The 72,089-nt window shown below is 41.0% G+C and overlaps 3 protein-coding genes across 3 annotated transcripts; 1 reads left to right on the top strand and 2 right to left on the bottom strand.

Moving 5' to 3' along the window:
• Positions 1-26,880: 26,880 nt before the first annotated feature.
• On the bottom strand, positions 26,881-27,459 carry LOC138886107 (uncharacterized). The gene has a single exon (XM_070167140.1). It carries the CDS (start codon positions 27,457-27,459, stop codon positions 26,881-26,883), a length of 579 nt encoding a protein of 192 aa, XP_070023241.1.
• Positions 27,460-29,640: 2,181 nt separating this feature from the next.
• On the bottom strand, positions 29,641-30,516 carry LOC138886106 (uncharacterized). The gene has a single exon (XM_070167139.1). It carries the CDS (start codon positions 30,514-30,516, stop codon positions 29,641-29,643), a length of 876 nt encoding a protein of 291 aa, XP_070023240.1.
• An 18,626-nt stretch (positions 30,517-49,142) lies between these two features.
• On the top strand, positions 49,143-51,420 carry LOC104227388 (uncharacterized). The gene is made up of 4 exons (XM_070167138.1): positions 49,143-49,532; positions 49,631-49,921; positions 50,227-50,277; positions 50,380-51,420. The coding sequence occupies exons 1-4, from the start codon at positions 49,143-49,145 to the stop codon at positions 51,418-51,420; spliced, it is 1,773 nt and encodes a 590-aa protein (XP_070023239.1).
• The last annotated feature ends 20,669 nt before the right edge of the window (positions 51,421-72,089 follow it).

Genomic DNA, 72,089 nt, shown 5'->3' with positions numbered 1-72,089 from the left:
TTCTGCCCAGGTATTCCTCTTACGCAATCGCAGAATAAGCATTGCGATCGCGAAGCACGAAACTGTTGCCCAGAGAAAATAAGCTTCGTGTTCGCGCCATATACCTCGTGAACGCGATGAATAATGATGCAAAGCTATGCGAACAAATCCATCCTATTGTTAATGCAATGAGAAATATTCAACTAGCCCCCAGCTCCCTAATGCGAACGTGTAAAAAACAGATGCAAACAGGGACAACAAACAACTAGAGCTTCGTGAATGTATGACCAACATTGCATCCACAATGAACAAATTACTAATCTCCCAGAATCACTTCGCAATTGCAGCTTAACCTTCGCAATCGCGAAGACCAACAGGCATACCAGAAACCAGCAACTCTAAAGAATGAAGAATTGGCCTGTAGCCTAACCGAAATACACCCGAGGCCCACTGTGTCACACCCCAAACCTGAAGAGGCATGGCCGGCACCCGGTGCCATACTCGGCCCGAGTGTACCACTCTGTATATGTGAACTCGGGAGGGGTAACCCTCAACTTGGGCTGATGAGGCCATATTCTGAATCATCTAAAGATAATGTCTACAACTAGCAGTACCAAACTAAACATCTACATAGGGCTGGCAAAGCCAAAATACTGATATAAAAAATATGCAGGACTCGTTTACAAGCCTCTAGGGATAACTAACTGTATCATGGTTGGGATAGGGCCTCGACCTATCCATCAAACCTGTTTATATAAAATGGACTCCAAGGTATTGACCTGCTAACTCCGAGGAAATTGATCTTACCAACCAAGATGATGTATGACTTTGTCTACTAGGAAGATTTATCTAGTTGTCTATTCGGACCTGCAGGCATGAAATGCAGCGTTACCAGCAAAAGGGATGTCAGTACGAAATAATGTACCGAGTATGTAAGGAAACAAAATAATTGAAAGCTGAAACTTGACTGATAATATAATAACTGAAAGTACCTGAGAGTCGATATAATTTTAAAATATGCTTACCTGCTGATACTGACTCATATCTCTTAATATAGTAAGTAAAATAGATGTTCGGCCGTATAAGGCTTGGTATGTGTCACGACCCAAACCCGGACCCGGTCGTGATGGCGCCTCTCATGAAGACAAGGCCAGCTGACACTTCCCTTTTTCGAATTTTTAACAGTTAAGCATTAAGAAACAATCGAAATATTATAAAATAATACAAAGTAGCAAATAATGTCATAAATACGCGGAAGAACAACCCAACACAGCCCAATACCGGGGTGTCACTAGTCATGAGCATCTATAGTTCATAATACAAGTCTGCTAAGTCTGTAAGCTAGTAAAAATGTCTGAAAATCGATAGAAGTGATAAAGAAGGAGAAACACGGGACTGTGGACGTCAAGCAGCTATCTCGTGGACTCTGATATCTGTCGGGAGCTCTCAACTTGCACTAGCAGGATCCGCAGTGCCTGAATCTGCACACATGGGTGTAGGGAGTAAAGTGAGTACTCCAACTCAGTGAGTAACAAATGTAAATAAAAACTGAAAGCGAGAAATCACGTATGGCACAAAACATTCTATAATGAAGCAGTAAAACCATTTAAAAACAACCAATCAATGAAAGATAGGTAAAATTCTTTAACTCAAATGTAGTTTCATAAAAAAGGTCTTTTTCAATGATTAAGCAGGTAATTGACAGTCAATTATGAAAACTAAAATATAAAGGCTCGCCCCTCAGGCACAATATCAACAAATCTACCCCTCGAGCAACATCTTAGAACAGTACCAGCCCCTCGGGAAATCACATAGAACAATACCAGCCCCTCGGGCTCAATCTCACATCAGAATAGGTACCTGCGCTCACTAGGGGTGTGCAGACTCCTGGAGGGGCCCCTTACGGCCCAAACGCAATATCAAGCCACCTCATGGCATCATCATTAGGCCTTCGGTATCATATCAATCAAGCCACCTCGTGGCGTACATATCTCAGGCCCTCGGCCTCATAATCAGTATCAAATGTTTCCTCACAACATAGGCCCTCGGCCTCACTTAGTCAACAATCCTTACAATGCCACACAGGCAGTAGTAAAACATGTTTCTCAGCCTAAAATATCATTTAAAAGATTATGCAAGTGTTAAACCAGAGTAAACATGGATGAGTATGAAAAATAGTGAAATATAACATGACTGAGTTCAAGTATATAGTCAAAACAGTGAGGAATACTAGTAAAATCCCCGAAGGGTTCAAATAGTTGGCACAAGGCTCAAATATGACATTCAGCTCAAATAATGATGATAACAAATAGATTTTAGTCAAATACGCTGTAAAATCATCAATTGAGACGGACCAAGTCACAATCCCCAATAATGCACAACCCCACACTCGTCATCAAGCATGTGCCTCACCTCAATATAACACTACGATGTGCAATTCGGGGTTTCGAACCCTTAGAACATCATTCACAATTATTACTCACCTCGAATCAGTCAAATCTCTAGCTCGCGACGCCATTGCCCCTCGAATCGGACTCCGCTCACGTCGAATCTATCCAAAATCAGAACTAGGACGTCAAAATATGGTAAGGGAGCGAATCCCAAGCGAAAATAATTAAATTACCACACAAATCCCGAAATTACCAAAACCCGACCCCCGAGCCCACGTCTCGGAATTCAATTATTTTTACGTCAATAGATTCCTTTATCTCCACATGAGTTCATACATATCAAAAGTTCTGAAATCTGACCTCAAATGGTCCTTCAAGTCCTCAATTAAAGGCCTAAGTTCCCAAGTCACCTCCTGAAGCTAACCGAACCATCGAAATTCACTTTCGGGCCCGCTAACACATAAGTCAACATCCGGTTGACTTTTCCAACTTAAGCTTTTTCAAAAGAGACTAAGTGTCTCAAACCTTACCAAATTCATTCCGGATTTGATCCGACCAACCCGATATCACATAACACGGATAAACAAAGCATAAAGAAACAAAAAGGGGGAAAATGGAGCGGTAACTCATGAGACGACTGGCCGGGTCGTCACAGTATGTGTAACTTCTTTACTGTAGTAGGTTCACTCATAGGCACTCGACCATACTAGGATTTATATCTCGGCCATTCTGGGCTTGCTCATGGACGCTCTGCCACAGTACACTCGGTAAATAACTTAGAATCTGATCAGAGGTTGCCCAAATATGGGCCTGCCCATCGATTATAGCTTGATGGTTGTGAAATACTATAATACTATATATATATATATATATATATATATAAACACTTCGCTCACTTGACTGAAAGAAGACAAAACGACAAATATGAAGTCCCGATAAGGGAGAGTGCTGTAACTTATGAGACTAGGAAAATGTACATAAATTCAGGAATATGAACTTCTCTTTATATATTGTTATCAAACACATGTAATTACTGGAACATGACACAATGAAGGAGAGATTTAGCCTTAACATACCTTATCACAATCTTTCCAATCACCAAGTTGAACTTCTTTTCATATCTTAATCTACAACAATGATAATAATACTATCATTACGAAAGGTACAACTATTGCACAATGAATGACAAGCTTATTTTGTATTAAAACAGGCATCATCTTCCCTATAGTAATTACTTCCTCCAAATTCAAGATAAAACTAACAACAAAAGAATACAACAATAACCACATATATACATTCCGACCTTATATACACCAAAAAATACTACAAAACAGCCTAACACACCCCAGTCTCTACATACACAAAACGACAACTGTAGTATTGTCAAATGACCCGAAAATGTTACAACGAACAACCAGACCACCACCCTGAATTTATGTGGTGTTTCTACACACCCTTGCTCTTCTAAAACTCCATAAAACATTAGTAAAAGATGCATTCCAAAAGCAACACAAAATAGTCTACAAAACAGTCCGCTACAAGTGAATATCTCGAACTCACGGCTTCCGATCACCGTCCCGTGAGTTCTTACAATTATAGAAAGACTTTATCCACATATACAACAGAAAAAATAGATGAAAGAGAGAAGTTAAAATACCTTATTTGTTGAATAACTCAGCTCCTATCTTGGTTCTTCAAGCTCAAGGTTTTTCCTCCAACTAGAACTTGAAAAGGAGAGTAATTCAATTAGGGTTTGTGTTCAATTTTTGGGAGGATGTTTGTAGGGGTTTAGGTCTGGTTATTGTGCCCTCATATCAGTGTATTATATGAATGAATTAGGCTTTTAAAAGGTCTCTTTGGACAACCCAAACTAGCCCATTTTTGGACTCTCATTTAAGGAAGTAGGAGACACACCTACTTGTCACATAGTAGTTTGCGCTGTCTCGCAAAAACGCATATATCTCTCTCCTCAGATGTCGTATTGACAAAAAATTTAATGAGTTAGAAAATAGACTCATAGATATTCACATTAATTGGTGGAAACCCCGTAACCCTTAGTATATTGGGAGAAAATCGTATTTACATTTGACCCAAATTTCAGCACATTTACGAATATAATTTGTGATGACCTTTTCCAACTTTTGTTCTACAACTCACTTGACTTCAAAACATAACACACGACTATCATACGACTAAAATAACTCATAACATAATATACTTATTATATTAAGCAAAAGTACATTCCTAAAGTACATGTTATAACATTCCTAACTTGTCGACTTTTGACGAAACTTATTTTTTCAATTTGTTTAGCTTCTAAGCCTTCAAACTCTCCTGGTACTTGGAATTCATTATCATAAACATTTGTAACCTCCACGTTAACATGATTAAATAACTTTGTAATTTTTTCAAATATGATTTCATTTATGAGCTTACATACGAAAACATGGTGTGTAACATCATTCCCCCCTTTGGAACGTTTGTCCTCGAGCTTATGCGCTTATCAGTCTCATAACCCATAGCTATTACGAATATTTTAATAGTGTCCTTTCCATCTAGGAAACTGTTCCATGAATAAATCCGAAGGCTAGGACATTCCCCTCTTTAGGCCTCTTTCTCACACTACAACTTGTTGTCTGAATTCTTCCAACCTCGTAACTGTTGTGACCTCCTGTCATGCAGCCTTTACGACTTTGTCCTTGTATGTGCTCCTATGCGACTCCTATGTATGTTTTCCTCCAGCTTTTAGCCAATCTCCAGGACTCACTTTGGGAACATATACAGAACTATGACAAGTTGTTCCTCGCTATATATATATAGGTGTACTAAAGTTCCTCGTTCGGTACTTTGTTGAACTTATGACTATTGCTATGTCTTGTTTCGTAGCCTTGTATATCTATCCTTATGGCTTTACTACATCAAGGTAGGTTATACTATACCATAACACTTACTTCGGTTTATTATTACCGAGTTTTTCTACCCAACTCCAGGTTACTCTCTTGTTGCTTATCCTATATGTATAAATCTAAGTCTTTTAGTTCTTCCTCATTATTGTTCATCTCATGAATGACGGCCTAATACCATCTCATACTTTGGAACTTTTATCCACCTATTATTGATTCACCTTAATGTTGATCTTTAATCTATGACTGATAACATAAAACCTCTTACGTAATACATTATTGTTACGGCTCACGTCTCATCAGGGAACATCTGTAGTTCTTTGTTTGATCCACCTAGGGATGATACTATACTTCAAAATATACTTCAGTAACCATATCTCATTGCAGCCCAACGTGATTCATCTTATGGGGGTATTCTAATATCATGCAATTCATGAAATTGCTTATATTTGAATAATTACTCAATCGAAAGCCTAAATGTCATCCTCTTAACATTTATCACAATGACACTCGTATTCTACTACTAGGGCAACATTCCTTCTTTTCTAAATGCTCCTATTCTTAAACTCATCCGAGTTCATTCAAGGTGTACTGAGCTTTTTTTATAACTTACAGAAGCCTTCAGCTCTGTTGTTTTGATGTGTTGAATCCCGAGGGCTTACTTATTCTCGTTACCTTCTCACCTACCTTTTCTTATCCTTACTCCCGTCTACCTAAAATCTTGTCATTTTACCATACTTTAGCTTGCGACCTACACATATCTGTTTATACTACTCGCAATCTTCCTTTAACTTGATAGAACCAAAAATTTCCTAATGTTATTATGGAATCTCAAATGAGATATCACATCGTCTCTAACTCTTCCTTACTCTCTTAAATAAATCTCTCAGTACCTGAAAACCATTGGGTAGAAGATATGCTACTGACGACACCACTATTATTTATGGATACTGAATCACGGTGCTTCTAGCCCTATATCTGAAGTCTTGACTATTCACAACCTTCTGCACTTGAGTATCTTGTACTGCCTTTAACTTTATCTTTCTTACCTTTAAACCACATTGTGATGACACGACCGGTATTCTTAAGAATTTATGCCCCGATCCCCTATTAACTATTTTCCCCAAGTTTAATTTTGCTCTTTTGATTTACCAGAATTTTCGGTTTTGAGTTTTGGAGAGTTATGGGACACTTAGTCCCTACAGGAGAGTTTAAGTGTTGGAAAGTTGACCGTAGTCGGAACCGTATGAAGAAGGCCTCGGAATGGAATTCCAATTGTTCCGTTAGCTCCGTTGGGTGATTTCGGGCTTAGGGGCATGTTCGAATTGTGTTTCGGAGGTCCGTAGCTAATTTAGGCTTGAAATGCCGAAAGTTGAATTTTTAGAGTTTCCGATCCGATAGTGAGATTTTGATCTGAGGGTCGGAATGGAATTCCTGAAGTTTGAGTATCTCCTTAGTGTTGAATGTTATGTGTGTGCAAAATTTCAGGTCATTCGGACGAGGTTTGATAGACCTTTTGATCGAAAGCGTATTTCTAGAGTTTTGGAGTTCTTAGGCTTGAATCCGAGGTTAAATTGGTGTTTTGGTGTTGTTTTGAGCATTCCAAAGGTTGGAACAAGTTTGAATGATGTTTTGGGATTGGTTGGCATGTTTGGTTGAGGTCCCGGCTTAACGGAAGTTGAATTTGGACTTAGGAAGATTTTTGCATTGTTGGTATCTATCATAACCGCACCTGCGGTTTGGGTCCCGCAGGTGCAGAGCTGCAGAAGAAAAATTTCAACCACAGAAGAGGAATTGGGAAAGTCCAGTAGGAGCTGCAGATGTGGTGGAGCCATCACAGAAGCAGAGCTGGGAAGGAGCTACAGGTTCCGCATATGCGGAGGTAATACCGCAGAAGTGGTTCCGGATCTGCGAAAAGGGAATTGCATGTGCGGAGTCAGGCCTCTAAGTGAAAGTTGCAGGTGTGACCATTTGTCCAAAAAAGCGGGACCGCGGATGCAGTAAGTGGACCTCAGATGCGGAAACAACTGGGCAGAATATAAAAATTTCAAAACGAGGGTTTAGCCATTTTTAAGAAAACATAAGCTTGGGAGCTCGGATTTGAGTGAGATTTTGAGTGATTTTTAGAGCTATCGATTGAGTAATGATTCCTAACTCCTTTTTTCTTGTAACCCATTAATCTAAACATGAATTTATACTTTAATTTTGGGAATTTGTATGAAAATTGGGGAAAAGTTCTTAGGTCAAGAATTTTAGTTTTGATTGGGGATTTGACATTGGATTAAGATAATTTTGATATGGTTAGACTCGTGAGGGTGTGAGGATTCTGGAAATGTGAATTTTACCCAATTCCGAGATGTGGGCCTGAGGGGCGTTTTGGTTATTTTACATAATTTCATGTATTAGCTTAGAATTTAATTGTAGAATCAGTTACTTGAAGTGTTATTTACATAATGAAATTGAATTGAATAGATTTGGGCCATTTGGAGTCGAGCACTCGTGGCAAGAGCGTGGTTTCAGATTGATTTTGAGTCGGTTCGAGGAAAGTGGCTTGTCTAACCTTGTGTGGGGGACCTTCCCCTTAGGATATGATATTTTTGATAACTGAAATGCCTTGTATGTGAGGTGACGAGCATGTACTTGAGCTAATTGTTGAAAATCCGGATTTTCCTTAAGTATTTCAATTGAGTTCTTTTTCCTGTTTTATTCTACTTGTGAATTTAGCGTGTTGCTAGTTTAGAAAAGCATGTTTAGTTGACTTAATTGCCTATTTGCTAAAAATGCTTTAATTGCATTACGTGAAGCATGTTAGGCTAGAATTAACTGTTTACTTGGTATGAAATTTAGCTTAATTGGGTATTCTTGTGTTGCTGCTGTGTGTTTTTACTTTGGGACTACGGGACGATATCCCGGGAGATCCCCTGTACGTATTTATGATTTGAACTGAGGTACGGGATACCAAGAGATCCCTGGCACGTATATTGAGGATACCAAGAGATCCCTATCATACATTGAGGATACCAAGAGATCCTCGGGATACCAAGAGATCTCTAGTATACATTGAGGATACCGAGAGATCCTTGGGATACTAAGAGATCCCTGGTATATATTGAGGGTACTAAGAGATCTTCGGGATACTGAGAGATCCCCGATTATCATCCTTGTTATGAGTGGTACTTCCTGGTGTTTGCCATTTTTTTTGTTTCCTGTTATTGTACTCCTTATTATCCTATGTATATTCTTACTGTAGATTTTCAAATGTACTGCTTATATTATACTTTCATGTCTCATATTCTTTATTTTATCTCAGTAGGGCCTAATCGAGGTTAGGCTTGGCACTTACTAAGTACCGCTGTGGTGTACTCATGCCCCTTCTGCGCATGTTTTTCAAGTGCATATCCCAGTACCGCTACTCAGGCCTACCATCCTTGAGGAGGCGACTGCTTTAGAGACTTCGAGGTACCTCTGTCGCATCTGCAGACCGAGAAGTCCCTTTCTATTCCAACTTTTAGTATTCAGCCCTTCTGTATTTTTTTGTTCTTATTTTACATTCCAAAGTTAGAGCTTTGTAATATTTCTCTTAGCTTGTGATTCGCGGGTTTCCGGGTCTTGGATTTACATATTGGTATTGAGAGTTAAACATGGTGTATGTCGAGTGGCACATTTAAACACTATTATTACTTTATTCCTGTTTTAAATTGTTTTACTTCCGCAAAATTTTGGGTTTTCTTCCGCTATTTAGGCTTACCTAGTCGTAGAGACTAGGTGCCGTCACGATGGTTCATGGAGGGCGAACCGGGGTCGTGACAAGTTGGTATTAGAGCTCTAGGTTCATAGGAGTCATGGATCACAAACCGGTTTATTAGAGTCTGAGTGATCGGTACAGAGACGTTTGTACTTATCATGAAAGGCTATGTAACCGTTAGGAAATTTCCACTTCATTTGATTTCCCTATCATGCGAGATTTTTGACATCACAAATTCTGAACTTCTATCTTCTATTCTCTCACTGATCATGAGGACACGCGTTAGCTGAAATGATCAGTCACCCACGCCCCCACAAGAGTCGCCAGAAGTCGGGGCTGGGGTAGAGTCCAAGGACGCGCATGCATACGCACACGCAATGAAGTAAGAGCACCCACACGAGCTGCCACCGAGGAGCCACCAACAGTTCTAGCCAGAGCCCAAGCACCGGATGTGCCTACTGCTACTACTTCTCTAACCTTTCAGGAGACATTTGCACAGTTCTGAGCATGTTTGGTACGTTAGTTCAAGCTGGGTTGATTCAGGTTGTACCAACTACTTCAAAATTTGGGGAAGGGACCCAGACTTCCACCACCCCTACTCTAGAGCAACGAGTTCCCATTGTTCAAGTTCTAGGTGTCATGGCAACACAGCTTGTGATCCTAGTTCAACGGGTGTTTAGGACCTCTCACCGAGTAGAGGACAGGTGGGTCCAGGAGAGAGGACAAACGAGGTTAGGAGAAAGAGTATAGGGAAGTATGGAGACCTCGTAGACTAGAGAGACCCACTGGTCCTTATTTTGGAGGAAGAGTATGGCATGGTAGAGGTTTTGTGGGTCAGCCAACTCAGTTGCATCTCAGATTTCACACAGTGTTTCAGGTGTTCAAGGGTCTTGGGGTACCCGTACCGCATAGTTCCCACTCCCACATCCTTCCAGAGCTTGTTTGAGTGTGGTGACATATGCCATGTGGTGAGGGATTGCCCTAGACTTGGGAGGAGTGCACCTCCATAGACTTCTCAGCCGCAGCGCGCCCCGCAGAGTTCTGAGGCTATGATTACAGCTCCAGTTGCTACCCCACTTGCTCAGCCAGCTAGAGGTGGAGGTTAGGGAGGTAGAGGTTGTCCTAGAGGGGGAGGTCAGACAAGATACTATGCCCTTCCTACCCATACCCAGGTTGTTGCCTCCGATTTTGTTATCACAAGTATTATATTGGTTTGTCACAGAGATGCATAAGTTCTGTTCGATCCAGGATCTACTTACTCTTATTGTGTCTTCTTATTTTTCTCCGCATTTGGGTGTATCTCGAGATTTTTTGAGTTCCCTTGTTTATATTTCTACTCCCGTGAGAGATTTCCTTGTTGTGGACTGCGTTTATTGGTCTTGTTTGGTTGCTTTTATTGGTTTTGAGACCAGAGCAAATTTATTGTTAGTCAATGTGGTTGACTTTGATATTATCTTGGGCATGGCCTGGTTGTCGACCCATTATGCTATTCTTGATTGTCACGCCAAAACCGTGACGCTGGCTATGCCAGGTATACCTCGTGTTGAGTGGAGGGGTACTTTAGATAACACTCCCAGTAGAGTTATTTCTTTTCTTAAAGATCAGCATATGGTTGAGAAGGGGTGTTATGCATATTTAGCTTATGTGAAAGATGTCAGTATTGATACCCCTTCAGTTGATTGAGTCTCAGTAGTACGGGATTTTCCCAATGTGTTTCCAACTGATCTTTCAGGCATGCAGCCTGATAGGGACATTGATTTTGGCATTGATCTATTGCCGGGCAATCAGCCCATTTCTATTCCCTCGTATCGTATGGCTCCTCCTAGTTGAAGTAGTTGAAGGATCAGTTACAGGAATTGCTTGATAAGGGTTTTATTCGGCCTAGTGTATCACCTTGCGGTGCTCTTATTTTGTTTGTGAAGAAAAAGGATGGTTCTATGCGTATGTGTATTGATTATCGCCAGTTGAACAAAGTGACAGTTAAGAACCGTTATCCTTTGCCTCGTATTGATGATCTATTTGACCAGCTTCAGGGTACACAGGTGTTTTCTAAGAGTTATTTGCGCTCAGGTTACCATCAGTTAAAGATTGGAGAGCTAGATATCCCAAAGTCTGCTTTTAGGACTCGATATGGTCACTACGAGTTCCTTGTTATGTCATTTAGGCTGACCAATGCCTAGAAGCCTTTATGCATTTGATGCATGGTGTGTTTTGGCTGTATCTTGACTCGTTCATCATTGTCTTTATTGATGATATTCTGGTGTATTTCTAGAGTCGGGAAGATCATGAGAAACACCTGAGGAATGTGCTTAAGACTTTGAGAGAGAAGAAGTTATATGCTATGTTCTCAAAATGTGAGTTCTGGTTGGATTCAGTGGCATTCTTAGGCCACGTGGTATCGAGTGAGGGTATTCAGGTGGATCCGAAGAAGATAGAAGCCATCCAGAGTTGGCCCAGACCATCCTTGGCTGCCGAGATCCGTAGTTTCCTTGGTTTGGTAGGCTACTACCGTCGTTTTCTGGAGGGTTTTTCATCGATTGAGGCCCCTATGACCAGGTTGACCTAGAAGGGTGATCTGTTCCAGTGGACGGAGGAGTGTGAGTCGAGCTTTCAGAAGCTCAAGACAGCTTTGATCACAACCTAATTTTGATATTGCCTACAAGTTCGGGGTCTTATACACTCTATTATGATGCCTCGAGGGTTGGCCCCGGAGCGATGTTGATGCAGGACGGTAGGGTGATTGCCTACATGTCCAGACAGTTGAAGATACATGAGAAGAACTACCATTGTTCACGCCTTGAAGATTTGGCGCCATTACTTATACAGTGTGCCTTGTGAGATTTATACTGACCATCGAAGCTTGCAGCATTTGTTCAAGCAAAAGTATCTAAATTTACGCTAGAGGAGGTGGTTAGAGTTACTGAAAGACTATGATATCACTATTCTGTATCACCTGGGCAAGGCCAATGTGGTGGCCGATGCTTTGAGTCGCCGGGCAGAAAGTTTGGGGAGTTTGGTTTATTTACCATCATCGAAGAGGCCTATGGCGATGGATATTTAGGCCTTAGCCAGCCAGTTTGTGAGATTGGATCTTTCGGAGCCCAGCCGGGTTCTAGCTTGCGTGGTTTCTCAATCTTTCTTATTTTACCATATCAGAGAGCAGTAGTATGATGACCGCTATTTGCTTATCATCAAGGACAAGGTTCAACAAGATGATGCCAGAGATGTGACTATTGGTGATGACGGGGTATTGAGGATGCAGGGTTGAATTTGTGTACCCAATGTTGATGGGCTGCGAGTGTTGATTCTAGAGGAGGCCCATAGTTTACTGTATTCCATTCATCCGGGTGCCGCGAAGATGTATAAGGATTTAAGGAAGCACTATTGGTGGAGGCGGATGAAGAAAGACATAGTTGGTTTCGTAGCTCGGTGTCTGAACTGTCAATAGGTGAAGTATAAGCACTAGAGACCGGGTGAGTTGCTTCAGCAGATAGAGATTCCGTAGTGGATGTGGGAGCAGATCACCATGGACTTTGTAGTTGGGCTCTCACGGACTTTGAGGAAGTTTGAGCAGATTGAGTGATTCCGTAGTTGAGCAGATTGAGTGATTGTGGATCGGCTGACCAAGTCCGCTCATTTCATTCCTGTGTGTACTACATATTCTTCATAGTGGCTGGCGGGGATTTATATCCGGGAGATTGTTCGTCGACATGGTATTTTAGTGTCCATCATTTCAGATAGAGGTACTCAGTTAACATCACGGTTCTGGAGGGCCGTTCAGCATGGGTTGGGTACTCGGGTGGAGTTGAGTACAACATTTCACCCTCAGACGGACGGATAGTCCGAGCACACTATTCAGATTCTTGAGGATGTGCTCCATGCGTGTGTGATTGAGTTTGGAGGGTCTTGGGATCATTTCTTGCCATTGGCGGAGTTTGCTTCTAACAACAGCTATCAGTCCAGCATTCAGATGGCACCGTATGAGGCTTTATATGGGAGACGTGTAGATCCCCAATGGGCTGGTTAGAGCCAGGTGAGGCTAGATTATTGGGCACAGAATTAGTTCAGGGTGCTTTGGAGAAGGTTAAGGTGATTCAGGATAGACTCCGTACAGCCCAGTCCAGACAGAAGAGTTACTCGGACCGAAAGGTTCGTGATATTTCCTATATGGTTGGAGAGCGGGTTCTGCTTCGGGTTTCGCCTATGAAGGAGTCAAGAGATTCGGGAAGAAAGGAGAGTTGAGTCCGAGATTTATTGGCCCTTTTGAGATATTGAGGGTTGTTGGGGAGGTTGCTTATGAGCTTGCCTTACCTCCCAGCTTGGCAGGAGTTCATTCGGTATTTCATGTTTTGATGCTCCAGAGGTATCACAGTGATCTGTCGCATGTGTTGGATTTCAGTTCAGTCCAGTTGGACAAGGATCTATCTTATATTGAGGAGCTAGTAGCAATATTGGATAGGCAGGTCAGAAAGTTGAGGTCAAAGAACATTGCATTAGTGAAGGTTTAGTGGCGGGGTCAGCCGGTCGAGGAGGTGACCTGGGAGACCGAGCAGGATATGTGCAGCCATTACCCTCATCTTTTCACTACTTCTTGTATGTCTATATGCTCGTTCGAGGACGAACAAATGTTTAAGTATAGGAGGATGTGACGACCTGGTCGGTCGTCTTAAGAATTTATGCCTCTATCCCCTATTAACTGTTTTCCCGAAGTTTAATTCCGCTATTTTGATTTACCGGGATGTTCGTTTTTGAGTTTCGGAGAGTTTTGGGACACTTAGTCCCTATATGAGAGCTTAAGTGTTGGAAAGTTGACCGTAGTCGGAACCATGTGAAGACGACCTTAGAATGGAAATCTGATGGTTCCGTTAGCTCCGTTGGGTGATTTCGGGATTAGGGGCGTGTTCGGATTGTGTTTCGCAGGTCCGTTGCTAATTTAGGCTTGAAATGCTGAAAGTTGAATTTTTGGAGTTTCCGGTCCGATAGAGATATTTTGATCCGAGGGTCGAAATGGAATTCAGGAAGTTGGAGTAGCTCCGTAGTGTTGAATATGACGTGTGTGCAAAATGTTAGGTCATTCGGATGAGGTTTGATAGACCTTTTGATCGAAAGTGTATTTCTAGAGTTTTGGAGTTCTTACGCTTGAATCTGAGGTTAAATTGTTGTTTTGGTGTTGTTTTGAGCGTTCCCAAGGTTGGAACAAGTTTGAATGATGTTTTGGGATTGTTTGGCATGTTTGGTTGAGGTCCCGGGGGCCTCGGGTGAGTTTCGGGTACTTAACAGAAGTTGCATTTGGACTTAGGAAGATTTTTTCATTACTGGTATCTATCATAACCGCACCTGCGGTTTGGGTCCTGCAGGTGCTGAGCCACATAAGCGGCATTTGAACCGCAGAAGCAGAATTGGGGAAGTCCAGCAGGAGCCGCAGATGCGGTACAACCATCACAAAAGTGGAGCTGGGAAGGAGCTACGGGTTCCGCAGATGCGGAGGTAATACCGCAGAAATAGTGCCGCATCTGCGAAAAGGGAATCGCAGGTGCAGAGTCAGGCCTCTAAGTGAAAAGCGCAGGTGCGACCTTTTGTCCGCAAAATCGGGACTGCAGATGCGGAAGCAGCTGGGCAGAATATAAAAATTTTAAAACGAGGGTTTAGCCATTTTTAAGAAAACTTAAGCTTGGGAGCTCGGATTGACCAAGATTTTGAGGGATATTTAGAGCTATCAATTGGGTAATGATTCCTAACTCCTTTTTTCTAGTAACCCAGTAATCTAAATATGAATTCCTTCTTTAATTTCAGGAATTTGTATGAAAATTGGGGAAAATTTCTTAGGTCAAGAAATGTAAATTTTACCCGATTCAGAGACGTGGGCCCGAGGGGCATTTTGGTCATTTTATATAATTTTGCGTATTAGCTTAGCATTTAATTGTAGAATCAGTTACTTGAAGTGTTAATTATATTATAAAATTGAATTGAATAGATTTGAGCCATTTGGAGTTGAGTACTCATGGCAAGAGCGTGGTTTCGAATTGATTTTAAGCCGATTCGTGGTAAGTGGCTTGTCTAACCTTGTGTGAGGGCCCTTCCCCTTAGGATATGATATATTTGATAATTGAAATGCCTTATACGTGAGGTGATGAGCGCGTACTTGAGCTAATTGTTGAAAATCCGGTTTTTCCTTAAGTATTTCAATTGAGTTCTTTTTTTCTATTTTATTCTACTTGTGAATTTAGCCTGTTGCTAGTTTAGAAAAGCATGTTTAGTTGACTTAATTGCCTATTTGCTTAAACTTCCTTAATTGCATTACGTGAAGCATGTTAGGCTAGAATTAACTGTTTACTTGGTATGAAATTTAGCTTAATTGGGTATTCTTGTGTTGCTGCCGTGTGTTTTTACTTTGGGACTACGGGACGACATCCTGGGAGATCCCCTGTACGTATTTATGATCTGAAATGAGGTGCGGGATACCAAGAGATCCCTGGCACGTATATTAAGGATACCGAGAGATCCTCGGGATACCAAGAGATCCGTATCATACATTAAGGATATTAAGAGATTCCTAGCATATATTGAGGATACAGAGAGATTCTCGGGATACCAAGAGATCCCTATCATACATTGAGGATACCAAGAGATCCTCGGGATACCAAGAGATCCCTAGCATACATTGAGGATACCTAGAGATCCTCGGGATACCAAGAGATCCCTGGTATATATTGAGGGTACTAAGAGATACTCGAGATACTGAGAGATCCCCGGTTATCATCTTGTTATGAGTGGTACTTCCTGGTGTTTGCCATTATTTTTGTTTCCGTTATTGTACTCCTTATTATCCTGTGTAGATTCTTACCGTAGATTTTAAACTGTATTGCTTATCTTATATTGTCATGTCTTATATTTTTTATTTTATCTCAGTAGGGCCCTGACTTTCCTCGTCACTGCCCAACCAAGGTTAGGCATGACACTTACTTAGTACCGCTGTGGTGTACTCACGCCCATTCTGTGCATGTTTTTCATGTGCAGATCGAGGTACTGCTACTTAGGCCTACCATCCTCGAGGGAGGCGACTGCTCTAGAGACTTTGAGGTACCTCTGTCGCGTCCGCAGACCAAGAGTCCCTTTCTATACCAGCTTTTAGTATTCAGCCCTTATGTATTTTTATGTTCTTATTAGACATTCCGGAGTTAGAGCTATGTAATATTTCTCTTAGCTTGTGATTCGTGGGTTTCGGGTCTTGGATTTACGTATTGGTATTGAGAGTTAAACATGGTGTATGCCGAGTAGAACATTTAAACGCTATTATTACTTTATTCCTATTTTAAATTGTTTTTCTTCTGCAAAATTTTGGGTTTTCTTCCGCAATTTAGGCTTATCTAGTCATAGAGACTAGTTGCCATCACGATGGTTCACGGAGGGCGAACCGGGGTCGTGACACACGCATCGTATCTTATGTGGCTTTCATAACCTATTCACATCCACACCTTAAAGATCTACTATAATATTTGCACCGCTGGTGCATATATAATCCAGTGGGAGCTTCATACTTACTCGTTCTGAGGCTAGCACTTTTTCTAATTGCTTTATCGTAGAGCCATTATAGAATATGGCTGTTGTACTATCTCTCTTGTACCTTTGTTATTAAAAGTGATTTTCTAGTGTTTTGAATCAGGATTTCTATATTTATCTGGGTCTAATAATAAGACTCATGATTCACTAAGCTGATGTTACTCTTTTGTTTCCTCTTCTCTCTTAGCCTTTAAGTAGGCTTAAGCTATCTTTTGATCTGTAGCTCAAGGTATAAGTTATTACTTTCACTGTTGGTAGACGCAATGGAACATCCATAATATAATCTTCTACCAATTCAAGCCTTTGTCTGTGAGGTGGACTCAATTCTTTCTTTTAACTTATACCAAAGTCTCCTATAGCTGTAGGAATGTAAAGATATATGCTGCATGATAATACTCTGAAATCTTAAGTGCATTCATAATGTAACTAACTCTAGGTCATAGATTAAATAATTCCATTTGTGCCTTCTCAGTTTTCTTTAAAAAGTAAGCAATTACTTTTAATGGTCATTCTGCCACTTGTTGCATGAGTACTTGGCATATCTTAGTGCCCACACCTATTGAAATTTCGTGCAACTTATATGATATCGAATATTAATTTTTTTCCCGTTCATTAGCCATGATAGGTGCCACTTTCTTGCGGAGTGCATAGAATGTTGTAGTGAGACTATTATTATAAGATCATTTCCTCTTTAGGTCACTACACTTAGCTTGAAGCCTTCTTATTTATTTTCTTAGCTAGTCTTTCGTTCCAGTGCTTAGGGAAGACTCTCTGACTCTTGTAAAGCTGCGAGCTTATTACATTGCATACCCCACAGAATTTCTAATGTTCTTACTCGCCTATCATTATCCTTATTTACTTACCTTCACGCCCTTGTACTTGTAGGGTTGCTTCTGAATTGAAATTTACATTGTCTCCCAAGTGGCACTCTCTTTTATTTTCATAATTGTACCTTCTATTACCCCAATTCCTAGCTAAATATTTCTCAAGGATTACGATATTGTATCGGCGTATAACGACCCGGCCGGTTGTTTTAAGAATTTATGCCCCGATCCCTTATTAACTACTTTCCCTATCTTTATTTCTGCTATTTTGATTTTTCGGGATATTCAGTTTGAGTTTCGGAGAGTTTTGGGACACTTAGTCAATAAATGAGAACTTAAGTGTTGGAAATTTGATCATAGTCGGAATAGTGGGAAGACGACATTGGAATGGAATTTTGATGGTTCCATTAGCTCTGTTGGGTGATTTCGGGCTTATGGGCGTATTCGGATTGTGTTTTGGAGGTCCGTAGCTAATTTAGGCTTGAAATGCTGAAAGGTCAAATTTTGAAGTTTCCTGTTCGATACTGAGATTTTGATCCGAGGGTCGGAATGGAATTCTGAAAGTTGTAGTAGCTCCGTAGCATTGAATGTGATGTGTGTGCAAAATTTTAGGTCATTCAGATGAGATTTGATAGACTTTTGATCGAAAGCGTATTTTTAGAGTTTTGGAGTTCTTAGACTTGAATCCACGGTTGATTCGTCGTTTCGATGTTGTTTTAGGTGTTTTAAGGATTAATATTAGTTTGGATATTGGTATTAGACTTGTTGGTGCCTTTGGTTGAGGTCCCGGGGGCCTTGGGATGGTTTCAGATGGTTGTTGGAAGAATTTGGAATTTGTTTGAGCAGCTTCAGCTGTCGAACTTCTGTCATATAGCACATGCGGATTGGGGACCACAGGTGTGTGATCGCAGAAGCGGTTGAGGAGACGCAGATGCGGTGAATTGCTTGGAAGCCAGATTCTGCAGGTGCGGTGGTATGGGCACACCTGCAAAACCGCAGGTGCGGTAGAAGAAGCGCAGATGCGGCCCAGTTCCTTAAGTGAATTATCGCAAATGCGACGTTATTTTTGCAAAAGCGGGACCGCACGAAGTGGATTAGCTGGGCAGAACCATATAAACTCTTGCCTTCGCGAATTTGAGCTATTTTCACCTCTTTTCAAACAGGAAGAAGCCTTGGGGAGCATTTTCAAGAGAGATTTTCAGAGGAATTCATTGGGGTAAGGTCTTTGATCCCTAAACTCGTTATTGGGATGAGTTTTATCATTATAAACATGAAAATTTAAGGAAAATCAGTGGTAATTTGGGGATTAGGGCTTGACTAATTAGAGACTTTTGAGTGATGATTTGAGGGACAATTTGAGGTCCGATTTTGGTACTTTTGATATGACTGAACTCGTGAGAGTGTGAGGATTCTGGAAATGTAAATTTTACCTAATTTCGAGATGTGGGCCCGAGGGGCATTTTGGTCATTTTACCTAATTTCGCGTATTAGCTTAGAATTTCTTTGTAGAATTAGTTACTTGAAGTGTTATTTAAATTATGAAATTGATTAAAATGGATTTGGGATATTTGGAGTAGAGTACTCGTGGCAAGAGTGTGGTTTCGAATTGAGTTGAGCTGGTTCGAGGTAAGTGGCTTGCCTAACCTTGTGTGGGGGACCTTTCCCTTAGGATTTGTATATTTGATAATTGAAATGCTTTGTACATGAGGTGATGAGTGCGTACTTGAGGTAATTGTTGAAAATCTGATTTTCTTTAAGTAATTTCAATTGTGTTCCTTTTTCCTGTTTTATACTACTTGCAATTTAAGCCTGTTGTTACCTTAGAAAAAACATGTTTAATTGACTTAATTGCTTAAACTGCCTTAATTCTATTATGTGAAGCATGTTAGGTTAGAATTATCTATTTATTTGGTACGAAATTGAGCTTACTTTAGTATTCTTTGTGTTGCTGCTGTGTGTTATCTTTTTGGGACTACGGGACGACATCCCGGGAGATCCCCTGCACGTATTTATGATTGAGTTGAGGTGCGGGATACCGAGAGATCCCTAGCATGTATATTGAGGATACCAAGATATCCTCTGGGTACCGAGAGATCCCTAGCATGTATATTGAGGATACCAAGAGATCCTCGGGATACCAACAGATCCCTAGCATATATTGAGGATACTGAGAGATCCTCAGGATACCAAGAGATCCCTGGCATATATTAAGGGTACTAAGAGATCCTCGTGATACTGAGAGATCCTCGGTTTTTATTCTTGTAAAGAATGGTATCTCCTTGTGATTGTTTTTGCCTCTGTTTCTGTTATTAAATTCCTTATATTTCTGTATTAAATCCTTGTTGTTAGCTTTCAACTATATTGCTTATCTTATTCTGTCATACCTTATATTTTTATTTTATCTCATTAGGGCCCTGACCTTCCTCGTCACTACCCGACCGAGGTTAGGCTTGGCACTAACTGAGTACCGCTATGGTGTAGTCATTCCTTTTCTGTGCATGTTTTTCATATGCAGATCCAGGTACTTCGACCCAGTCCTATCACCCTTGAGGCGAGGTGACTGCTCCAGAGACTTCAAGGTATATCTGTCGCGTCCGCAGACTGAGGAGTCCCTTTCAATTCTATCTTGTAGTGATAGCCCTTCTATTTTTTTTGTTGATGTAGACATTTCGGTGTTAGAGCATTTTTATTATTTTCGTAGCTTGTGATTCATGGGTTTCCGGGTTTTTGGAAAATATATTAGTTTTTGAGAGTTAATATTGTGTATGCCGAGCGGCACTTTTAAATGCTGTTTTATTACACTATTTTTGTTTTAAAATTGTTTTCTTTGGTAAATTGGTTTATCTTCCACATTTTAGGCTTACCTAATCGTAGAGACTAGGTGCCGTCATGATGGTCCATGGAGGGCAAACCGGGGTGGTGACAAGTTGGTATAAGAGCTCTAGGTTCATAGGAGTCTTAAATCACAAGCTGGTTTATTAGAGTCTTGAATCACAAGCTGGTTTATTAGAGTCTTGCTTATGGATAGGGAGACGTCTGTACTTATCTACAAGAGGCTGTGTAACTGTTAGGAAAATTCCACTTCATTTGATTTCCTTGTCGTGCAAGATTTGATGTCACAATTCTAAACTTCTATATTCTATTCTCTCACAGATGGTGAGGACACGCGCTACTCGACATGATCAGGCACCCACGCCCCCTACTGCAACCGTCAGAGGCCGGGGCCGGGGTAGAGGCTGAGGACGCGCAGGTGGTGCAACTAGAACACCTGCGTATGCTGCCACCGAGATACCACGAGCAGTTCCAGCCGGAGTCCAAGCACCTGATACGCCTACTGCTACCACTACTCTAGAACTTCAAGAGACTCTGGCACAGTTCAAGAGCATGTACACCACTTTGGCTCAGGCACAGTTTCTTCCCTTTGCTGTAGCTACAGTTCGGGGGAGGAGCACAGACTCCCGCAACCCGCACTCCTGAGCAACGAGTGCATGTTGAGCATGTCCCTAAGATTATTCCTGTACAGCCTGCAGTCCGAAATCAGCCCGAGGACAGGGCAGTGGTTTCCGAGGATGAGCAGCTGAGGCTTGAGAGGTTCAGAAAGTACAAGCTTCCTATATTCAGTGGTTTAGCATCGGATGATGCTCTGGGATTTCTAGATAAGTGTTACCGCATTCTTCATACCATGGGTATATCAGGGTCGAGCAGGGTTTCCTTCACTACTTTCCAGTTTCGAGGAGCCGTTTATGAGTGGTGGCACACCTATGAGTTAGATAGTTCGGATGAGGCTACTTCACTCACTTAAACTTAGTTTTTAGATCTGTTCCTGAGAGAGTATGTTCCTTAAAGCCTCAGAGACACATGGCACATAGAGTTTGAGCATTTGCACTAGGGTGCTATGACTGTCTTAGAGTATGTCGTCCGTTACACTAGTTTGGCTAGACATGTATCAGCCTTGGTTTCAATTGTTCGCGAAAGGGTTCACCAGTTTATTAAGGGCCTTATTCGCAGCATCAGGTATAGCATGACTCCTGAGTTGGAGATGGATATTGCTTATCAGCAAGTGGTGAGCATTGCTAGTAGGATTGAGGGTATGCATTCTAGGGAGAGAGAGGAGAGGTAGGCCACAGGTCTCGAGAGTGGGGCTATTATTCTGGTGCCCGTGCCCCAGCTGTAGGTCATCATTGTAGGGGTTATATGAGTAGCCCTATTCATTCAGCTCTTCCAGTAGCCAGTGGTATTTCAGCTCCTCCTAAGCCTCGGGAGCCTTATGCACCTCTGGTATCTAGCGCGCCTCATGCGCGTAGTGCTTTCAGAGGTCAGTCCAGCAGACCTGGCTCGAACCAGTCACAGTCGCCACGTCCTCCCAGAGCTTGTTTTGAGTGTGGTGACACACGCCATGTGGTTTGGAATTGTCCTAGACTTGGGAGGAGTGCACCCCCATAGACTTCTCAGCCACAGCGTGCCCCGTAGAGCTCTCAGGCTATGGTTACAGTTCTAGTTGCTACCCCACCTACTTAGCCAGCTAGAGGTGGAGGTCAGGGAGGTAGAGGTCGCCCTAGAGGGGGAGGCCAGGCCCGATACTATGCCCTTCGTGCCCGTACCGAGGTTGTTGCCTTCAATTCTATCATCACAAGTATTATACTGGTTTGTCACAGAGATGCATCAGTTCTATTCGATCCAGGCTCCACTTACTCTTATGTGTCTTCTTATTTTTCTTCGTATTTGGGTGTACCTCAGGATTCTTTGAGTTCCCCTATTTATGTTTCTACTCCTGTGGGAGATTCTCTTGTTGAGGACTGTATTTATCAGTCGTGTTTGGTTGCTCTTAGTGGTTTTGAGACCATAGCCAATTTATTATTGCTCAGCATGGTAGATTTTGACATTATCTTGGGCATGGATTAGTTGTCACCCTATTATGCTATTCTTCTTTGTCACGCCAAAACTGTGATGCTAGCTATGCCAGCTATACCGCGTGTTGAGTGAAGGGGTACTTTAGATCACACTCCCAGTAGAATTATTTCTTTTGTTAAAGCTCAGCGTATGGTTGAGAAGGGGTGTGACATGTATTTAGCTTATGTGAGAGATGTCAGTTATTGAAACCCCTTCAGTTGATTCAGTCCCAGTAGTACAGGATTTTCCCCATGTGTTTCCATCTGATCTTCCGGGCATGCCGCCTGATAGACATATTGATTTTGGCATTGATCTGTTGCCGGACACTCAACCTATTTCTATTCCTCCGTATCGTATTTCTCCTTCTGAATTAAAGGATCAGTTACAGGAATTGCTTGATAAGGGTTTTATTCGGCCTAGTGTATCACCTTAGGGGTGATCCTATCTTGTTTGTGAAGAAAAATGATGGTTCTATGCGTATGTGTATTGATTATCGCCAGTTGAACAAGGTTACAGTAAAGAACCATTATCCTTTGACTGATAAAGATGATCTGATTGACCAGTTTCAGGGCGCACAGGTGTTTTCTAAGATTGACTTGCGCTCAAGTTACCATTAGTTGAAGATTCGGGAGCCAGATATCCCGAAGACTACTTTCAGGACTCGGTATGGTCATTACGAGTTCCTTGTTATGTCGTTTGGGCTGACCAATGCCCCAACAGCCTTTATGCATTTGATGCATAGTGTGTTCCGTTCGTATCTTGACTCGTTTGCCATTGTCTTTATCGATGATATTCTGGTGTATTTTCGAAGTCGGGAAGATCATGAGCAACACCTGAGGACAGTGCTTCAGACCTTGAGAGAAAAGAAGTTATATGCTAAGTTCTTGAAATGTGAGTTTTGGTTGGATTCCGTGGCATTCTTAGGCCACGTGGTGTTGAGTGAGGGTATTCAGGTGGATCCGAAGAAAGTAGAGGCCATGCAAAGTTGGCCCAGACCATCCTCAACTATAGAGATCCGTAGTTTCCTTGGCTTGGCGGGATATTACCGTCGTTTTGTTGAGGGGTTTTCATGGATTGTAGCCCCAATGACTAGATTAACCCAGAAAGGTGCTACGTTCCAGTGGACGGAAGAGTGTGAGGCGAGCTTTCAGAAGCTCAAGACAGCTTTGACTACAGCCCCAATATTGATATTGCCTACAGGTTCGGGGTCTTACACTGTCTATTGATATGCCTCGATGATTGGCCTTGGAGCAGTTTTGATGCAGGACGGTAGGGTGATTGCCTACGCGTCCAGACAATTGAAGGTGCATGAGAAGAACTACCCTGTTCGTGATCTCGAGCTAGCTGCCATTATATATGGCTTAAAGATCTGGCGTCATTATTTGTACGAGGTTCCTTATGAGATTTATACTGATCATCAGAGCTTGCAGCACCTGTTCAAGCAAAAGGATCTAAATTTGCGCCAGAGGAGATGGTTAAAGTTACTAAATGACTATGAAATCACTATTTTGTATCACCCGGGAAAGACCAATGTGGTGGATGATGCCTTGAGTCGCCAGGCAGAGAGTTTGGCTTATTTACTAGCATCGGAGAGGTGTATGGCGATGGATGTTCAGGACTTAGCCATCCAGTTTGTGAGATTGGATCTTTCAGAGCGAGTCGGGTTCTAGCTTGCATGGTTTCTCGGTCTTCCTTATTTAATCGTATCAGGGAGCGTCAGTATGATGACCCTCATTTGCTTGTCCTCAAGGACAAGGTTCAGCATGTTGGTGCCAGAGATGTGACCATTGGTAATGACGGGGTATTGAGGATTCAGGGTCGGATATGTGTACCCAATGTCGATGGACTTCGGGAGTTGATTCTAGAGGAGGCCCATAGTTTGCGGTATTCCATTCATGCGTGTGCCGCTGTCACGCCCCATCCTCGGAAGGCGCGACCGACGCTCAATCGAGTAAGCCCGAATGAGCAAGCCTAATCGAATACTTTCTACCAAACTCAATATGATTAAGGAAACCATGCTTTCGTCTATTTAGACAATACGAAAGGTTGTACATTCAACATTTTTAGTTCATCTTATATCACAACCTTAAACCGTAGTTAAGTTCCAAGATTCCATAAAGTTACAATTTAGAGAAACAAGAGTTTAGAATTACAACATAGTTCATAGACCCATCCAACACCCGTACATAACCCACACAAACGTCTACGGAGCCTCTAAGGATACAAAAGACAATGATGAAAACGCCGGCAACAAGGCGACTATACCTCAAAAGTTGAAATCTACAACAAAAGATGTACAACACAGCCCCTTTGAAGGAAAAATGGGCTCACCAAGACATTGAGAGAGAATACTCCGCTATGCGCGATCGGTACTGTCCGCTATGGAGCCACCTACATTCATTCAAAAATGTAGCGCCCCCGACAAAAGGGACGTTAGTACCATGGAATAGTACTAGTATGTATAACTAAACACCAAATTATTAGAAAGAACTATCATACAAGAATAAGGAAATCACAAGAGACAAACAAAAGCTTTAACCGAACACCACATCATCGAATAAACGAATCATATAACTTTCACATAATTTATATAGCTTTAGTTTAGGTCATTTCATATTGTTCGTCATCAATGATAATACCACCGCTTTTTTAAGCGGAGTCCAATCACAACCCGATCGGCTAGGTTGCCTCAATTGAGACATGTACCTCAAATCACAATCTCATTCTCCTTTTCCAGAATTCAATATCAACACAATACCACCATGTGTGCGGCATGGCGTCCGATCACAGCCCGATCGGTTAGGCCCCCTTACCGAAGCGTTGTTCCTTTCTCATTAATCATCTTGTTTCAATCATTATTTCAAATATATCAATTCATAGGCACTTAGGGCCACAATTATCACATCATTTCCATTTTCAATGCTAACCTTGCAATTTAAGACCATAAGCACGTACAAAAGCAATTCAAGTTGTAAGCATAGGTAAGATTTCAAATAGTTGGCATGACAGCCTCAGTTTTAATCTTGTACATATGGTTCATATTCTTCGCACATCTCTAAATATCAAGAATAGTACATTGCACACATTGAGGAACACCCTTCATATATATATATATATATATATATATATATAATTGCAAACTAATTCATGTGAAATAACAATCAATACATCAACCAATTCTAGTCTTACCACATTTGCGTAAACACCAACGGAGCTCAGTTTCTAATAAGATGGGGCTTTAGCCATACATACGTCAATAGAGGTTTCCTTAAATTCTTACAAAATTCCGGGACTCTTAGCAACTTCAATCTATTTTATGAAAATTACAAATTGAACCAAGAATTAGAGACATGATTAAGATTCTAGCTCATTTAAGTATATTATCAAGAACTAAGTGTGCATTGTGATTATAGGACCCTTTTGTGAGAGATTTTCATCATCTTCCACCCCAATTGCTGTCCTTTTAACTCACAATCTTCCCATACCCCATTATAACTCATGCATGCAAGAAAATTCATTTTTAAACCCATCAACCCACTTGCTATTTACTCATTTTAGTACGAATTTCGAAACCAAAGGTTAGGGATCAAGTTCTTAACTCTTGTGGAGAAGGCCTATCAGCGTTTCTTGATAATCTTCAAGGGCTTAGGCAAGGATTGAGTGGGGATTTGTTGAAGATCACCCTCTCTCTCTACACTTTTTTTTGTAGTAGAATATCTTAAAAGGGGTCTAATAGGGTGTTTTTAATGGGATAGGGTCCAGTTCAAAAAGATAGAAAATAGGATCCCCGACAAGATCTGCTATCGCATATGCTTTCGCATAATGAACATGAGGCCTGCAAAAGGGACCGCAAAAATGGCCCCCATAACCTGATCAAACTGCCCGGGTATGCGACAAGAATGTGGTCCGCATACCTGTTCTGCGGTCGCATAATGCACCGCAGAACTGCCCCTCGCAAAATTCCAAGGAGATTATGCGATGACTATGCGACCCACATATTGATTATGCAATCGCATATTTGGCCGCATAGTTGACCTCAAATTAACCATCAAACTGTCTGACTCTGCGGCGACTATGCGGTCCGCATAGCTATTATGCGATCGCATAAGAGACCGCAGAAATGCATTTTTTTAGAAAATATTATTCCTTAACTTTTTAATGCACACATCATTCCAAAAGGGTTCGAACTGCGGTGAGCTTGGTCACCGCGATGAATTTTACAAATTTCTAAGAAATATTCCTAATTTGGCGCTACGAGCTTTCGGTTTTTGAGTAGAACTTTCACGGGGCCTTACATCCTCCCCCACTTAAGATCATCCGTCCTCAAATGAGGAGCAAGGTTCACTCATTAGTAATCTTCATGCAACCTCAACTTTTCACAATATGAAACATATTAACAACCCCAAATTTGGCTAACTCCCTAAACTAACAAAAATTTTGCTAGAGTTTCTATTGTATCTAGGCCTATCCACCTGTTAGAAAGCCCCATAAACATATTCTAATAGCATATACACATTCTATAGACATAATATAACTTTACAACACTAACCATGGCCACATAGGCAACATATAACCCAAACAAAACAATTTTACATAGACCAAATCAAAAGATAAGAGTTCATAGGAACCAAATACATAAAAGCTATTACATGGCTATACAAGCAAATGTGGGTACTTCTTTCTCTTTTCTTCCTCGGCTTCCAAGTGGCTTCCTCAACCTGTTGGTTCCGCCATAATACTTTTATGGAGGCAATTTCCTTAATTCTCAATTTTCGGACTTGCCTATCAAGAATGGCAACTGGAACTTCTTCATACGACAGTTCCTCATTAACCTCAATAGTTTCAACCAGCACAATAGTGGATGGATCTCCCACTACCTTCTTCAACATAGAAACATGGAAGACCGGGTGTACCAATGACATCTTGGGTGGCAGCTCGAGCTTGTATACCACTTGACCAATCGTCTGAATGATTCTATACGGTCTGACATACCTCGGTCTCAATTTTCCTTTCTTTCCAAATTGCATGATACCATTCATGAGGGAAACCTTCAAAAACACCCAATCATCTTCTTTGAACTCTAAATCTCCGCGGCGAATCTCCGAGTAAGACTTTTGGCGACTCTGAGCAGTTTTCAACCTCTCCTTAATAATCTTGACATTTTCCATGGCCTGATGCATGAGGTCCGATCCTATCAATTTCGCTTATCCAACCTCGCCCACCCAATGGGAGACCTACATCTCCTACCATACAGTGCCTCAAATGGTGCCATCTGTATATTAGCATAGAAGCTGTTGTTGTAAGCAAACTCTATGAGTGGCAAATGATCATCCCAGCTACCTTTGAAATCAAGTACACAAGCATGCAACATGTCCTCAAAGGTCTGAATAGTCCGCTCCACTTGCCTGTCGGTCTGAGGGTGAAAAGCCATGCTAAGATTTACCTGCGTGCCCAAACCCTGCTGAAATTTCTTCCAATAGTTGGCTGTGAACAGAGCCCCTCGATCTGAAATGATTGAGACTGGAGTGCCATGCAACCTGACTATTTCTTTGATATACATCTGAGCATATTGTTCCACTTTGTCGGTAGATTTAACTGGCAAGAGGTGCGTTTATTTTGTGAGTCGATCCACGATCACCCAAATTTAGTCGAACTTGCGTGGAGTGCGCGGTAAACCTACCACAAAATCCCTGTTGATCATCTCCCATTTCCACATTAGAATTTCTATGCTTTGAGCTAATCCAGCGGGCCTTTGATGTTCGGACTTCACTTGCTGACAGTTCAGACATTTTGCCACAAAGTCTGCCACATCCCTTTTCATGTTGTTACACCAATAAACTTCCTTGAGATCATGATACATTTTCGTAGAACCTGGGTGTACGGAATAAGTGGAAGTGTGAGCTTCGGCCATGATCCTTTCTTGAAGACTTTCAATATCCGAAACATATAGACGACCTTGGTACCATAGGGTACCATCATCCATGCCAAAGGAAAAAGTTGTGGTGTTGTGTTTATCAATCCCCTCTTTCAGTTGTGCTAACAATGGATCATTGAATTGCTTCTCTTTCACTTCCGTCACAAGCGATGATTCAACCCTATTCTGCACGACCACTCCCTCTTTGCTAGAGTCCGCAAGACGAACTCCTAAACTAGCCAACTGGTGAACCTCCCTGGCCAACATCCTCTAATACGCTTCAAATGAGCCAAACTTCCCATAGATTTTCGACTAAGAGCATCCACCACAACATTAGCCTTTCCCGGGTGATAGAGAATATCAATGTCATAGTCCTTGAGTAACTCTACCCATCTTCTCTGTCTCAGATTCAAGTGCCGCAAGCTCTAAGTCATGGGCTGGATAGTTCTTTTCATGGTTCTTGAGTTTCCTAGAGGTGTAGGTTATTACCTTGCCGTAATGCATTAACACACACCCGAGCCCGATCCTCGAAGCATTGCAATACACCACAAATCCCTTTGTACCCTCTGGTAGGGTTAATACCGGTGTTGTAGTCAATCTTGATTTCAATTCTTGGAAACTCCTTTCACAAGCATCGGACCACTGGAACTTAACTACTTTCTGCGTCAATTTAGTCAATAGAGAGGCAAGAGTAGAAAACCCCTTCACAAATCTTCTGTAGTACCCGGCCAAACCCAAGAAACTGCAAATCTCTATTGGAGTGGTAGGTATAGGCCAATTCCTTACTGCTTAAATATTTTGAGGATCAACCATAATCCTATCCCCGGAGATGACATGACCTAAGAACGTGACAAATTCATGCCAACACATTTCGAAAATTTTGCATACAGTTGATGTGAATGAAGAGTCTGCAGAACTGCCCTGAGATGGTCAACATGGTCCTCCCGACATCAGGAATACACAAGAATATCGTCAATTAACACTATCACAAAGGATTCTAGAAAAGTATTGAAGACTCGATTCATAAGATCCATGAAAGCTGCCGGAGCATTTGTGAGCCCAAAAGACATCACCAAAAATTCAAAGTGCCCATATCGAGTCCTAAAAGCTATTTTTGGAATATTCTGCTCCCTTATCTTCAATTGATGATATCTGGATTGCAAGTCAATTTTTGAGCAACACGTAGCACCTTGTAATTGATCAAATAAGTCATTTATCATTGGTAGAGGATATTTGTTTTTGATTGTGACTTTGTTGAGTTGCCTATAGTCAATACACGTCCGTTGTGACCCATCTTTCTTCTTACAAATAAGACCAGTGCGCCCCATGGTGACACACTCGGCCGCATGAAACCCTTTTCTAGCAAATACTTCAATTGTTCCTTTAGCTCTTTCAATTCTGTTGGTGCCATTCGATAAGGTGGAATTGATATAGGCTACGTGCCTGGCATCACATCGATCCCAAAATCAATCTCCCTGTCTGGTGGAATCCCAGGGAGCTCATTTGGAAAGATATCCAGAAGTTTATTCATAACTAGTACAGACTTAAGGCTAGGTGCCTCGGCATCAGTGTCAGTAACACAGACTAAATGATAGATGCACCCCTTCTTGATCATTTTCGCGGCCTTAAGGTAAGAAATAAACCGACCTTTTGGCACTACATTATCTGCCTTCCATTCAACAACGGGCTCATTAGGAAATTCAAGCCTCATAATTCTAGTCCGACAATCAAACGTGGTAAAACAGGAGTAAAGCCAATACATTCCCATTATTATATCAAAATCGACCATCCCCAATTCAATAAGATCAGTAATGGTTTTCCTACCACGCACCGTACCAACAAAACCTCTATAAACTCGAGCAACCGTAATAGACTCACCAACCGGAGTAGATACCGAGAATGGCTCATGAAGCTGATCCGGTTCTATCCCAAATTCCATAGCAACATAAAGGGAAACATAGGACAAAGTGGAACTGGGGTCAATTAGTGCATACACATCATGAGATTGGACAGTCAGAATACCTGTAACAGCATCTGGAGAAGCCTCTCCAATCTGGAGACAACTCATGGCATAGAACTGGCTTGGTCCTCCTGAACTCTGTACACCACCCCTAGCTGCACCATGCCTTGTGGGGGCTGGGGTACCTCGAGCTGTAGAGGGGGCTGAGGATGTAGCAGCTTCCAGGCTGGCTGGCTGTGCTTTACCCCTACCCGCTCCCTGGCGGGATACACGACAATGCCTCTCAATATGACCCCTCATCCCACATCTATAGCATATGGTTAACTCCAAGTAGCAAATCCCTGAGTGCATCTTCCTGCACCTGAAGCACGGGGACCTCTGATGCTGCTAGGACCTCTCTCCTGACCGACCCTGTTGGCGGGATCCTCTGTTGCCCTGACCGGACCTGAAACAACTCTACTGCTGCTGCTGGCTGGGCCCTGATGGCGGTGCACTAGGTGAAGACTGTGCCACAGATTGGGACGGCCCTGATGATCTTCCCTTGAAAGTTGATCTTCCCCTGAAAGTTGATCTTCCCCCACCTGGTGACTCTCCCATATTGCTCGTAGACTAGGTCTTGCTATTACCCTATCTCTCCATTCTGCTATTTAGTTTATGGTTCTCTATGGCCTGAGCAAATGCTACCATTTTCCCATAATTCATTTCAGAATTCAAGGAAGTTATAGAAGCATCATTAATAGTCAAAGGATTAAGGTCCTGAACAAACCGGCGCACCCTGGCCTCCATTGTGGGCAACATGTGAATGGCATACTTGGACATGCGAGCAAACTCCATGTGGTACTCCCACACGCTTCTGCTACCTTGCTCTAGATTTTCAAACTCTGTTGCACAGGCTGCCCTTGTCTCAGCATGGAGGAAATGATTTATAAAGGCATCGGTAAACTCGCTCATTTTGCCGGAGGGCTCCTCTCTTCACGGGAATCTTCCCACAACTCAAACTACGAATAGGCCACCCCTTTCAGATGGTCGGTAGCCAACTCTACTCCCTCAGTCTTAGTTGCACGCATAACCCTAAGGGTCTTGTGCATCTCATCAATAAAATCCTGAGGGTCTTCTTCTGGATTGGAACCCGTAAACACTGGAGGGTCTAACTGAAGAAATTTGTTCACCCTGGAACTGGTGGAATCCCTTTGCTGGCCAGACGAACTGGGTGTAACATTTGGCCTCTGGGCCTGAGAGGCCACTAGCTGAGTCAACATCTGAATGGCTCCCATAAGATTCCCATCAGAATTACCAGGACCGGAAGCTAGGGCTGGAGGCAGAACAGGAGTATCAATGGGAGGGATAGTGGTACCCTCCACAAATGTAGGAACCGAGGTAGTCTACTCTAGAATAGAAGAACTAGGCAGGGTGATAGTAGGGTGACTACCCTCACCCGCAGTATCAAGTAGGGAATCATCAACTACTTCTGAGGTTGCATTGGCTTCTTGGCAAATTCTGGCTTTTTTCTTTGGTGCCATGTACTAAAAGTTGAAAGTATGCACTAGTTAGAGGGGTAATAGCTTCATAACAAGTTTTGCCGCATGATCCAAAATATCAAGGAAGGGCGTTATTCCTAAATGCCCAAGTAGCCTCCAACTTATAGATATGGTCGACTAGGCACTGATAAGAAGGACTCTACAGCCACAAAGATGTATCAGGATTTGAGACAACACTATTGGTGGAGGCGGATGAAGAAAGATATAGTTGGGGAGGTTGCTTATGAGCTTGCCTTAGCTCCCAACTTGGCAGGGGTTCATCCGGAATTTCATGTTTTGATGCTCTGGAGGTATCACGGTGATCCGTCGTATGTGTTGGATTTCAGTTCAGTCCAGTTGGACAAAGATCTATCTTATGTTGAGGAGCCAGTGGCGATATTGGACATGCACGTTCGAAAGCTGAGGTCCAAGAACACTGCATCAGTGAAGGTTCACTGGTGAGAGGCGACCTGGGAGACCGAGTAGGATATGCGCAACCATTACCCTCATCTTTTCACTACTTCAGGTATGTCTCTGTGCTTGTTCGAGTGCGAACGAATTTTTAAGTGTGGGAGGATATAACGTCCCAACTGGCTGTTTGAAGAATTTACGCCCTGATCCCCTATTAACTACTTTTCCCATGTTTATTTCTGCTATTTCAATTTGCCGGGATGTTCGGTTTTGAGTTTTGGAGAGTTTTGGGACACTTAGCCCGTAAATGAGAGCTTAAGTGTTGGAAATTTGACCGTAGCCGGAACTGTGTGAAGACGGCCTCAAAATGGAATTCTGATGGTTCTGTTAGCTTCGATGGGTGATTTCAGGCTTAAGGGCGTGTTCAGATTGTGTTTTGGAGGTCCGTAGCTAATTTAGGCTTGAAATACCAAAAGGTTGAATTTTGAAGTTTCCGGTTTGATAGTGAGATTTTGATCTGAGGGTCAGAATAGAATTCTAGAAGTTGGAGTAGCTCCGTAGCGTTGAATGTGACGTGTGTGCAAAATTTCAAGTCATTCGTGCGAGGTTTGATAGACTTTTGATCGAAAGCGTATTTTTAGAGTTTTGGAGTTCTTAGGCTTGAATGCGTGGTTGATTCCCAGTTTTGATGTTGTTTTAGGTGTTTTAAGGATTGGTATAAGTTTGGACAGTGGTATTAGACTTGTTGGTGCCTTTGATTGAGTTCCCGGGGCCTCAGGATGGTTTCAGAAGGTTGTCGGAAGAATTTTGAATTTGTTTGAGCAGCTTCAGCTGCTGAACTTCTATCATAACCGCACCTGCGGATTGGGGATCGCAGCTGCGCGATCGCAGAAGCACTTGAGGAGACGTAGATATGGTGAAGTGCTTGGAAGCCAGATTCCGCAGGTGCGGTGGTATAGGCGCACCTGCGAGACCGTAGCTGCGGTAGAAGAAGCACAGATGTGGCCCAGTGCCTTAAGTGATCGTAGATGCGACGTTATTTCCACAAAAGCGAGACCGCAGGTGCGGTCCCATGACAGCAGAGGCGGATTAGCTGGGCAAAAACATATAAATTTTTGCCTTCGCGAATTTGAATAATTTTCACCTCTTTTCAAACGGGAAAAAGCTTTGGGGAGCATTTTCAAGAGAGATTTTCAGAGGAATTCATTGGGGTAAGGTCTTTGGTCCCTAAACTCGTTATTGAGGTAATTGTTATCTTTATAAACATAAATATTTAAGGAAAATTAGTGGTAATTTGGGAGTTGGGGCTTGACTAATTAGAGACTTTTGAGTGATGATTTGAGAGATCATTTGAGGTCCGATTTTGGTACTTTTGGTATGACTGAACTCGTGAACTTCTGAGAATTCTGGAAATGAAAATTTTACCTGATTTCGAGATGTGGGCCTAAGGGGCATTTTGGTTATTTTACCTAATTTCACGTATTAGCTTAGAATTTTCTTGTAGAATCAGTTACTTGAAGTGTTATTTACATTATGAAATTGAATTGAATAGAATTGGGCCATTTGGAGTCAAGTACTCGTGGCAAGAGCGTGGTTTCAGATTTATTTTAGCTGGTTTGAGGTAAGTCGCTTACCTAACCTTGTGTGGGCGACCTTCACCTTAGGATTTGGTATATTTGATAATTGAAATGCCTTGTACGTGAGGTGACGAATGCATAATTGAGCTAATTGTTGAATATCCGGTTTTCTTTAAATAATTTCAATTGTGTTCATTTTTCCTATTTTATGTTGCAATTTAAGCCTGTTGTTAGATTAGAAAAAGCACGTTTAATTGACTTAATTACTTATTTGCTTAAACTGCCTTAATTGTATAGGTTAGAATTACCTGTTTACTTGGTACAAAATTGATCTTACTTGAGTATTCTTTGTGTTGCTGCCCTGTGTTATCATTTTGGGACTACGAGGCGGCATCCCTAGAGATCCCTGCACGTATTTATGATTGAGATGAGGTGCGAGATACCGAGAGATCCCTAGCACGATATTGAGGATAGCAAGAGATCCTTGGGGTACCAAGAGATCCCTAGCACGTATATTGAGGATACAAAGAGATCCCCGTGATACCAAGATATCCCTAGCATATATTGAGGATACCGAGATATCCTCGGGATACCAAGATCTCTGGCATATATTGAGGGTACTAAGAGATCTTCGATTATTATCTTTGTGAAGAATGGTATCTCTTTGTGATTTTTTTCCCTCTATTACAGTTATCGAGTTCCTTATATTCCTGTATTAAATCCTTATTGTTAGCTTTCAACTTTATTGCTTATCTTATTCTGTCATACCTTATATTTTTTTTCTCAGTAGGGCCGTGACCTTCCTCGTCACTACCTGACCGAGGTTAGGCTTGGCACTTACTGAGTACTGTTGTGGTGTACTCATGCCCTTTCTACGCATGTTTTTCATGTGCAGATCCAGGTACTTCGACCCAGTCCTATCACCCTTGAGGCGAGGTGACTGCTCCAGAGACTTCGAAGTACATCTACCGCGTCCGCATACCGAGTAGTCCCTTTCCATTCTATCTTGTAGTGATAGCCCTTCTATTTATTCTGTAGATGTATACATTCCGGAGTTAGAGCATTTTTATTATTTTCGTAGCTTGTAATTCATGGGTTTCGGGTTTTGGGAAAATGTATTAGTTTTTGAGAGTTAATATTGTATATGTCGAGCGGTACTTTTAAATTCTGTTTGATTACACTATTTTTGTTTTAAATTACTTTCTTCCACAAATTGGTTTATCTTCCGCATTTTAGACTTACCTAGTTGTATAGACTAGGTGCCGTCACGAGGGTTCACGGAGGGCGAACAGGGTCGTGACACTACGAGACTGAATTTGCTATGCTGGGTTTCACTACGTATATCTTGCATGATCTACTGATTTGTCTGAAACCTCTTGTCTTAGCCATAATTAAGCTCTTCCTAAATCAACTACTAACTACTCGTCAGTCCATGCTCATATTTATATTCTGCGTAACCTCTTTTGGGTTATGTCTTTTGTCTTAACATACCTTTTGCACTGGTTCCTAATATATCAAATGTTCATTCTCACTTATTTATCAATAACATCTATTGTGGGAACCCTTACTTCCTCTCTCGACATTGTGCATGAATAATGTTCTGGAGTCGTAACATATCTATAGGATCTGAATAAATGCAATCTCATTCCTTTCGCCTTTTTACCGCATTCCTTGTTTACTATTCAATAGTTACTTGAAATACATAACTCCGACTTACTACCATATCACACCGTCTTCCCCCCTTTAGGGGAGTACTAGAATTTAATGCTATGAAAATTTACTTATATATGGTTTACCTTTTCATCTTTGGCGTGTGTTCACGTCTTCACTGACTTTTACTCGCCTTTTGGTAACCCTTCTCTTCCAGGGATAACTGAATTCCTTACGCACGAGGGTGACACCTAGTGTAATTGCCACACTTAGTCCCTTAAGATTAACGTTACTTAAAATTTTTGCTTTGGCGGAGCATCTTCCTGAATGACCTTTAAAGGCTATTCTTCTGTTGTTCATTTTTTTATTGCTGGAACGCAGTCTTTGAAATTCTCTCGATTTAGACTATTATCACATCATTCGATTCCTAATTGATGTTTAGTTTATATTGTTCACTAGTCCATGCTGATTTCTCTTGCTCCGAGGTCTAAATTTTTGTTTTGGTAATCACATTGGACTCACCAAATCATTTCTCAAAATGAGGATATGACTTTTGGCCAATACTCTTTTATTATTCCAAAGCGTGTCACCTCATGTCTTTTTCTTCACTTGACCATAGACTCCGTTATCATATCATATTTGATTTACCGTTATCACCCATTTATCACATCTTACTTATAATACTTTATTTACTCTCTTCTTATTCTCTTGCTAATATTTTTGTCTATTACCTTATTATGGAAATTTCAACAAAATATTCTTTCGCTTTTATCTCCCCTTACTCTATCCACTAGCTCTTCGAGTCGCCCCTAGCATTCTCTCTTTATTAGGGATGAGAGCCATACAAAAGTAAATATTTATCTCTTCTAGGATTCCACTGCCTATCTTCTGAAACTTTTCTGGACATTCTAGTATTCATATTTAAATATACTATTCTAGAGTGCACCATCGGGGTGTCTCACGCAAAGAACTATTACTGTGTTTACAATATCCTTCGAAAATGTCAGTTAATAATAACAATCCATCCACAATTTTGGGTTAGTCTAAGCCCAGCTGGATTATTATATCCCATTCTTCTATTAAACAGTATTTGTTAGCTCCCACATGGCATAACTAAGCTGGATGTGGCCAATTGTACATACTTCAGTTACCGTTGACGGTAACTCAAATACTAATATTTCTCTGCTTGAATTTTAAATACTGATAATCTTCACTAACTATGTACCTCGTACCCTTCGCCGCCTTGCTTCTTTTACCTAAACTTGTATCTACCTTCTGATTCTCTCTTTTCTTTTTACCATATGGGTGGATAAATACTCATTCCTTAGGGATGCAAAATCGATTTCTTCTTACTCAACTCTTCTACAGCTACATTCAATCTCTTACCAATTACTGTAATACTGTATATATATATATACATATACTTTCTGCTCTCTTGACAAAACTAAACTGAATATGAAGTCCCGATAAGGAAGAAAGCTATAACTTATAAAACTAGAAAAATGTACATAAATTCAGTAATATGAACTTCTCTTTACGTCTTGTTATCAAAACACATGTAGTTACTGGATCATGCCAAAAATGAAGGAAAGGTTTAGCCTTAACATACCTTATCACAATCTTTCCAATCACCAAGTTGAACTCGTCTCTTCGCACCTTAATCTACAACAACAATAATAATACTATCATTAAGCTAAGAAAGGTACAACTATCGTACAATGAATTACAAACTTACATTATATTAAAACGGGCAGTATCTCTTCTATAATCCTTACTTCCTCCAAATTCAAGAAAACACCAACAACACAAGAATTAAACAATAACAACATATATACATTATTTTTCAGCCTTATATACACCGTCAAATACTACAAAATAACCCAACACACCCCAATCTCTTCATGTAACTCCTTGTGCAAATGAGTGACTGTGGGGTCACCCCGGGGGACGTTGGCTCTACTTTGCCATGTAGAAGAGGTGTCAACCATCTCGTCAAGAATGTCACAAGACTCATCATAAGATAGCTTCATAAAGTTGGCCCCAGCAAGTTGGTTCACCATGCATTGGTTTGTTGTGTTAATGCCCCGGTAAAAGGTTTGTTGGATCATCACCTCGGTCATATTATTGTTGGGGTATTCCTTTACCATTGTTCTATAACGCTCCCAAATCTCATGCAAAGGTTCCGTGGGCTCTTGCTTGAAGGCCAATATGTCATCTCTTAATGCAGCCATATGCCCCGGTAAGAAAAATTTTGTAATGAACTTATCCACCAACTCATCCCAAGTAGTGATGGAATGGTTGGGAAGTCGCTCAAGCCAATCAAGTGCTTTCCCTCTAAGTGAAAATGGAAAGAATCTCAACCGCAATGCATCCTCGGACACATTAGTTTGCTTGCTCCCCCAACATGTATCCACAAACCCCTTGATATATTTGTATGCATTTTGATTTGCAGCGCCCGTGAAATACCTACGCTGCTCCAGCAATGTCAGCATCACATTGGTTATTTGAAAATTGCCTACCCAAATTCGCGGTGGGACAATAGCACTTACATAGCCTTGGTTTGGAAGCACTCTATGAGCCACTCTTGGAGGTGGCAGGAGAGGGTTTGGAATATTATCATTGGCTTGGCAGCCTCTCATTTGTCCGTGAGGCACAACAGGGACCTCATCTTCAACATTATCATCTACTTCATCCCCTAGTGGAAGATCTCCAAGAGGTGCATTGTTTAATTTTGTTTCCATTTTATACCTGAAGTTGTGACACAAACAAATTAGTAACACAGAAGGAAAGAAGAATAATACACAAAAGTATTTAGATAGATAGCCAAAACTGTTAGCGCCCCGGCAAGGGTGCCAAAAAGGTGATCAAGGCCAACCCTACACTACTATTGAGTAGTGAGAGAGGTCGAAACAACTTTTACCCGATTAAGGTCGAGATCGATTTCCACAGGGAGCTAGAAATTGGAGTCAGGTGTCTATCTAAAGTGGAGTTGTGTATTTGCTCTTAATTGCACTTCTAAACATTTTGGGTTTTGATTTACTTCTAATTGTATAGAACTACAATGATCAATTAAACTAAAATAAGCTAAGATTAAACTATTGCGAGTTGTTCAAATGATTAAAAGGCATTAGGGTAGTGACTTTCTCCTAGGTGGTCAATTTACGGATACTTGAGTCTAAGGCATGATTGTCACATTTGAGGAGTATGATATAACCATTGCACAATTCCACTCAATCTACACCTCTCGGTAGTTCGAGTGTTTTTCTCGAAATGAGTTTCTCAAGACCAATTGGGTATGCAAATTTGCACAAGCAATCAAGGTTCAAGTCGGGTATTACTATCTCTAGGTTTAACCCTTTAATTGGGGCTATCAATCTCTTGAGTATGCCCCAATTCCTTGTTGGACCAATTTCAGAGACTTGGGCTTTCTTTCTTAAGAAGAGCCAAAGTCAACTAAACACAAACTAGTGTTTGCAACCACCAATTCAGCAATTAAACATGAAATTAGTCCAAATATCAAATACCCATAATCAATCAAGCCCTAAAACATAAGACCCATCAATTACCCACACTAGGGTTGAGCCACAACCCTAGCTTATGGGTCTAGCTACTCATAATTAGAGAAGAAAACAAAGAAGTAGATGAAGAAAAAACTTATATCAATTAATTGCTAAATTAAACATGAAGATTCAATGTTGAAATAAAGCTAAAATTACTCAAAATAGCTAAAAATATCGAAGTCACTAGGGCATCCTTCAGTACAAACTCTCTGCTATCCTAAAAAATGGCAAAAGAAGCTATTTATACTAAGCTGAAACATTTGGACAAAAATACCCTTGCGGGGCTAGTGCGGACCGCACAAAATCACGTGCGGCCACACTAAGGCTCTTGACTTGAATATCAAGTTCTCTGAACTTGGGCAATGCAGACCGCACAACATCAATTGCGGCTGCGGTGGCTTCTAGTGCGGTCCGCATGAAATGGAGAGCGGACCACATTGGGCTTCAATCCTCAACTGGAAACTCTCTGAACTGTGGCCTCTTCGGACCGCACTAAATCGAATGCGGCCGCAATGACTCCAATGCGGGCCGTAGAAAATCAAGTGTGGCTGCATTTCCCTTTTTGCCTGAGTTACATACTCTCTGAACTTCACTTGTGCGGACCGCATAGAATGGTGTGTGGCCGCACTAGCCCTGTTTGACTGTGCTTTGCCTTGTTTTGGTACTTTTGCAAGTTTCACTCCTTTTTGAGCTGGCTTTTGACATCTTGTCACCTTGTTGATCAAACCTGCAATCAAGCACGTCTTGTGAGCCTTTTGGGACTATTTTGTACACATTTCTAATCAAAACTTAAGCATGAAGGAGTGTAAAATGCATCATAATTCCTAGTTATCAATGCCTGATCTGTGTAAACCATCTTACTCTCAAAAATTCATCGCAACTTTTGCCTCAAAATCGAGAAACCTTGCCAGGACTCTGTCGGTGCCGATGGTTGTGGAGATCCTCTTTTCGATCAGGAGTGCCCTTTGCGGGTTTTCACGAGCTGACCTTTCTCATTTCTCTTCTCACCATCTCCTTATAGTGCTCTTTGCGAGTTTTCACTAACAAGACTCTCATTTTCAATTTCTCCGCTTACCATCGCCTTACGATGCTCGTGTGGGTTTTCACCAAAAAAACTCACTCATTTTATTTCTCTCATTTGGATTGCATCGGATTCAAGTAGTTGCACTCTCCAATCCTTGAACATTATCACTGATTGATCGGAAGGACTTGAACATGATTTGGGGTAAAAAGAATTTGGATTAAATTACAACTTTGTAACCTTTCGGGCGAAACCATCGCTGAAACGTTATAACATCTGCCCCAGTTTCACTTTTGGGGGAATTTAGATTTTTATTTTGGTGTGACTGAACCCTAGAGAACGGCTGCCTACGTATCCTTTCGGAATCAAATTGAACGTAGTTCAGGGAACTTTGTTTTGTTTCGTTTTGTTTTCTCTTTCTTTTTCCTTTCCTTTTTCCCCTCTCTTTTTTTCATTTTTTTTCATTTCATTTTCTTTGTCTTTTCTTCCTCTTTTCTTTGTACTTTTTTTTCTTTTTCTTCTTTTTTCTTTTTGTTTTTTTCATTTCATTTTTCAATAACACTTTCACGTTCCAAAGAGGGTGATCAAAGAATGGGAGCCGGCTCAAAGGGTTTGCAAATTGATAGTGTTAGGTAGTGAGAATGAAAGCCTTCATCATCCCAATCGTAGAATATTAGTACTATATAGAGGATTCAACATAGTACCTTTTGACTGCATGTGCATTGAAAATTATTTCAGGGACATTTCCTTCGATGTGTCCCAACTGCAACGCACTCTTTTGGCAGTACTCTTGTTGCGATGTATGGACCTTACCAATCTGGGAACAAATTTTCCTTTAGTTGTTCCAACTCTTTGTTTTATTTCCTTAAACTTTATCTTCATTGCGATCTAATCCTTGATTCATTATTTCGAGGTTTGACAGCTTTCAAGATCTGGGCATGAAGTCCGCAAGCATGTCATGTTATTGAAATCTGCATTTAACAGAACTAAAAAGAGAATAAGAAAGAAAATGACAAGATTAAGAAAAGAGACATTCCTGGACAATGAAATATTAATTTCATTTGATTTTTGATTTTTTTTCCAATTTTTTGAAGATAGAAGGGTTTGCATCAGAAAGTAAAACAATAAGGTAAAACATTCGGATCACACCCTGAGATAATCCGGATGCAGAAAAGGTAGCAAGACTGGCTACTAAGACTCCCGTCTGATGGGGAACTTTCATGCTTGGCGACCATTTTTTGGTTTTTCTTCTGTCTCGGCAATGGCTGCAACGGCCTTTAGTGCCGGATCAAATTCCTCAGCTTCACAAACTATTCTGACTATTGGCCCAATGTTATGGGCAGGCAACAGATTGTTCATCACATCAAGAGATTCTTCATCTTGAAAAACAATTCTCTCATCTTCAATCAAATCTTCAACTGCCCTTTGAGGTTCCAACAGCCCTCTGAATCGTGTCCTACTGCTCCAGAGTAGTATTCACATCTAGCATCAACTCAATGTGATGGGGACTCGGGGTTCGGCCATTTCGGGGCCAGTGACTGCAATAGATCTAGCCCGATTAGCTTTTTGAACAAGCTTGAATACGATTCACCAATAGGGTGAACTGACTTTTTCTGAAAGGCTCTCTTGTGGCTGCATGTAAGGTTGCGGGTTCATCACCGCATAAGGAGGTGGTGCCACGACATAACAACATCTTGAAGGGGATAATAATGTTGAGGGACCTCAAGAGGCATATATGATTGGCTGAATGACCTGCAGGGCCCCCTCGAGCTGGAAGCCATCATGGCTCCTTCTTCTCTCTCATTTTCATTTATCAAATCCTCTGAACCATTTTGGACATTTGGTGATATGTCTTTAAAAGCATCATGACTCAAGATTCGACTCGTTTTTAGCACACTTTCTACCATCTCCCAAATTTTAATAGCCTTAGCAAACGACATTCATAACGGACATCATGTTCTACAAGTAGTCCCCTTCTTGGGCCTGTAGAAATACCGTGACCATTTCAATTTCATTCATTGGAGGCTTTACCCTAGCATCTTGCTCATGCAATTTGACAGCATATTCGCGGAAGCTTTCCGCGACTTTCTTTTTCAAATTGGACAAAGAGTTTCTGTCGGGAGAAATGTCCACATTATATTGGAACTGGCGAACAAAATCTCGAGCCATATCATCCCACACGTGCCAATGGGTAATTTCTTGATCCGTATACTGTAAGCACGTAATTTTTGCCCTATATAATTGCTCCTATAGAATCAAAGAAAACAGATTTTTTTTTTCCAATTATTTGCCAATTTATAGGATTTTTATTTAATTGTTTGCATTTTATGCATGTTTAATTTTACTTTAATCATGAAAAAATACCAAAATATCATGCATTGCATTTAGGATTTGTTTACATTTTTAGAATTAACCAGTAATTATTTGTTTGATAGAAATTTGAAAATCACAAAAATAGCTCATTTTTACATTTTTTGTCTTTTAATTTTTAGCTTATTGATTTTTCACTTTTAATATAGAATTAAGTATTGTTTATAATTTTATAATTAGCTAATTAGTTTAATTTCACACTTTTGGATAATTAAGGATTTTTAATTTGTAGGATTTTAATTAAAAGAAAAGAAAAATTAGAAAATAAAAGAAAGAATTGGAAAAAGGTTTGTCTTGTTAAATTGGGCCCTTCTTTACACCCAAATTCGGCCCAAAAGCAATTCCCACAAACCAAGCCCAAACATTTACCCAAACGGGGCATTTGCATCTATACCCGCTTTTTATGTCACATTTTAACTTGTGCCCGCTTTACAAATAAAATTGCAAGTGCACCCGCTTTTTCGCATAACTTCAGCACACGGGGCTGAAGTAGCAAAGGCAATCACGCAAACTTCAGCTCTAGAGCTGATGTTTTTGTGTTGTAACTGGAAACTTCAGCTCTAGAGCTGAAGTTTTTGTGTTTTAATTGGAAACTTCAGCACTAGAGCTGAAGTTTTTGTGTTGTATCTGGGAAACTTAAGCACTAGAGCTGAAGTTTTTGTGTTGTAACTGGGAAACTTCAGCTCTAGAGCTGAAGTTTTTGTGTTGTAACTGGAAAACATCAGCTTTAGAGCTGAAGTTTTTGTGTTCCAAAGGTTGGAACAAATTTGAATGATGTTTTGGGATTGGTTGGCATGTTTGGTTGAGGTCCCGGGGGCCTCGGGTGAGTTTCGGGTGCTTAACGGAAGTTGAATTTGGACCTAGGAAGATTTTTGCATTGCTGGTATCTGTCATAACCGCACCTGCGGTTTGGGTCCCACAGGTGCAGAGCCGCAGAAGCGGCATTTCAACTGTTGAAGCGGAATTGGGCAAGTCCAGCAGGAGCCGCAGATGCGGTGGAGCCATCACAGAAATGGAGTTGGGAAGGAGCTACAGGTTCCACAGATGCGGAGGTAATACCGTAGAAGCGGTGCCGCATCTGCGAAAAGGGAATCGCAGGTTCGGATTGAGGCCTCTAAGTGAAAGTCACAGGTGCGACCTTTTTTCCGCAAAAGCGGGACGCAGATGCGGTTAGTGGACCGCAGATGCGGAAACAACTGGGCAAAATATAAAAATTTCAAAACGAGGGTTTAGCCATTTTTGAGAAAACTTAAGCTTGGGAGCTCGGATTTGACCGAGATTTTGAGGGATTTTCAGAGCTATCGATTGGGTAATGATTCCTAACTCCTTTTTTCTTGTAACCCAGTAATCTAAATATGAATTCATCCTTTAATTTCGGAAATTTGTATGAAAATTGGGGAAAAGTTCTTAGGTCAAGAATTTGAGTTTCAATTGGGGATTTAACATTGGATTGAGATAATTTTGATATGATTAGACTCGTGAGGGTGTAAGGATTCTAGAAATGTGAATTTTACCCGATTCTGAGACGTTGGCCCGAGGGGCATTTTGGTCATTTTATATAATTTCACGTATTAGCTTAGAATTTAGTTGTAGAATCAGTTACTTGAAGTGTTATTAACATTATGAAATTGAATTTAATATATTTGGGCCATTTGGAGTGGAGTACTCGTGGCAAGAGCGTGGTTTCGAATTGATTTTGAGCCGGTTCGAGGTAAGTGACTTGTCTAACCTTGTGTGGGGACCTTGGATATAATATATTTGATAATTGAATTGCCTTGTACGTGAGGTGGCGAGCACGTACTTGAGCTAATTATTGAAAATCCGATTTTTCCTTAAGTATTTCAATTGAGTTCTTTTTCCTTTTTTATTCTACTTGTGAATTTACCTATTGCTAGTTTAGAAAAGCATGTTTAGTTGACTTAATTTCCTATTTGCTTAAACTGCCTTAATTGCATTACGTGAAGCATGTTATGCTAGAATTAACTGTTTACTTGTTACGAAATTTAGCTTAATTGGGTATTCTTGTGTTTATGCTGTGTGTTTTTACTTTGGGAATACGGGATGGGATCCTGGGAGATCCCCTGTACGTATTTATGATCTAAACTGAGGTGCAGGATACCAAGAGATCCTTGCCACATATATTGAGGATACCGAGGGATCCTCGTGATACCAAAAGATCCCTATCATACATTGAGGATACCAAGAGATCCCTAGATTATATTGAGGATACCGAGAGATCCTCGGGATACCAAGAGATCCCTATCATACATTATGGATACTAAGAGATCCCTAGCATACATTGAGGATAACGAGAGATCATCGGGATACCAAGAGATCCCTGGTATATATTGAGGGTACTAAGAGATCCTCAGGATACTAAGAAATCCCCGGTTATCATCCTTGTTATGAGTGGTACTTCCTGGTGTTTGCCATTATTTCTGTTTCCGTTATTATAATCCTTATTATCCTGTGTAGATTCTTACTGTAGATTTTCAACTGTACTGCTTATCTTATACTGTCATGTCTCATATTCTTTATTTTATCTCAGTAGGGTCCTGACCTTCCTCGTCACTACCCAACTGAGGTTAGACTTGGAAATTACTGAGTACTGCTGTGGTGTACTCACGCCCCTTCTACGCATGTTTTTTATGTGCAGATCTTGGTACAGCTACTCAGGCCTACCATCCTTAAGGGAGGCGACTGCTCTAGATACTTCGAGGTACCTCTGTCGCGTCCGCAGACAGAGAGTCCCTTTCTTATTCCAGCTTTTAGTATTCAACTCTTATGTATTTTTCTGTTCTGATTAGACATTCCAGAGTTAAAGCTATGTAATATTTCTCTTAGTTTGTGATTCATGGGTTTCCGGGTCTTAGATTTATGTATTGTTATTGAGAGTTAAACATGGTGTATGCCGAGTGGAACATTTAAACACTATTATTACTTTATTCCTATTTTAAATTGTTTTTCTTCCGCAAACGTTTGGGTTTTCTTCCGAAATTTAGGCTTACCAAGTCATAGAGACTAGGTGCCATCACGATGGTTCACGGAGGGCGAACCGGGGTCGTGACACATGCATCGTATCTTCTGTGGCTTTCATAACATATTCACATCCACACCTTAAAGATCTACTATAATACTTGCACCGCTGGTGCATATACAATCCAGTGGGAGCTTCATACTTACTCTTTCTGAGGCTGGCACTCTTTTTAATTGCTTTATCGTAAAGCCATTATAAAATATGGTTGTTGTACTATCTCTCTTGTACCTTTGATATTAAAAGTGATTTTCTCGTGTTTTGAATCAGGATTTCTATATCTATTTGGGTCAAATAATAAGACTCATGATTCACTTAGCTGATGTAACTCTTTTGTTTCCTCTTCTCTCTCAGCCTTTAAGTAGGCTTAAGCTATCTTCTGATCTGTAGCTCAGGGTATTAGTTATTACTTTCGCTGTTGGTAGACGCAATGGAACATCCATAATATAATCTTCTACCAATTCAAGCCTTTGTCTGTGAGGTGGACTCAGTTATTTCTTTTAACTTATACCAAAGTTTCCTGTAGCTGTAGGAATGTAAACATATATGCTGCATGATAATACTCCAAAATTTTAAGTTCATTCATAATGTAACTAACTCTATGTCATTGATTGAATAATTCCATTCGTGCCTTCTTAGTTTTCTTTAAAAAGTAAGCAATTACTTTTACTGGTCATTCTACCACTTGTTGCATGAGTACTTGGCATATCTTAGTGCCCACAACTATTGAAATTTTGTGCAACTTATATGATCTCGAATATTACTTTTTTCCCTGTTCATTAGCCACGATAGGTGCCGCTTTCTTACGGAGTGCATAGAATGTTGTAGTGAGACTATTGTTATAAGATCATTTCCTCTTTAGGTCACTATACTTAGCTTGAAGCCTTCTTTTTTATTTTATTTGCTAGCCTTTTGTTCCAGTGCTTAGGGAAGACTCTCTGACTCTTGTAAAGCTGCGAGCTTATTACATTGCATACCCCACAGAATTTCAGAGATCACTAGCATATATTTAGGATACCAAGAGATCCTCGGGATACTAAGAGATCCCTATTATACATTAAGGATACAAAGAGGTCCCTAGCATATATTGAGGACACCGAGAGATCCTCGGGATACCAAGAGATCCCTATCATATATTGAGGATACTAAGAGATCCTCGGGATACTGAGAGATCCCTATCATATATTGAGGATACTAAGAGATCCTCGGGATACTGAGAGATCCCCGATTATTATTATTATAAAGAATGGTATCTCCTTGTGATTGTTTTGCCTCTATTTCTATTATTGAATTCCTTATATTCCTGTATTAAATCCTTATTGTTAGTTTTCAACTTTATTGCTTATCTTATTCTGTCATACCTTATATTTTTATTTTATCTCAGTAGGGCCCTGACCTTCCTCGTCATTACCCGATCAAGGTTATGCTTGACACTTACTGAGTACTACTGTGGTGTACTCATGCCCTTTCTGCGCATGTTTTTCATGTGCAGATCCAGGTACTTCGACCCAGTCCTATCACCCTTGAGGCAACTTGACTGTTCTAGAGACTTCAAGGTATATATGCCGCCTCCGCAGACTGAGGAGTCCCTTTCAATTCTATCTTGTAGTGATAGCCCTTCTATCTTTTTTGTTGATGTAGACATTCCGAAGTTAGATATTCATAACTTGTGATTCATGGGTTTCTGAGCTTTGGAAAAATGTATGAGTTTTTGAGAGTTAATATTGTGTATGCTGAGCGGCACTTTTAAACGCTGTTTTATTACACTATTTAGATATTCATAACTTCTGATTCATGGGTTTTCGGGTTTTGGAAAAATGTATTAGTTTTTGAGAGTTAATATTGTGTATGCCAAGCGGCACTTTTAAACGCTATTTTATTACACTTTCAAAGTGTTGTTTTATCACCCTTGAGGCGAGTTGACTGTTCTAGAGACTTAAAGGTGTATATGCCACCTCCTCAGACTGAGGAGTCCCTTTCAATTCTATCTTATAGTGATAGCCCTTCTATCTTTTCTGTTGATGTAAACATTCCGGAGTTAGATATTCATAACATGTGATTCATGGGTTTTCGGGTTTTGGAAAAATGTATTAGTTTTTGAGAATTAATATTGTGTATGCCGAGCGGCACTTTTAAACGCTGTTTTATTAAACTATTTTTGTTTTAAATTGTTTTCTTCCGCAAATTGGTTTATCTTCCGCATTTTAGGCTTACCTAGTGGTAGAGACTAGGTGCTATCACAATGGTCCACGGAGGGCGAACCGGGGTAGTGACAAGTTGGTATTAGAGCTCTAGGTTCATAGGAGTCATGAATCACAAGCTGGTTTATTAGAGTCTTGCCGATCGGTACGGAGAATGATGTTTAGCTTAAAACATATATATTTCTATGTATATCGCCTCATATTTTACATTTGTTTCATGAATTTGGGATTTTAAATGCTATGATTTATATTAATTTGAAGTGTTTTTATGTGTAGGAATGATTCAGGAGCAATTGGGGGGCGAAATGCACGAGATTTGAGCCAAAACGAACGAAACCGGGCAGTGTGCGAATTTGGGCGCCACCTGCCCTATATGTGGCGCCAAAAACAGTAGATCAAAATTGTGGGGCGCCGTGGAGGGTGCCTGGCGCTAGCCAGGGCACCGGTGACGTGAAACTTCTCCAATTTCACCCGGGACAAGGTTATTTGGGCCCTATACCTACCCAACACGTATAAAAGCAAGACTAAACCTATTTTTGAGTAGGGAGACCCACCTTGGAGAAAATATACACGCAAGAAACATTGAGGAGCAAGAACATCTCAGAATTCTTCATCTTTTCTTGTATTTTTCAATTAATCAAAACTTATGCAATTGTTTGATTACATCATGAGTGGCTAAACACCCATTGTTCTGGGGTTGTGATTTAACCATGAATATTGTTGTTTAACGTTGACTTGACCTTGATTATAATTCACCAATATATGGTTGTTTCTTCAATTCAGTGTTTAATTACTTAATTGTCTGGCCAGCAGTTAGGTTCTATTTACTATCTATGCTATACTTGGGAAAGGCATGTTTAAATTATAGAAGAATTGAAGAGAGAATGATCTTAACCCTTAGGGGTAGCGGATTTGTGGTTAGGATAAGAATATACCTAGTCACCGTGTTTAATTAAATATCGTGATCTTAATTCGTTCTTAACAGATTGATTTCATAGGAATATATGCGTTAATCTATTGAGAATAAGTGAGTAGTACTTCGGGAGAAGGCTATGAGAGCATTTATCGATTAATTAGCAACCATGAGTGAATTATATGAAAAGGAGAGTTAATTAGAACACAATACGAATGGTGAATCGATCACAACCCTGGAATATTTGTCTCTACTGAATACACAACAATCAACTCGTTACTTGATAATTTAGTTATTATTTAGAATTGTAGTATAATATAATCATATTATTGGACATTGATTTTAGCTGGATTGAATAACAAATTTAGTGATTTAGCGAGTAGTTTACAAAAGTCTCTGTGGGTTCGACACTCAACTTATCATTATATTACTTGTCGACCACGTATACTTGCGTGTGCGTTTGGGAGAAACAAGTTTTTGGCGCCGTTACCGGTGACTTGAATGTTAGCTACTTGCTAGTTTTTGCTGTAATTGTCTATTTCATCGAGTTTAACGTTACTTGATTGTTGCTCGGATCTTAGGAACTTTGATTGAATGCGTAGGGTCAGGAGCCAAGACCGACTTAAAGGCTTTGATCCAGAACCTGAGAGAACATTTCACAGGAGGTTGAGGGAAGCAAGGGACATGAATAATATTCAGGCTCTTGTTTAATTTCCTGGGGACATGGCAGAAGAGCAACCCATGGCTGTTCAGGAGGTGGCAATGCCCAGCATTGCTAATGTCACCTCTAGTATAGTGAAGCCCAGGATCACTGGGCACTTTGAGCTGAAACAGAGCATGATCCACCTGATTCATGCAAATGGGCAATTTATGGGTCTTCCACACGATGATCCACAACAACATAGTTTGAACTTCTTGGAGATTAGTGATGCTTACATCACTAACGGGGTCACTCCAGATTATGAGAGGCTTACACTTTTTCCATTCTCTCTATTGGGCGAGGCTAAGCAATGGCTTAAGCAGAACCAGCTAATTCAATTACATCATGGAATGATTTGGCAAGAAAATTTTTGGCAAGGTTCTTCCCTTCAGGCAAAACTGCAAAGATCAAAAGTGAGATAGTTGCCTTCAAATAGAAAGCGGGAGAATCTTTATACTCAGCTTGGGAAAGGTTCAAGGGGCTACTCAGAGACTCTCCTCATCACAATCAGATGCATGAAGTGTTAGATCACACTTTCATAGAAGGGCTACATTCTGAAACAAAGATCGTGGTAGATGCTGCAGCTGGGGGTCAAGTGCTGGAGAAAAGCTTTGACGAGATATATGCATTATTGAACAAATTCTCCAAGAGCAATCCGGATTGGCAAGGAGAGATGGGCAGACACACAGTGCAAAAGTCTGTAGGGGTTCTTGAGTTAGATGTTGTCTCAGCATTATCAGCGCAGATTGCTATACTGACCAATCAAGTCAACCAGATGAACTTGAGTATCAACAAGAAACTGGTACAACAAGTTCAAATATTTTGTGAAGCATGTGGAGAGGGTCACATGAGCAATATCTACCCAGAAAATCCAGAGTCGGTATATTTGTGGGTAATGAAAATCGAGGCCAAACAAATAAGTATGGGGACACTTACAATCCCAACTGGAGGAACAACCCAAACTTCTCTTGGGGTGGAAACCAGGGCACTCAAAATCAATACAGGCCTCAAGAACCTCAACAGCAATATAGACCACCTCAGGTTGAATAACAAGAGAGTCCTACAAGTCACCTTGAAGACATGTTGAAAAAAGTGATGGTTGAACAGCAAGCCCTCTCTCAGAAAGTGATGGTTGAACAGCAAGCCCTCGCCACAACAGTGAGAAATTTGGAGCGTCAAATGGGACAGTTTGCTAGTGCTTAAAACACTAGACCAGTTGGAGCTCTTCCAAGTGATATTGAGCCCAATCCTAAAGCTCAGGTCAATGCGGTTACCTTGAGAAATGGAAGAGCACTAGAAGAAGTTCCAAAGAAAAAGAAGAATACAGATCATCCTGAAGGAGAATTAGCTCCCAAGCCAGTTGAGGGGAATGAGAAAGATGATAAAGGACCCAAGCCAGTAATTGAGACTAGGCCACCACCTCCGTTTCCACAAAGATTGCAGAAACAAAAAAATGATGCTAAGTACAAGAAATTCCTAGATATTTTGAGCCAAGTGAGTGTGAATCTGCCTTTGGTAGAAATTTTGCAGGAAGTGCCTAAGTATGCAAGGTATCTCAGAGATATTGTGGCAAACAAACGAAGACATGCAGAGTTTGAAACAGTTGCACTTACTGAAGAGTGCAGTGCCAGAGTTCAGAGTAAACTTCCTCCTAAGTTAAAGGATCCTGGGAGTTTCACAATTCCTCTGTCTCTTGGAAAACAAGAAGTTGGTAGAGCCTTGTGTGATTTAGGGGCCAGTATAAATTTGATGCCATCCTCTTTGTTCAAGCAACTCGGATTGGGGGCGCTTAGACCTACTACAATCACTTTACAGATAGCAGATAGGTCACTATTCATTCCCGAAGGAATTATTGAGGATGTGTTAGTTCGAGTGGGAAAATTTATTCTTCCTGCTGATTTTATTGTTCTTGATTACGAGGCAGATGAGGAACTACCTATTATTTTGGGGCGACCATTCTTAGCTACTAGTGGAGCAATTATTGATGTGAGAGAAGGGAAGTTAAAAATGAGAGTTAACGATGAGGAGGTCACTTTTAATGTGTACAAGGCACTTAATATTCCTAAGCATTATGAGGACTTGTGCATGATTACTATGGTAGAATCGAAGGGGATAAAGCAGAGTCCTTATGTGAATTTTAGTGATCCAGATGGGACAATTGAGTTAAAGGAGGTAGTATTTCGAGCTGAGCTTGTTAAGATGATTGAGAAAAAAACCAGAGATGAAAGAGGAGACCTTTCGAGAGCATGCAAAAAGGCTAGACATCATGGGAGAAAGAAGAAGAGAAAACGCTCGGCCTGAACAAAAATAGCAGTGTCGTGCCACGACTATAAATAAGGTCCTTGTTGGGAGACAACCCAACCTGTATATCTTGTATCTATTGATTAATTTTCTTTAGTGTCAAGTTTTGTGTTGTTTTTATTTTGCAGAGTAGGGGAAGTCTAAGTACCCAAGGTTAAAGTTGAGGAGCATGTTTGATCTTATGTGTGGGGTCGTCCCAGCCCTTAATATTGAGGATCATGTCCGAGCTAGGTCTGAGAGGGTCTCAGGGAGTATTTATTACCCTTGTTTTAATATATCTGTATGATCATACATTGAGGGTTACGCATAGTTCAAGTGTGGGGTGGGGAAATTACTTTCTGAAGTGTAATTGTATAAAACTATTTTTTTATTTAGTTTTTCTTTTAGAACTCGTAGTAGACATAGTTTAGGTTAAAAAAATAAAAAATAAATAAATAAATAAAAAAAAAAGTTGAAATAGCTCGGACTTTTCCCGACGATGGATCTTTTGGACAATTTTCTTGAGGGATTAAAGTCCGATTTAAAAACACTAAAAAGATTTTTTATTTTTTTTATGTGTCATTTTATTTTCTTAGAATAGCTAGGTAGTATTCCTTGGTTTTCCTTGGGGCACCAGTTCTTTTCCAAGGGTGTAGCTTGAACCGGGTACTTTTATATTTTTTTTAGGAGTAGTTTAGGAAGAAACTGAGTCGCTATAAGGTACTCATTGACATGGTTGATGCTGACACATTAGGCTATGACATACATTCTGTTTTTCCGTGTATTTGATTTGAATTGTGAAGCCTAAGTAAAGTAAATAGCCTATTTTGTGACGCCTTTTCTCAATTGTTTGACTTGTATGTCGCATAGTGCAATGTTGCTTAAATTTCTCATTTAATTGTGCTTTCTTGACTTGAGAGTTGAACAGAACCATCTTGATTGAGTCATGTGCAACGTGTGTGTGAGGATTTGTGATTTTCTATGCTATCCTGTGTAGTCTAGAACTTGCCCCGTGTATTAATCGAAGCGAAAATTGTAAGTTGTGCTATATCTAGAAGATGACGTAGGCATTTTCTTTCTTGATGATAGATGTGCTTGTCACATAAAAGTAAAATTTTCCGTTGCTAGCCCCTTTGAGCCTATAGACCTTTCTTTTGGAACCCACATTACAAGCCATACCCCATTCTATTCTTAATTTGATATTGATTGAACATTTACCTTCTAAGGCACTTAGTCGCTAAAAGGAGTGAGGTTAGAGATTGGGGAGTATCTTTTGAGTGGAATCATAGAAGGGCCCGTTGGTGTACTAAAGTTGAAATCAAAGGTCACTAGCCGATGAACTTTATTGTATGGAGTGTGAAGAAAAGAAAAAAAAAAAGAGAAAGGAAAATAAAATTGCAAGAAAAGAAAAATGATAGTGTGAATGTATGTAGAAAATTAAACACCTCCAGTTCTTATTGATTTGTGCTAGTGAAAAATAGAGAAGTGCTTAATTGAAAAGAGGGCTATGTTATATGTGGCAAGTGAATTGGTTGAGAAGAATATGAGCTTGAATTGTAAATGTAGTGTATTAAAGTGCTTAGTAGGGTGAGTCACTATTTCTAAATATATCCTACCCCTCCCATAGCCTACATTACAACCTAAAAGTCCTAATTAATCCTCGATTTGGCTAGCTTAAATTAGTGGAGATATACACTACGGGCAAGCTTATGGTACGGCCACAAGATGCATATGAATTCTTTGTGAGAGTGAGCTAATTTTGTTCAATTGTGCGTTGTCCTTAATCTATATTCAAAAGTATATTTGAATGTGTGGACTACTATATTCACTCTTTTATTTGTTCGTAAGGGCCCATGATCTCATGAATGATTGGTAATGTTGTAAACTTTCGTGTTGGGTAAGTGCATGAATTGAGGGTGCTTAGTTGTTACAAGTCGGCTTTTGAGGTTGGGCGGTGACAAATAGGTTGTTGAAATTGATTGAATTGAAGGGTTATATTTGGGCATGCTTAAACGGGAAGAATGTGAATTTTTGTGTGTTCATACTTGTGTGCCGGTATTGATCATAGTCAAGGGTATAGTGTGTGGTTAAAAGTTAAAGTGCTCCTCTATGATTGATACTTGTACGTAGTTGGGGGTTTATTAGATAGTCCCATTGCTCGAGAACGAGCAAGAGTTTAAGTGTGGGGTCTTGATGTTTAGCTTAAAGCATATATATTTCTATGTATATCGCCTCTTATTTACATTTGTTTCATGAATTTGGGATGTTAAATGCTATGATTTATATTAATTTGAAGTGTTTTTATGTGTAGAAATGATTTGGGAGCAATTGGGGGGCGAAACGCACGAGATTTGAGCCAAAACGAATGAAACCCGGCATTGTGCAAATTTGGGCGCCACAGGTGGCACCCAGCCCTACCTGTGGCGCCAAAAACAGTAGATCAAAATTGTGGGGCGCCGTGGAGGGCGCCTGGCGCTAGCTAGGGCGCCGGTGATGTGAAATTTCTACAATTTCACCCTGGACAAGGTTATTTCGGCCCTAGACCTACCCATCACGTATAAAAGCAAGACTAAACCTATTTTGTAGTAGGGAGACACACATTGGAGAAAAAAGAAACACAAGAAACATTGAGGAGCCAGAACATCTCAGAATTCTTCATCTTTTCTAGTATTTTTCAATTAATGAAAACTTATGCAATTGTTTTATTACATCATGAGTGGCTAAACACCCATTGTTCTGGGGTTGTGATTTAACCATGAATATTGTTGTTTAACGTTGACTTGACCTTGATTATAATTCACCAATATATGGTTGTTTCTTCAATTCTGTGTTTAATTGCTTAATTGTCTGGCCAGCAGTTAGGTTCTATTTACTATTTATGCTATGCTTAGGAAAGCCATGTTTAGATTAGAGAAGAATTGAAGAGAGAATGAACTTAACCCTTAGGGGTAGCGGATTTGTGGTTAGGATATGAATATACCTATTCACCGTGTTTAATTAAATATCGTGATCTTAATGCGTTCTTAATAGATTGATTTCATAGGAATATAGGCATTAATCTATTGAGAATAGGTGAGTAGTACTTCGGGAGAAGGCTATGAGAGCTTTTATCAATTAACTAACAACCATGAGTGAATTATATGAAAGGGAGAGTTAATTAGAACACAATACAAATGGTGAATCGATCACAACCCTGGAATATTTGTCTCTACTGAATACACAACAATCAACTCGTTACTTGATAATTTAGTTATTATTTAGAATTCTAGTATAATATAATCATATTATTGGACTTTGATTTTAGCTGGATTGAATAACAAATTTAGTGATTTAGACAGTAATTTACACAAGTCTTTGTGGCTTCGACACTCAACTTTTCATTATATTACTTGTCGACCACGTATACTTGCGTGTGCATTTGGGAGAAACAGAGACGTCTGTACTTATCTACGAGAGGCTGTGTAACTGTTAGGAAAATTCCACTTCATTTGATTTCCTTGTCGTGCAAGATTTGATGTCACAATTCTAAACTTCTGTCTTCTATGATCTCACAGATGGTGAGAACACGCGCTACCCGAGATGATCAGACACCCTCGCTCCTATTACAACCGTCAGAGGTCGGGGCCGGGGTAGAGGCTGAGGATGCGCACATGGTGCAGCCAGAACACTTGCGCGTGCTACCACCGAGGTACCACCAGCAATTCTAGCTGGAGTCCAGGCACCTGATACGCCTATTGCCACCATTACTCCAGAACTTCAAGAGACTCTGGCACAATTCAAGAGCATGCACATCACTTTGGCTCAAGCAGGGTTTCTTCCCCTTGCTGCAGCTACATCTCAGGCCAAGGGAGGAGCACAGACTCCCGCCACCCGCACTCCTGAGCAACGAGTGCATGTTGAGCATGTCCCTAAGATTATTCCCATACAACCTCCAGTCCAAGATCAGCCCAAGGACAGGGCAGTGGTTTCTGAGGATGCGCAGCTGAGGCTTGAGAGGTTCAAAAAGTACAAGCTTCCTGTATTCAGTGGTTTAGCGTCGGATGATGCTTTGGGATTTCTAGATGAGTGTTACTGCATTGTTCGTACCATAGATATATCAAGGTCGAGCAGGGTTTCCTTTACTACTTTCCAACTTCGAGGAGCCGCCTATGAGTGGTGGCACACCTATGGGTTAGACAATACGGATGAGGTTGCTTCACTGACTTAGACTCAGTTTTCATATCTTTTCCTGAGAGAGTATGTTCCTTAGAGCCTCAGGGACACATGCCAGGGTGCTATGACTGTCTCAGAGTATGCTGTCTGTTACACTAGTTTTGCTAGACATGCAACAGCCTTGGTTTCTATTGTTCGCGAGAGGGTTTGCCAGTTTATTGAGGGCCTTATTCCCAGCATCAGGTCTAGCATGACTCGTGAGTTGTAGATGGATATTTCTTATCAGCAGGTCGTGAGCATTGCTAGGAGAATTGAGGGTATGCATGCTAGGGAGCGAGAGGAAAGGGAGGCTAAGAGGTCTCAAGAGTCGGGCCATTATTTTAGTGCCTGTGCCCCAGCTGGAGGTAGTCATGGTAGGGGTTATATGAGTTGCCCGATTCATTCAGCTCTTCCAGTAGCCAATGGTATTCCAGATCCTCCTAACCCTCAGGAGCCTTATTATGCACCTCTGGTATCTAGCGCACCTCCTACGCGGGGTGCTTTCAGAGGTTAGTCCAGTAGACCTGGACCGATCTAGTCCCAGTCGCCACGTCCTCCCAGAGCTTGTTTTGAGTGTGGTGACACACGTTATGTCGTGAGGGATTGGCCTAGACTTGGGAGGAGTGCGCCTCCACAGACTTCTCAGCCACAGCGCACCCCGCAGAGATCTCAGGCTATAGTTACAGCTCCAGTTGCTACCCTACCTTCTCATCCAGCTAGAGGTCGAGGTCGGGGAGGTAGTGGTTGCCCTAGAGGGAGAGGCCAGGCCCGATACTATTCCCTTCCTTCCCGTACCAAGGTTGTTGCCTTCAATTCTATCATCACAGGTATTATACTAGTTTGTCATAGAGATGCATCGATTCTATTCGATCCAAGCTCCACTTACTCTTATGTGTCTACTTATTTTTCTCCGTATTTGGGTGTACCTCAGGATTCTTTTAGTTCCCCTGTTTATGTTTCTACTCCTGTGGGAGATTTTCTTGTTATGGACCGTATTTATCAGTTTTGTTTGGTTACTCTTAGTGGTTTTGAGACCATAGCCGATTTATTGTTGCTCAGTATGGTAGATTTTGTCATTATATTGGGCATGGACTAGTTGTCGCCCCATTATGCTATTCTTGATTGTCATGCCAAAACCGTGATGCTGGCTATGCCAGGTTTACCACGTGTTGAGTGGAGGGGTACTTTAGATCACACTCCCAGTAAAATTATTTCTTTTCTTAAAGCTCAGCGTATGGTTGAGAGGGGTTGTGATGTGTATTTAGCTTATGTGAGAGATGTCAGTATTGATACCCCTTCAGTTGATTCATTCCCAGTAGTACAGAATTTTCCCGATGTGTTTCCAGCTGATCTTCCGGGCATGCCGCCTGATAGAGATATTGATTTTGGCATTGATATGTTGCTAGGCACTCAACCCATTTCTATTCCTCTATATCGTATTGCTCCTCATGAGTTGAAGGAGTTGAAGGATCAGTTACAGGAATTGCTTGATAAGGGTTTTATTCGGCCCAGTGTATCACCTTGGGGTGCTCCTGTCTTGTTTGTGAAGAAAAAGGATGGTTCTATGTGTATGTGTATTGATTATCGCCAGTAGAACAAGGTTATAGTGAAGAATCATTATCCTTTGCCTCGTAATGATGATCTGTTTGACCAGCTTCAAGGCGCACGGGTGTTTTCTAAGATTGACTTACGCTCAGGTTACCATCAGTTGCAGATTCGGGAGCCAAATATCCCAAAGACTACTTTTAGGACTCGGTATGGTCATTACGAGTTCCTTGTTATGTCGTTTGGGCTGACCAATGCCCCAGCAGCCTTTATGCATTTGATGCACAGTGTGTTCCGACCGTATTTTGACTCGTTTGCCATTGTCTTTATCGATGATATTCTGGTATATACCTGGAGTCGGGAAGATCATGAGCAGCACCTGAGGACAGTGCTTCAGACCTTGAGAGAAAAGAAGTTATATGCTAAGTTCACGAAATGTGAGTTTTAGTTGGATTCCGTGGCATTCTTAGGCCACGTGGTGTCGAGTGAGGGTATTTAGGTGGATCTGAAGAAAGTAGAGGCTGTGCAGAGTTAGACCAGACCATCCTCAGCTATAGAGATCCGTAGTTTTCTTGGCTTGGCAGGTTATTACCGTCATTTTGTTGAGGGGTTTTCATCGATTGCACCCCTTATGACTAGACTGACCCAGAAGGGTGCTCCGTTCCAGTGGACGGAAGATTGGCCTTGGTGCTTTGACTACAACCCCAATATTGATATTGCCTACAGGTTCAGGGTCTTACACTATTTATTGTGATGCCTCAATGATTGGCCTTGGAGCAGTTTTGATGTAGGACGGTAGGGTGATTGCCTACGCGTCCAGATAGTTGAAGGTGTATGAGAAGAACTACCCTGTTCATGATCTCGAGCTAGCTTCCATTCATCATGCCCTGAAGATCTGGCGTCATTATTTGTATGGGGTTCCTTGTGAGATTTATACTAGTCATCGGAGCTTGCAGCACCTATTCAAGCAAAAGGATCTAAATTTGCGCCAGAGGAGATGGTTAGAGTTATTGAATGACTATGAAATCACAATTTTGTATCACCCGGACAAGGCCAATGTGGTGGCTGATGCCTTGAGTCGACGGGCAGAGAGTTTGGCTTATTTACCAGCATTGGAGAGGCCTATGGTGATGGATGTTCAGGCCTTAGCCATCCAGTTTGTGAGATTGGATCTTTCGGAGCCCAGTTGGGTTCTAACTTGCATGGTTTCTCTGTCTTCCTTATTTGATCGTATTAGGGAGCGTTAGTATGATGACCCTCATTTGCTTGTCCTCAAGGACATGGTTCAGCATGGTGATGCTAGAGATGTGACCATTGGTGATGATGGGGTATTGAGGATGCAGGGTTGGATTTGTGTACCCAATGTCGATGGATTTCGGGAGTTGATTCTAGAGGATGCCCATAGTTCATGGTATTCCATTCATCCGGGTGTCGCTGTCATGCCCCAACCTCGGAAGGCGCGACCGACGCTCAATTGAGTAAGCCCGACTAAGCAAGCCTTATCGAACACTTTCTACCCAACTTAATATGATTAAGGAAACCGTGCTTTCGTCTATTTAAACAACAGGAAAGGTTGTACATTCAATATTAAGAAAGTTGTCCTTATCTTCTCCTCTAACCGCTACCTCCTCTCGACATGAAGGAATGCCCAATAATCCTTCGGGGGCTGGTATGCCCTTTCAGTTCTGGTCTGGGGAAGGCCGATCAAAGAAAGGACTCCTATACTGCCTGGTGTTGATTCGGCAATTTGCGTCTAGTGGGGAGCTTTGTCATCTCAAAGAATAAGCAGATCTTAATCTTAAAGTCGTGGATCTCCTGATGGCGGCTGACTGCTTTCTGCTCTCCTTATCATAGCACACACAAACGTCTACGGAGCCTCTAAGGTTACAAAAGACAATGATGACAACGCCGGCAACAAGGCCCCGACTATACCTCAAAAGTGGAAGTCTACAACAAAAGATGTACAACACAAACCTCTTAAAGGAAAAAGGGGCTCGCCAAGACTTTAAGAGGAGGATACTCCGCTACGCGCGATCGGTATTGTCCGCTATGGAGCCACCTATATTCATTCAAAAATGTAGCGCCTCCGACAAAAGGGACGTTAGTACCATGGAATAGTACTAGTATGTATAACTAAACACCATCTTATTAGAAAGAACTATCATAGAAGAACAAGGAAATCACAAGAGACAAATGAAAGCTTTAACCGAACACCACATCATCGAAGAAACAAATCATATAACTTTCACATAATTTATACAGCTTTAGTTTAGGGAATTTCATACTGTTTGTCATCAATCATAATGCCACCGCTTTCTTGAGCGGAGTCCGATCACGACCCGATCGGCTAGGTTGCCTCAATTGAGACATGTACCTCAAATCACAATCTCATTCTCCTTTTCTAGAATTCAATATCAGCACAATACCACCATGTGTGCGGCATGGCATCAGATCATGGCCCGATTGGCTAGGCCGCCTTACCGAAGCGTTGTTCCTTTCTCATTAATCATCTCGTTTCAATCTTTATTTCACATATATCAATTCATAGGCACTTAGGGCCACAATTATCATATCATTTCCATTTTCAATGCTAACCTTGCAAATTGAGACCATAAACACGTACAAAAGCAATTCAAGTTGTAAGCATAGGTAAGATTTCACATAGTTGGCATGACAGTCTCAATTTTAATCATGGCTTGTAGCCTAGGCATTTTAACATATGTTTCATATTCTTCGCACATATCTAAATATAAATAATAGTACATTGCACACATTGAGGAACACCCTTCATGTATATATATATAATTGCAAACCAATTCATGTGAAATAACAATAAATACATCAACCAATTCTAGTCTTACCACATTTGCGTAAACACTAACGGAGCTCAATTTATAATAAGATGGAGTTTTAGCCATACATACCTCAATAGAGGTTTCCTTAAATTCTTACAAAATTCCGGAACACTTAGCAACTTCAATCTATTTTATGAAAATTACAAATTGAACCAAGAATTAGAGACATGATTAAGATTCTAGCTCATTTAAGTATATTATCAAGAACTAAGTGTGCATTGTGATTCTAGGACCCTTTTGTGAGAGATTTTCATCATCTTACACCCCAATTGTTGTCCTTTTAAATCACAATCTTCCCATACCCCATTATCATTCATGCATGCAAGAAAATCTTTTTTTATACCCATGAACCCACTTGCTATTTACTCATTTTAGTGTGAATTTTGAAACCAAAGGTTAGGGCTCAAGTTCATACCTCTTGTGGAGAAGGCCTAGTAGCTTTTCTTGATAATCTTCAAGGGCTTAGGCAAGTATTGAGTGGGGATTTATTGAAGATCACCCTCTCTCTCTAGAACTTCCTCTCTCACTTTTTTTGTAGTAGAATATCATAAAAGGGGTCTAATAGGGTGTTTTTAATGAGATGGGGTCCGGTTTTAAAAGTTAGAAAATAGGATCCCTGACACGATCTGTGATCGCATATGAACATGAGGCCTGCAAAAATGGCCCCCAAAATCTGATCAAACTGCCCGGGTATGCGACAAGAATGCAGTTCGCATACCTATTATGCGGTCGCATAATGCACTACAGAACTGCCCCTCGCAAAATTCCAAGAAGATTATGCGATGACTATGCGACCCGCATATTGATTATGCGGTCGCATAGTTGTCCTCAAATTAACCATCAACCAGTCTGACTCTGCGGCGACTATGCGGTCCGCATAGCTATTATGCGATCGCATAATGGACCGCAGAAATGCATTTTTCTGAAAAATATTATTCCTTTTCTTTTTAATGCACAAATCAATCCAAAGGGCCCGAACCGCAGCGAGCTTGGTCACCGCAATGAATTTTACAAATTTCTAACACATATTCCTAATTTGGCGCTACGAGCTTTCGGGTTTTTGAGTAGAACTTTCACGGGGCCTTACATCCTCCCCCACTTAAGATCATTCGTCCTCAAATGAGGAGCAAGGTTCATTCATTATCAAACTTCATGCAACCTCAACTTTTCACAACATGAAACATATCAACAGCCCCAAATTTGGCTAACTCCCTAAATTTCAAAAATTTTTGCTAGAGTTTCTTTTGTATCTAGTTCTATCCACCTGTTAGAGAGCCCAGAAACATATTCTAACAACATATACATATTCTATAGACATAATATAACTTGTACAACACTAATCATGGCCACATAGGCAACATATAACCCAAACAAAACAGCTTTACATAGACCAAATAAAAAGATAAGAGTTTAGAGGAACCAAATACATAAAAGCTATTACATGGCTATACAAGCAAATGTGGGTACTTCTTTCTCATTTCTTCCTCGGCTTCCAAGTGTCTTCCTCAACTTGCTGGTTCCGCCATAGTACTTTTACGGAGGCAATTTCCTTATTTCTCACTTTCCGAACTTGCCTATCAAGAATGGCAACTGGAACTTCTTCATATGACAGTTCCTCATTAACCTCAATAGTTTCAACTGGCACAATAGTGGATGGATCTCCCACTACCTTCTTCAACATAGACACATGGAAGACAGGGTGTACCAATGACATCTCGGGTGGCAGCTCGATCTTGTATACCACCTGACCAATCGTCTGAATGATTCTGTACGATCCGACATACCTCAGTCTCAATTTTCCTTTCTTTCCAAATCGCATGATACCCTTCATTGGGGAAACCTTCAAAAATACCCAATCATATTCTTTGAACGCTAAATCTCTATGGCGAATATTCGAATAAGACTTTTGGTAACTCTGAGCTGTTTTCAACCTCTCCTTAATAATCTTGACATTCTTCATGGCCTTATGCACGAGGTCCATTCCTATCAATTCCGCTTCTCCAACCTCGAACCACCCAATAGGAGACCTACATCTCCTACCATACAATGCCTCAAATGGTACCATCTGTATACTAGCATAGAAGTTGTTGTTGTTGTAAGAAAACTCTATGAGTGGAAAATGATCATCCTAGTTACCTTTGAAATCAAGAACATAAGCATGCAACATGTCCTAAAGAGTGTGAATAGTCCGCTCCGCTTGCCCGTCGGCTTAAGGGTGAAAAGCCGTGCTAAGATTTACCTACATGCCCAAACCCTGCTGAAATTTCTTCCAAAATTTTGCTGTGAACAGAGCCCCTCAATCTGAAATGATTGAGAGTGGAGTGCCATGCAACCTGACTATTTGTTTGGTATACAACTAAGCATATTGTTCTGCTATGTCGGTAGATTTAACTGGCAAGAAGTGCGCTGATTTCATGAGTCGATCCACGATCACCCAAATTTAGTCGAACTTGCATGGAGTGCACGGTAACCCTACCACAAAATCCCTTTTAATCATCTCTCATTTCCAAAATTGAATTTCTATGCATTGAGCCAATCCACCGGGCCTTTCATGTTCGGCCTTCACTTGCTGACAGTTTGGACATTTTGCCACAAAGTTCGCCACATCCTTTTTCTTGTTGTTACACCAATAAACTTCCTTGAGATCATGATACATTTTTGTAGAACCTGGGTGTACAGAATACCTAGAAGTGTGAGCTTCTGCCATGATCCTTTCCCGAAGACTGTCAATATCCAGAACATATAGGCTGCCTTGGTACCGTAGGGTACCATCATCCATTCCAAAGGAAAAAATTGTGGTCTTGTGTTTATCAATCCCCTCTTTCCGTTGTGCTAACAATGGATCATTGAATTACTTCTCTTTCACTTCCGTCACAAGCGATGATTCAATACTATTCTGCACGACCACTCCCCCTTCGCTAGAGTCCTCAAGACGAACTCTTAAACTAGCCAACTGGTGAACCTCCCTGGCCAACAGCCTCTGATACGCCTTCAAATGAGCCAAACTTCCCATAGATTTTTGACTAAGAGCATCCACCACAACATTATCCTTTCCCGGGTGATCGAGAATATCAATGTCATAGTCCTTGAGTAACTCTAGCCATATTCTCTATCTCAGATTCAAGTGCCGCAAGCTTTAAGTCGTGGGTTGGATAGTTCTTTTCATGGTTCTTGAGTTGCCTAGAGGCGTAGGCGATTACTTTGCCATACTGCATTAACACACACCCGAGCCCGATCCTCGAAGCATCGCAATACACCACAAATCCATTTGTACCCTCTGGCAGGGTTAATACCGATATTGTAGTCAATCTTGGTTTCAATTCTTAGAAACACCTTTCACAAGTGTCAGACCACTGGAACTTAACTGTTTTCTACGTCAATTTAGTCAATGGAGAGGCAAGTGTAGAAAAACCCTCCACAAATCTTCTGTAGTACCTGACCAAACCCAAGAAACTGCAAATCTCTGTTGGAGTGGTAGGTCTAGGCCAATTCCTTACTGCTTAAATCTTTTAAGGATCAACCATAATCCTATCCCTGGAGATGACATGACCCAAGAATGTGACAAATTCAAGCCAACACATTTTAAAAATTTTGCATACAGTTGATGTTGCTGAAGAGTCTGCAGAACTGCCCTGAGAAGGTCAACATGGTCCTCCTAACTTCGGGAATACACAAGAATATCATCAATGAACATTATCACAAAGGAATCTATAAAAGGCTTCAAGACTCGATTCATAAGATCCATGAAAGTTGTCGGAGCATTTGTGAGCTCAAAAGACATCACCAGAAATTCAAAGTGCCCATATCGAGTCCTGAAAGCTGTTTTTGGAATATCCTGCTCCCTTATCTTCAATTGATGATATCCGGATCACAAGTCAATTTTTGAGCAACACGTAGCATCGTGCAATTGATCAAATAAGTCATTTATCCTTGGCAGAGGGTATTTTTTTATTGTGACTTTGTTGAGTTGCCGATAATTAATACACAACCGTAGCGACCCATCTTTCTTCCTTACAAACAAGACCGTTGCGCCCGATGGTGACACACTCGGCCGGATGAATCCCTTTTCTAGAAAATCCTTCAATTGTTCCTTTAGCTCTTTCAATTCAGCCGATGCCATTCTGTAAGGTGGAATTGATTGCGTGCCTGGCATCACATCAATCCCAAAATCAATCTCCCTGTCTAGTGGAATCCTAGGGAGCTCATCTAGAAAGATATCTGAAAGTTCATTCACAACTGGTACAGACTCAAGGCTAGGTGCCTCGACATCGATGTCAGTAACACAGACTAAATGATAGATACAATCCTTCTTGATCATCTTCGCGGCCTTAAGGTAAGAAATAAACCGACCTTTTGGCACTACATTATCTCTGTTCCATTCAACAACGAGCTCATTAGGAAATTCAAGCCTCACAGTTCTAGTCCAACAATCAAGCATGGAAAAATAGGAGTAAAGCTAATCCATTCCCATCATTACATCAAAATCGACCATTCCCAATTCAATAAGATCGGTGATGGTTTCCCTACCACGCACCGTAACAACACAACCTCTATAAACTCGAGCAACCGTAATAGACTCACCAACCAGAGTAGATACCGAGAATGGGTCATGAAGCTGATCCGGTTCTATCCAAAATTCCCTAGCAACATAAAGGGTAACATAGGACAGAGTGGAACCGGGGTCAATAAGTGCATACACATCATGAGATTGGACAGTCAGAATACCTGTAACAACATCTCGAGAAGCCTCTCCAGTTTGGCGACCACTTATAGAATAGAACCGGCTGGGTCCTCCTGAACTCTGCACACCACCCTGGCTGCACCATGCCCTATGGGGGCTGGGGTACCTCGAGCTGTAGAGGGGGCTGAGGATGTAGCAGCTTTTAGGCTGGCTAGCTGTGCTGTACCCCTACCCGCTCCCTGGCGGGATACACGACAATGCCTCTTAATATGACCCCTCATCCCACATCCATAGCATATGGATAACTCCAAGTAGCAAATCTCTGAGTGCATCTTCCCTCACCTGAAGCACGTGGACCTTTGCTGCTGCTAGGACCTCTCACCTAACCAACCCCGCTTGTGGGATACTCTGTTGCCCTGATCGGACATGAAACGACTCCACTGCTGTTTCTGGCTTGGCCCTGATGGCGGTGCACTAGCTGAAGACTGTGACACAGATTGGGACGGCCTTGATGATCCTCCCCTGAAAGCTTATCTTCCCCCACCTGGTGACTTTCCCATGTTGCTCGTAGACCAGGCCTTGTTGTTACCCTTTCTCTCCATTCTGTTCTTCAGTTTACGGTTCTCTGTGGCCTGAGCAAATGCTACCATTTTCCCATAATTCATGTCAGAATTCAAGGCAGTTATAGAAGCATCATTAATAGTCAAAGGATTAAGACAATGAACAAACCGGTGCACCCTGGCCTCCATTGTGGGCAACATGTGAATGGCATACTTTGATAGGCGATCAAACTCTATATGGTACTCCCACATGCTTCTGCTACCTTGCTTTATATTTTTAAACTCTGCTGCATGGGCTGCCCTTGTCTCAGCATGCAGGAAATGATCTATAAAGGCATCGGTAAACTTGTTCCACTTCGCCGGAGGGCTCCCATCTTCACGGGAATCCTCACATAACTCAAACCACGAAGAGGCCACCGCTTTCAGACGGTAGGCAGCCAACTCTACTCCATCTGTCTTAGTTGCACGCATAATCCTAAGGGTCTTGTGCATCTCATCAATAAAATCCTGAGGGACCTTTTTTGTATTGGCACTCGTAAACACTGGAAGGTCTAACTAAAGAAATCTATTCACCTTGGAACTGGTGGAATCCCCTTGCTGTCCAGACGAACTGGGTGTAATATTTGACCTCTGGGCCTGAGAGGCCACTAGTTGAGTCAACATCTGAATGGCTCCCCTAAGATCCCTATCAGAATTACCATGACCGAAAGCTGGGGCTGGAGGCGGAACATGAGTATCAATGGGAGGGATAGTGGTACCCTCCGCAAATGTAGGAACTAGGGTATTCTGTTATGGAATAGAAGAACCAGGCAGGGTGATAGCAGGGCGACTACCCTCACCTGCAGTATCAAGTGGGGAATCATTAGCCACTCCTGAGGTGGCATTGTCTTCTTGGCCAATTTTGGCTTTCTTCTTTGGTGCCATGTACTGAAAGTTGAAAGAATGCACTAGTTAGAGGGGAAATAGCTTCATAACAAGTTTTGCCGCACGATCCTGAATATAAAAGAAGGGTGTTACTCCTAAATGACCAAGTAGCCTCCAACTTATAGATGTGGTCGACTACACACCGATAAGAAGGACTCTACAACCATGAAGATGTATCAAGATTTGAGACAGCACTATTGGTGGAGGCGGATGAAGAAAGATGTTATTGGGGAGGTTGCTTGTGAGCTTGCCTTACCTCCCAGCTTGGCAGGAGTTCATCCGGTATTTCATGTTTCGATGCTTCGGAGGTATCATAGGGATCCATCGCACGTGTTTGATTTCAGTTCAGTCTAGTTGGAAAAGGATCTATCTTATGTTGAGGAGCTAGTGGCGATATTGGACAGGCAGGTTCGAAAGCTGAGGTCAAAGAACATTGAATCAGTGAAGGTTCAGTGGCGGGGTCAGCTGGTCAAGGATACAACCTGGGAGACCGAGTAGGATATGCGCAGCCATTAACCTCGTCTTTTCACTACTTCAGGTATTTCTCTATGCTTGTTCGAGGACGAACACATGTTTAAGTGTGGGAGGATGTAATGACCCGATCGGTTGTTTTAAGAATTTACGCCCCGATCCCCTATTAACTATTTTTCCATGTTTATTTCTGCTATTTTAATTTGCCGGGATGTTCGATTTTGAGTTTCGGAGAGTTTTGGGACACTTAGTCCTTAAATAAGAGCTTAAGTGTTGGAAATTTGATTGCAGTCGGAACAGTGTGAAGACGGCCTCGGAATGGAATTCTGATGGTTCTGTTAGCTCCTTTGGGTGATTTCGGGCTTAAGGGCGTGATCGGATTGTGTTTGGAGGTCCGTAGCTAATTTAGGGTTGAAATGCCAAAAGGTCAAATTTTGAAGTTTTTAGTTCGATAGTGAGATTTTGATCCGAGGGTTGGAATAGAATTTTGGAAGTTGAAGTAGCTCTGTAGTGTTGAATGTGACGTGTGTGCAAAATTTCAGGTCATTCGGACGAGGTTTGATAGACTTTTGATCGAAAGCGTATTTTTAGAGTTTTGGATTCCTTAAGCTTGAATCCGCGGTTGATTCGTTGTTTTAATAATGTTTTAGGTGTTTTAAGGATTGGTATAAGTTTGGATTGTGGTATTAGACTTGTTGGTGCCTTTGGTTGAGGTCCTGGGGGCCTCAGGATGGGTTAGAAGTTTGTCGGAAGAATTAGGAATTTGTTTGAGCAGCTTCAGTTGTCGAACTTCTGTCATAACTGCGCCTACGGATTGGGGATCGTAGGTGTGCGATCGCAGAAGCACTTGAGGAGACACAAATATGGTGAAGTGCTTGGAAGCTAGATTCCGCAGGTGCAGTAGTATAGGCGCACCTGCGAGACCACAGGTGCAGAAGCGCAGATACGGCCCAGTGCCTTAAGTGAATTATCACAGATGCGACATTATTTCCGCAAAAGCGAGACCGCAGAAGCGGATTAGCTTGGCAGAAACATGTAAATTCTTGCCTTCGTGAATTTGAACAATTTTCACCTCTTTTCAAATGGGAAGAAGCCTTGAGGAGCATTTTTAAGAGAGATTTTCAGAGGAATTCATTGGGGTAAGGTCTTTGGTTCCTAAACTCGTTATTGGGGTGATTTTTATCTTTATAAACATGAAAATTTAAGGAAAATCAGTGGTAATTTTGGGGTTGGGGCTTGACTAATTAGAGACTTTTGAGTGATGATTTGAGGGATCATTTGAGGTCGGATTTTGGTACATTTGGTATGACTTAACTCGTGAGAGTGAGGATTCTGGAAATAAAAATTTTACTTGATTTCGAGACGTGGGCCTGAGGGGCATTTTGGTCATTTTACCTAATTTCATGTATTAGCTTAGAATTTCTTTATAGAATCAGTTAGTTGAAGTGTTATTTATATTATGAAAATAAATTGAATAGATTTGGGCCATTTGGAGTCAAGTACTCGTGGCAAGAGCGTGGTCTCGGATTGATTTGAGTTGGTTCGAGGTAAGTCGCTTACCTAACCTTGTGTGGGGAACCTTCCCTTAGGATTTGGTATATTTGATAATTTTAATGCCTTGTACGTGAGGTGACAAGTTCGTAATTGAGCTAATTGTTGAAAGTCCGATATTCTTTAAGTAATTTCAATTGTGTTCCTTTTTCCTGTTTTATACTACTTGCAATTTAAGCATGTTGTTTGCTTAGAAAAAGCACGCTTTAATTGACTTAATTGCTTATTTGTTTAAACTGCCTTAATTGTAGTATGTGAAGCATTTTTGGTAATAATTACCTGTTTACTTGGGACGAAATTGATCTTACTTGAGTATTCTTTGTGTTGTTGCTGTGTGTTATCATTTTGGGACTACGGGGCGGCATCCTGGGAGATCCCTGCATGTATTTATGATTGAGATGAGGTACGGGATACCGAGAGATCACTAGCATGTATATTGAGGATAGAAAGAGATTTTCGGGGTACCGAGAGATCCCTAGCACGTATATTGAGGATATAGAGAGATCCTCGGGATACCAAGAGATCCCTAGCATATATTGAGGATACCGAGAGATCCTCGGGATACCAAGAGATCCCTGGCATATATTGAGGGTACTAAGAGATCCTCAGTTACTATCGTTATGAAGAATGGTATCTCTTTGTGATTGTTTTTTCCTCTCTTACAGTTATTGAGTTCCTTATATTCCTGTATTAAATCCTTATTGTTAGCTTTCAACTGTATTGATTATCTTATTCTGTCATACCTTATATTTTTATTTTATCTCAGTAGGGTCGTGACCTTCCTCGTCACTACCCGACCGAGGTTAGGCTTGGCACTTACTGAGTACCGTTGTGGTGTACTCATGCCCTTTCTGCGCATGTTTTTCATGTGCAGATCCAGGTACTTCGGCCCAGTCCTATCACCCTTTAGGCGAGGTGACTGCTCCAGAGACTTCGAGGTATATGTGCCGTGTCCGCAGACTGAGGAGTCCCTTTCCATTCTATCTTGTAGTGATAGCCCTTCAATCTTTTCTGTTGATGTAGACATTTCGGAGTTAGAACATTTTTATTATTTTCGTAGCTTGTGATTCATGGATTTTCGGGTTTTGGGAAAATGTATTAGTTTTTGAGAGTTAATATTGTGTATGCTGAGCGGCACTTTTTAACACTGTTTGACTACACTATTTCTGTTTTAAATTACTTTCTTTCGCAAATTTGTTTATCTTCCGAATTTTAGGCTTACCTAGTTGTAGAGACTAGGTGTCGTGACGATGGTTCACGGAGGGAGAACCGGGGTCGTGACACTGCGAGACTGAATTTGCTATGCTGGGTTTCACTATGTTTATCTTGCATGATCTACTGATTTGTCTGAACCTTCTTGTCTTAGCAATAATTAAGCTCTTCCTAAATCAACTACTAACTACTCGTCAATCCGCACTCATATTTATATTCTGCGTAACCTTTTTTGGGTTATGTCTTTTGTCTTAACTTACATTTTGCACTAGCTCCTAATATATCAAAAGTTCATTCTCACTTATTTATCAATAACATCAATTGTGGGAACCCTTACTGCCTCTCTCGACATCGTGCTTGAATAATGTTCTGGAGTCGTAACATATCTATAGGATCTGAATAAATGCAATCTCATTCCTTTTGCCTTTTTACCGCATTCTTTCTTTACTATTCCATAGTTACTTGAACTACCTAACTCCGACTTACTACCATATCACACCGTCTTCCCCCCTATAGGGCAGTATTAGAATTTAATGCTATGAAGATTTACTTATATATGGTTTACCTCTTCATCTTTGGCGTGTGTTCACGTCTTCACTCACTTTTACTCGCCTTTCGGTAACCCTTCTCTTCCAGGGATAACTAAATTCCTTACACACGAGGGTGACACCTAGTGTGACTTCCACACTTAGTCCCTTAAGATTAACGTTGCTTAAAGTTTTTTCTTTGGCAGAGCATCTTCCTGAATGACCTTTAAAGGCTATTCTTCTGTTGTTCATTTTATTATTGCTAGTATGCAATCTTTGAAATTCTCTCGATGTAGACTATTATCACATCATTCGATTCCTAATTGATGTTTAGTTTATCTTGTTCACTAGCCTATGCTTATTTTTCTTGCTCCGAGGTCTAAATTTTTGTTCTGGTAATCACATTGGACTCACCAAATCATTTTTCAAAATGAGGATATGACTTTTGGCCTATACTCTTTTATTATCACAAGGCGTGTCACCTCTTGTCTTTTCCTTCACTTGACCATAGACTCCGTTATCATATCACCTTTTGATTTACCGTTATCACCCATTTATCGCATCTTACTCATAATACTTTATTTACTCTCTTTTTATTCTCTTGCTAATATTTTCTTCTATTACCTTATTATGGAAATTTCAACAAAATTTTCTTTCTCTTTTAGCTCCCCTTGCTCTATCCACTGGCTCTTTAGGTCGCCCCTAGCATTCTCTCTTTATTAGGGATGGGAGCCATACAAAAGTAAATATTTATCTCTTCTAGGATTCCACTGCCTATCTTCTGAAACTTTTCTGGACATTCTAGTATTCATATCTAAATGTACTATTCTAGAGTGCACCATTGGGGTGTCTCACGCAGAGAATTATTACTGTGTTTGCAATATCCGTCGGAAATATCAGTTAGTACTAACAATCCATCCAAAATTTTGGGTTAGTCTAAGCCCAGCTGGATTATTATATGCCATTCTTCTCTTAAACAATATTTGTTAGCTCCCACAGGGCATAACTAAGCTGGGTGTGGCCAATTGTAAATACTTCAGTTACCGTTGACGGTAACTCAAATACTTATATTTCTTTTCTTGAATTTTAAATACTAATAATCTTCACTAACTAGGTATCTCGTACCCTTCGCCGCCTTGCTTCTTTTACCTAAACCTGTATCTACCTTCTGATTCTCTCGTTTCTTTTTACCATGTGGGTGGATAAATACACATACCTTAGAGATCCTTACCAAGAAGATTACACGTCTTAGTAAACATATGATATGGTGAAGACCTCACATTTACTCATCATAAGTATGATGCAAAATCGATTTCTTCTTACTCAGCTCTTCTACAACTACATTCAATCTCTTACCAATTATAATCCTGGATGTAGATATTGTTGTATTACAAATAAATTAAAAGTTAGGAGTTTGAATCTTATGCCTATACTCTACCACACGATCTAGAGTAAGAAGAAAGAGTGACAGTCTTAAATTCCATGTAGCCTCCTGCTTATAAGTGTGGTGCACAGCACACCTATAAACAAGACTCTACTAGACACGACTTGTAGATTCCCTAGGATAGAATTGCTCTGATACCAAGTTTGTCATGCCCCTAACCTGAAGAGGCGTGGCCGACACTTGGTGCCATACTCGCCCCGAGCATACCACTTTGTAACTATGAACTTTGGAGGGGTAACCCTCAACTTAGGACGATGAGGCCATATTCTGAATCATCTTAAAATATAATAACTGCAAGAACCTGGGATTTAAATATAATTTGAAAATATACTTACTTTTTGATACTGACTCATCTCTCTCAATATAGTAAGTAAAATAGTTGTCCGGCCCTATTAGGCTCGGTATGTGTAACTGCTCTGCCATAGTAGGCTCGCTCATAGGCGCTCAGCCATACTAGGCTCTTTATCTCGGCCATTCTGGGCTCGCTCATTGGCGCTCAGCCACAGTAGGCTTAGTACATATCTTACCATTTGATGAGAGGTTGCCTAAATAGGGGCCTACCCATCGATTATAGCTCGATGGTGGTAAAAATACTGTAATACTGAATATATATATGTGTGTGTGTGCGTGTGTGTGTATATATATATATACTTTCTGCTCTCTTGGCTGAAAGAGAACAAAACTAAATTGAATATGAAGTCCCGACAAGGGAGAATGCTATAACTTATG

This window comes from Nicotiana sylvestris, chromosome 2 (assembly GCF_000393655.2).
Source record: "Nicotiana sylvestris chromosome 2, ASM39365v2, whole genome shotgun sequence".
In the NCBI taxonomy this organism is placed as follows: domain Eukaryota; kingdom Viridiplantae; phylum Streptophyta; class Magnoliopsida; order Solanales; family Solanaceae; genus Nicotiana; species Nicotiana sylvestris.
The sequence above is the reverse complement of the archived record's forward strand: the minus strand, read 5'-3'. Positions and strand labels throughout refer to the sequence as shown.

Excerpts from the sequence above, each read along its gene's own strand:
- LOC104227388 (XM_070167138.1), top strand. The coding sequence starts at position 49,143 with ATGGCAGAAGAGCAACCCATGGCTGTTCAGGAGGTGGCAATGCCCAGC. Across the intron at positions 49,533-49,630 it reads CAAAACTGCAAAGATCAAAA|ATGCATGAAGTGTTAGATCA; the intron begins GTGAGATAGTTG and ends CATCACAATCAG. Across the intron at positions 50,278-50,379 it reads AGCAAGCCCTCGCCACAACA|GTCAATGCGGTTACCTTGAG; the intron begins GTGAGAAATTTG and ends CCTAAAGCTCAG.
- LOC138886107 (XM_070167140.1), bottom strand. The coding sequence starts at position 27,459 with ATGGAAAATGTCAAGATTATTAAGGAGAGGTTGAAAACTGCTCAGAGT.
- LOC138886106 (XM_070167139.1), bottom strand. The coding sequence starts at position 30,516 with ATGCACTCAGGGATTTGCTACTTGGAGTTAACCATATGCTATAGATGT.